Source organism: Salvelinus namaycush, chromosome 30 (genome assembly GCF_016432855.1).
Source record: "Salvelinus namaycush isolate Seneca chromosome 30, SaNama_1.0, whole genome shotgun sequence".
Lineage (NCBI taxonomy): Eukaryota > Metazoa > Chordata > Actinopteri > Salmoniformes > Salmonidae > Salvelinus > Salvelinus namaycush.
In genome coordinates, this window is record NC_052336.1 from 4,384,815 (window position 1) to 4,445,914 (window position 61,100).

At 44.6% G+C, this 61,100-nt stretch overlaps 1 protein-coding gene across 1 annotated transcript; it reads left to right on the plus strand.

Annotated features, from left to right (window-relative positions):
- Positions 1-25,601: 25,601 nt before the first annotated feature.
- bnc1 (basonuclin 1) lies at positions 25,602-51,168 on the plus strand. Its single transcript, XM_038969062.1, has 6 exons — positions 25,602-25,754; positions 45,939-46,047; positions 46,414-46,649; positions 47,840-49,301; positions 49,467-49,971; positions 50,301-51,168. Exons 1-6 carry the CDS (start codon positions 25,602-25,604, stop codon positions 51,103-51,105), a joined length of 3,270 nt encoding a protein of 1,089 aa, XP_038824990.1. The 3' UTR covers positions 51,106-51,168.
- The last annotated feature ends 9,932 nt before the right edge of the window (positions 51,169-61,100 follow it).

Here is a 61,100-nt window from a genome sequence, read left to right on the forward strand (position 1 = left end):
CAGTTTTTCACAATTCCTGACATTTAATCAGAGTAAAAATTCCCTGTCTTATGTCAGTTAGGATCACCACTTTATTTTAAGAATGTGAAATGTCAGAATAATAGTAGAGAGAATGATTTATTTCAGCTTTTATTTATTTTATCACATTCCCAGTGGTCAGAAGATTACATACACTCAATTAGTATTTGGTAGCATTGCCTTAAACAATTTAAACTTGGGTCAAACGTTTCAGGTAGCCTTCCACAAGCTTCCCACAATAAATTGGGTGGATTTTGGCCCATTCCTCCTGACAGACCTGGTGTAACTGAATCAGGTTTGTAGGCCTCCTTGCTCGCACACACTTTTTCAGTTCTTCCCACACATTTTCTATAGGATTGAGGTCAGGGCTTTGTGATGGCCACGCCATTTGACTTGACTTTGTTGTCCTTAAGCCATTTTGCCACAACTTTGGGAGTATGCTTGGGGTCATTGTCCACTTGGAAGACCCATTTGCGACCAAGCTTTAACTTCCTGACTGATGTCTTGAGATGTTGCTTCAATATATCCACATAATTCTACTTCCTCATGATGCCATCTATTTTGTGAAGTGCACCGGTCCCCCCTGCAGCAAAGCACCCCCACAACATGATGCTGCCACCCCAGTGCTTCACGGTTAGGATGGTGTTCTTTGGCTTGCAAGCCTCCCCCTTTATCCTCCAGACATAACGATGGTCATTATGGCCAAACAGTTCTATTTTTGTTTCATCGTGTTTCATTTCTCCAAAAAGTACGATCTTTGTCCCCATGTGCAGTTGCAAACCGTAGTCTGGCTTTTTTATGGCGGTTTTGGAGCAGTGGCATCTGCAGTGGCATCATTCTTGCTGAGCGGCCTGTCAGGTTTTGTTGATATAGGACTCATTTAACTTTGGATATAGATACTTTTGTACCTGTTTCCTCCAGCATCTTCACAAGGTCCTTTGCTGCTGTTCTGGGATTGATAGGCACTTTTCTCATCAAAGTACGTTCTTCTCTAGGAGACAGAACGCGTCTCCTTCCTGAGCGGCATGACAGCTGCCTGGTCCCATGGTGTTTATACTTGCGTACTATTGTTTGTACAGATGAACGTGATACCTTCAGGCGTTTTGAAATTGCTCTCAAGGATGAAGCCAGACTTGTGGAGGTCTACAATTTTTTTTCTGAGGTCTTGGCTGATTTCTTTTGATTTTCCCATGATGTCAAGTAAAGAGGCACTGAGTTTGAAGGTAGGCCTTGAAATACATCCACAGGTACATATCCAATTGACTCAAATTATGTCAATTAGCCTATCAGAAGCTTCTAAAGCCATGACATCATTTTCTGGAATTTTCCAAGCTGTTTAAAGGTACAGTCAACTTAGTGTATGTAAACTTCTGACCCACTGGAATTGAGATACAGTGAAATAAACCTGTCTGTAAACATTTGTTGGAAAAATTACTTGTCATGCACAAAGTAGATGTCCTAAACGACTTGCCAAAACTATAGTTTGTTAACAAGAGATGTGATGAGTGGTTGAAACACTTAGGTTGGAGTCATTTAAAGTTGTTTATGTACACTTCTGACTTCAACTGTACATATTACATGCACCTTATCAGTTATCAGTAAAAATCTGTCATTAATGATGCCTAGGTCCCAAGGAGTGATGTCGAGAAACATTGGGGTAGATTAGAACACAGAGAGGACACAACTCTGAAGAGAGGAGCAGTGGAATGACGGTCTTCATCTCTGCTCACAAAGGGTTAACAACGTACCTGCCTGCAGTCATGGAGCCACCCTGTCAGGAGGGCTGGGGCTACAGACAGACAGCCACATCAGCAGTGTGTGAGTGCTTGCCCGTGCGTATATGTCCGTTCTGCATGTCTGTGTGTCTCTCTGTCTGTCTCTGTGTCTATGCGTGTGTGTGCATGTGGTTTTATGCCTCTGTGTGTGTGCCTGTGTTTAAATGCTGATTGATGTAGCTCTGGCTTTGTCAGCTCTTTGGCATAGGTGGAACAGGTGTGACTCTGCCACAGAGAGCTCGGCTCAGACAAGCCATATCACGGTACAATGAGGTCATTGTGGAACACACACATTCTTCACTCAGCAAGGGCCTCAGACTGTTACAGGGCTGGAGGTGGCCATCTGCATATGTGTGTGTCCATGTGTGTTATGTGTGTCTGTGTGTGTTTGTCCGTGTGTGTGTCCAGGTTAGGAGGATTTGGATGAGATGTACAGTATGACAGGGGATGTGTGCCCGCCAGTTGTGTGTCCCTGTACACTCTCTCGCTTTCGCTCGCTCTCACTCTCACTCACACACACACACACTCTTATAATCTTCATCTTGTGACTTAAGTGAATGGGTGCTCAGCTAGTGGGAGTGCTCAGTAGTCTTAAGTGAATGGGTGCTCAGCTAGTGGGAGTGCTCAGCTAGTGGGAGTGCTCAGCTAGTGGGAGTGCTCAGCTAGTGGGAGTGCTCAGCTAGTGGGAGTGCTCAGTAGTCTTAAGTGAATGGGTGCTCAGCTAGTGGGAGTGCTCAGCTAGTGGGAGTGCTCAGCTAGTGGGAGTGCTCAGCTAGTGGGAGTGCTCAGTAGTCTTAAGTGAATGGGTGCTCAGCTAGTGGGAGTGCTCAGCTAGTGGGAGTGCTCAGCTAGTGGGAGTGCTCAGCTAGTGGGAGTGCTCAGCTAGTGGGAGTGCTCAGCTAGTGGGAGTGCTCAGCTAGTGGGAGTGCTCAGCTAGTGGGAGTGCTCAGCTAGTGGGAGTGCTCAGCTAGTGGGAGTGCTCAGCTAGTGGGAGTGCTCAGCTAGTGGGAGTGCTCAGTAGTCTTAAGTGAATGGGTGCTCAGCTAGTGGGAGTGCTCAGCTAGTGGGAGTGCTCAGCTAGTGGGAGTGCTCAGCTAGTGGGAGTGCTCAGCTAGTGGGAGTGCTCAGCTAGTGGGAGTGCTCAGCTAGTGGGAGTGCTCAGTAGTCTTAAGTGAATGGGTGCTCAGCTAGTGGGAGTGCTCAGCTAGTGGGAGTGCTCAGCTAGTGGGAGTGCTCAGCTAGTGGGAGTGCTCAGCTAGTGGGAGTGCTCAGCTAGTGGGAGTGCTCAGCTAGTGGGAGTGCTCAGCTAGTGGGAGTGCTCAGCTAGTGGGAGTGCTCAGTAGTCTTAAGTGAATGGGTGCTCAGCTAGTGGGAGTGCTCAGCTAGTGGGAGTGCTCAGCTAGTGGGAGTGCTCAGCTAGTGGGAGTGCTCAGTAGTCTTAAGTGAATGGGTGCTCAGCTAGTGGGAGTGCTCAGCTAGTGGGAGTGCTCAGCTAGTGGGAGTGCTCAGCTAGTGGGAGTGCTCAGCTAGTGGGAGTGCTCAGCTAGTGGGAGTGCTCAGCTAGTGGGAGTGCTCAGCTAGTGGGAGTGCTCAGCTAGTGGGAGTGCTCAGTAGTCTTAAGTGAATGGGTGCTCAGCTAGTGGGAGTGCTCAGCTAGTGGGAGTGCTCAGCTAGTGGGAGTGCTCAGCTAGTGGGAGTGCTCAGTAGTCTTAAGTGAATGGGTGCTCAGCTAGTGGGAGTGCTCAGCTAGTGGGAGTGCTCAGCTAGTGGGAGTGCTCAGCTAGTGGGAGTGCTCAGTAGTCTTAAGTGAATGGGTGCTCAGCTAGTGGGAGTGCTCAGCTAGTGGGAGTGCTCAGCTAGTGGGAGTGCTCAGCTAGTGGGAGTGCTCAGCTAGTGGGAGTGCTCAGTAGTCTTAAGTGAATGGGTGCTCAGCTAGTGGGAGTGCTCAGCTAGTGGGAGTGCTCAGCTAGTGGGAGTGCTCAGCTAGTGGGAGTGCTCAGCTAGTGGGAGTGCTCAGCTAGTGGGAGTGCTCAGCTAGTGGGAGTGCTCAGCTAGTGGGAGTGCTCAGCTAGTGGGAGTGCTCAGCTAGTGGGAGTGCTCAGCTAGTGGGAGTGCTCAGCTAGTGGGAGTGCTCAGCTAGTGGGAGTGCTCAGCTAGTGGGAGTGCTCAGCTAGTGGGAGTGCTCAGTAGTCTAATGATTTTGGAACATGTCATGGATTTGTCTACAACGTTATTCCTTTTCCAAGTGGGAATGGAGCAAGTCTTCTCGGTTACTGTAAATGGGGCCAGTCTTCTAGGTAATGTGAATGGAGCAAGTCTTCTCGGTTACTGTAAATGGGGCCAGTCTTCTAGGTAATGTGAATGGAGCAAGTCTTCTCGGTTACTGTAAATGGGGCCAGTCTTCTAGGTAATGTGAATGGAGCAAGTCTTCTCGGTTACTGTAAATGGGGCCAGTCTTCTCGGTTACTGTAAATGGGGCCAGTCTTCTAGGTAATGTGAATGGAGCAAGTCTTCTCGGTTACTGTAAATGGGGCCAGTCTTCTAGGTAATGTGAATGGAACACGTTTCCTGGGTAATGTGAATGGGGCCAGTCGTCTAGGTAATGTGAATGGAACACGTCTCCTGGGTAATGCGAATGGCGACAGTCTCCTGGGTAATGCAAATTGGGCCAGTCTCCTAGGTAATGTGAATTGGGCCAGTCTTCTAGGTAATGTGAATGGAACACGTTTCCTGGGTAATGTGAATGGGGCCAGTCTCCTGGGTAATGTTTTGCATTTGTATTTATTATGGATCCCCATTTAGCTGCTGCCAGGGCAGAATTAAGGCAGTTTATACCATTTTAAAAACATGACAATACATTCACAGATTTCACAACACTGTGTGCCCTCAGGCCCCAACTCCACCACTACCACATATCTACAGTACTAAATCTGTGTGTGTATAGTGCAAATGTTACCAGTCTCCTGGTAGAACATGTACTGTAGTGTTAGAAGAGACTATGTGTGTTTTTCTCATATGAAGTCATCTCTCAGAGTCAGCATCTGAACTGTGGGCATCTGGGTTTGTTTGGATCAGCACCTTGACTTGTTTTACCTCAAACTGCACTCCTCTGAGCTGTGGATCTATCACTCCTTCCCTCGCTCTGTCGCTTTCTCTCTCTTTTATTTCTTTATCTGTCTTTGTCTTTCTACTTTTCACTTTTACTCTCCCTCAACGTGTGTGTGTGTGTGTGTGTGTGTGTGTGTGTGTGTGTGTGTGTGTGTGTGTGTGTGTGTGTGTGTGTGTGTGTGTGTGTGTGTGTGTGTGTGTGTGTGTGTGTGTGTGTGTGTGTGTGTGTGTGTGTGTGTGTGTGTGTGTGTAGTGCTATAGCCAGGGTTGGGTGTCTGGACCAAGTCCCTTAGCTATTTTATAGTTTAACCAGCCTTGACTTGCTGTGTGGTGACATGCCTGCACTGACTGGATGACTGGGAGGATCGCTGTGTGTGTGTGTATGGATCAGTGTGCTAGAGCTCGGGGCTGACTGCTGGGCCATGCTTGAAAGACTTCTGGCATGTGCTGGTGCCTGCATTTTTCACCCTTGACTGGAAGCATATGCTGCCGCACAATCGGGCCAGTGTTAGCGTGTGGGTCCCAGGCAGCTTCCTCCACATCTGGCAGTGCTTGGCCCTCCTTCCAGGTGAATCACGACCCTGGGGAAGGTGGCTCTCAGTCAGCCCCCCTCAACCCCCCTTCAACCCTGGCTTCAGCCTGCCTCCCAGCCCGGGCATCTGGAAGTGTCTGGATCCGTCTCACACACAAAGCTCCATCTCCCACATGCTTTTCCAATTTCATCCGCCCTCACTCCCCCACCATGCCCCCTTGCCCCTCTCTACCCAACCCTGTTACCCCTCTCTACTCACTACTCACTCCTGGTGACGTGGTTAATCCAGCCATGGATGAAGTGTGTGTGCGTGGGAGGTGGGGGGGTATTCTCTGTGACCCTTAAACAGGAATGTCATGGGCAGGCTGGGTAATTATGTCCCCATGCCTTATGAGAAGGCCCCGGTGTGTGTGTCCGGGCCGACCGGTGGGAGTGGTGTGTGTGTGTGTGTGTCAGCGCTGATTGATTGTGACACAAACAGATGTACGTGGGGAGGAAACATGTCTGTGTCTGTGTGGAATCGGCCCATTCTGATCATTAAAACTGAAAATCAACATCTTGCTCTGATTAACTACTAAGTCCCCAAGGAGATGTCAAGTAGCTCAGAGACAGCACCGATCCTGTACACGTGTATCTTCGTTTGACACAAATCTGTGTCCCTGTGTTTAAATACTTGTCATTGACAGTACATTGTCAGCTAGCCTAATACTGTCTTTGTGACTCTGTTTGACATAATCCTGTGTCCCTGTCGTTACATTGTGCCGGTGGATGATGGTACATTGTCATTTAGCCTAGTACTACAACACATAGCCATGTTGCTCTTTGTTCTAGTGTTCTAGAATAATATCTAAATGGAGATCATGAATGAAGAATAGAATAGTTTTTTTCTCCCACCAGTTTGGAAACATACTTTATTTGTGTGGTTGGAGTCGACAGAGACGGGGAGCATTTCTCTCCCCTGCTCTTCACAAAGGAATGTCGCTGCTGGGGTCTCACATTTCACTAAAGAGGCAGAAATGGAGAGAAAGAGTGCGAAAGAGAGAGGGGGAGAGAGAGGGGAAAAACAAGTCACCCCAGTGGTTGAGGCCCATGTTGTCTGTGATCGTGTGAGACACCGTGTCACGCTTGTTTTGTTTAAATATTGAACAGCTTTAGTGCTCTCTCTGTGTGTGTGTGTGTGTGTGTGTGTGTGTGTGTGTGTGTGTGTGTGTGTGTGTGTGTGTGTGTGTGTGTGTGTGTGTGTGTGTGTGTGTGTGTGTGTGTGTGTGTGTGTGTGTGTGTGTGTGTGTGTGTGTGTGTGTTTTGTGTGTGTATTTGTGTGTGACGACCTGCAAGAGTTTAGTGGATCATCTGGAAGCCTAATAAATTACATATTTTATTAGCTGTGAGTGTCTCACACACACACACACACACACACACACACACACACACACACACACACACACACACACACACACACACACACACACACACACATACAACACACACACAACACACACCACTGTGGTGATTATTACTGTCTCTGATAGGGCCTGTCTACAGAAGACCATTTTAAGAGAGAAAACACTCATTACATTACAGTGACTGTTTCTGGCTGCTGGAGCTGTTTCTGGGCCGTGGCTGACTGGGCAGAAAACTGGGCTGGGTTTGGTCTCTCATTTGACTGGCTTGGAATGGGCTTGTATCAGTGTGTCCGTCCCAAATTGTACCCTATTCTCTACATAGTGCACTACATATGGAATAAGGTGCCACTGGGTGATGGGTGTAGTTTTGTGTTGTAAGCCAATGTGTTTTAAGATGAAGCATGTCTGAATCACCTTTCTCTCATGTTAATAAAAGGATAGCCCCAGAGAAGGCTTTTTGTGCTGTGTGAGCATTGATCAGACTTGAATTACATCTTTCAGAGAGGTTTTCCTTTAGATGTTATTTAATAAAAAACTCCTTCCAATTCACCTGGCTGGGTTGTAGGCTATGTTTACTAGGAAACACGAAGTGCAGCTCAAAATCTTCTGAAACGGAAAATAAAAATGAGATTTCTTGTTCAGTTAATAGCTTCTCTGTTTTAAAATGCTATCGTGTGTGTGTGTGTGTGTTAAACCATGACCCAGGTGTTTGACCCAGAAAGCTTTGACTCGCTCTTCCTTTAAACATGTGATGACTGGAGCTTTCACTCAGTGATGTTTGTCCACAAACAGGCTACTGTAGTGCCACAGCCAAGCCTCACTCGGCCCCTACAAGTCCTAACACAGCCCTACAGCCCTGGGCCACACTGTGGATGTCTCAGTGTGTCTCAATGTGTGTCTCAATGTGTGTCTCTGAGTGTGTCAGAGTGTCTCAATGTGTGTGTCTGAGTGTGTCAGAGTGTCTCAAAGTAGGGTGTTTGTGTGACTGCACTAATGTAATTCGCTTTGAATAACAGCATCAACTAAATGACTGCGTGCGTGCGTGCGTGCGTGCGTGCGTGCGTGCGTGCGTGCGTGCGTGCGTGCGTGCGTGCGTGCGTGCGTGCGTGCGTGCGTGCGTGTGTGTGTTCCAGTGCAGGGTCAGACGGTGGACACAGGAGGACAAACCCACCACTGAGAGTCCTATAGAGTAAGAGCCACCAGAGTGAGTGTTTGTGTTGGTCTTAATGACACCTAAACACAGCCAAGACACGCACAGACCCACAACAATCTCCAGGCCCTCGTCTCTTTAATCTGTCCCCTCACTTATTCACTCTGTTCCTGCTCTCTTCCTCCTGTGCCCAGAGCCCACCCCTAACCCAGCCCAGAGGAGGTCACGTTGTGTCACCACAGCAAAGCCCTCTGGGTAAATAACCCCTCAAGTCTCAGTGCCTCACCGCTGCCACCACCTGAGGGGCGAGAGAGAGACGGCCCCACAGGACAACGAGCTGGAACTCAAATCAACTGGCAGTGGTTTGGAACAAAATAAGACTATTTGGCCAAAATCTTGATTTCTTTTTCAGTTACCTTTGAAGTGAACAAAATGGTTTGCTTTTTAGATAATGTAATGGAACAATTTGTGTTGTGCTCATTCAAGGCCGTGGTTCTGTGATACGGGCTGTTGCAGTGTGTAGCACTACAATTCAGTAAAGGTGTCCATTTTTAGCCTTCACCAATGTTTACTTCGTTCCTTCACCGGTTCATAAATATATATATATATATATATATATATATATATATATATATATATATATATATATATATATATATATACACTGCTCAAAAAAATAAAGGGAACACTTAAACAACACAATGTAACTCCAAGTCAATCACACTTCTGTGAAATCAAACTGTCCACTTAGGAAGCAACACTGATTGACAATACATTTCACATGCTGTTGTGCAAATGGAATAGACAAAAGGTGGAAATTATAGGCAATTAGCAAGACACCCCCAAAAACGGAATGGTTCTGCAGGTGGTGACCACAGACCACTTCTCAGTTCCTATGCTTCCTGGCTGATGTTTTGGTCACTTTTGAATGCTGGCAGTGCTTTCACTCTAGTGGTAGCATGAGACGGAGTCTACAACCCACACAAGTGGCTCAGGTAGTGCAGTTCATCCAAGATGGCACATCAATGCGAGCTGTGGCAAAAAGGTTTGCTGTGTCTGTCAGCGTAGTGTCCAGAGCATGGAGGCGCTACCAGGAGACAGGCCAGTACATCAGGAGACGTGGAGGAGGCCGTAGGAGGGCAACAACCCAGCAGCAGGACCGCTACCTCTGCCTTTGAGCAGGAGGAGCACTGCCAGAGCCCTGCAAAATGACCTCCAGCAGGCCACAAATGTGCATGTGTCTGCTCAAACGGTCAGAAACAGACTCCATGAGGGTGGTATGAGGGCCCGACGTCCACAGGTGGGGGTTGTGCTTACAGCCCAACACCGTGCAGGACGTTTGGCATTTGCCAGAGAACACCAAGATTGGCAAATTCGCCACTGGCGCCCTGTAATCTTCACAGATGAAAGCAGGTTCACACTGAGCACATGTGACAGACGTGACAGAGTCTGGAGACGCCGTGGAGAACGTTCTGCTGCCTGCAACATCCTCCAGTATGACCGGTTTGGCGGTGGGTCAGTCATGGTGTGGGGTGGCATTTCTTTGTGGGGCCGCACAGCCCTCCATGTGCTCGCCAGAGGTAGCCTGACTGCCATTAGGTACCGAGATGAGATCCTCAGACCCCTTGTGAGACCATATGCTGACACATGCACATTTGTGGCCTGCTGGAGGTCATTTTGCAGGGCGCTGGCAGTGCACCTCCTTGCACAAAGGCGGAGGTAGCGGTCCTGCTGCTGGGTTGTTGCCCTCCTACGGCCTCCTCCACGTCTCCTGATGTACTGGCCTGTCTCCTGGTAGCGCCTCCATGCTCTGGACACTACGCTGACAGACACAGCAAACCTTTTTGCCACAGCTCGCATTGATGTGCCATCTTGGATGAACTGCACTACCTGAGCCACTTGTGTGGGTTGTAGACTCCGTCTCATGCTACCACTAGAGTGAAAGCACTGCCAGCATTCAAAAGTGACCAAAACATCAGCCAGGAAGCATAGGAACTGAGAAGTGGTCTGTGGTCACCACCTGCAGAACCATTCCGTTTTTGGGGGTGTCTTGCTAATTGCCTATAATTTCCACCTTTTGTCTATTCCATTTGCACAACAGCATGTGAAATGTATTGTCAATCAGTGTTGCTTCCTAAGTGGACAGTTTGATTTCACAGAAGTGTGATTGACTTGGAGTTACATTGTGTTGTTTAAGTGTTCCCTTTATTTTTTTGAGCAGTGTATATATATAATACTTCACCGCTCCATGTAGGCTCAGGCAAAATCCAGCGGTCTGCTGTCCCATGAAGTAACACCCTGCTGTGGTTTGATGTGATGACATGGAACAGGAGGGAGCATATGGAAGGTGCTCTCCAGGGATTGAATTATTCCCTTTGTGTGTTTCCCTCAGCTCTCAGCCCAGTGCTGCCAGGTGCAGGTGTAGTGACATTTAGATTTCACTGAGCAGATCACATGGCTGTCAGATGGCGGGACAGAGATGAATGTAACGCAGCATCAGATGGGGGTGGAGACAGGGGGGTAGATGAATGTAACCCAGCATCAGATGGGTGTGGAGACAGGGGGGTAGATGAATGTAACCCAGCATCAGATGGGTGTGGAGACAGGGGGGTAGATGAATGTAACTCAGCATCAGATGGGGGTGGAGATAGGGGGGTAGATGAAAGTAACCCGGCATCAGATGGGTGTGGAGACGGGGGTAGATGAATGTAACCCAGCATCAGATGGGTGTGGAGACAGGGGGGTAGATGAATGTAACCCAGCATCAGATGGGTGTGGAGACAGGGGGGTAGATGAATGTAACCCAGCATCAGATGGGTGTGGAGACAGGGGGGTAGATGAATGTAACTCAGCATCAGATGGGGGTGGAGATAGGGGGGTAGATGAAAGTAACCCGGCATCAGATGGGTGTGGAGACAGGGGGGGTAGATGAATGTAACTCAGCATCAGATGGGGGTGGAGTCAGGGTGGTAGATGAATGTAACTCAGCATCAGATGGGGGTGGACTCAGGGTGGTAGATGAATGTAACTCAGCATCAGATGGGGGTGGAGTCAGGGTGGTAGATGAATGTAACTCAGCATCAGATGGGGGTGGAGTCAGGGTGGTAGATGAATGTAACCCAGCATCAGATGGGGGTGGAGTCAGGGTGGTAGATGAATGTAACTCAGCATCATAAAAGCCTAGCTGCTCTGAAAGACAGTGGATATTACTATCCACTGTTGTCATTCTATTGTTGTTATTTTTTATCATGTTTTTAGTATTTATGCAATGTTTCTCATTCCAGTAAAGCAATTTGAGAGAGAGAGATACTGTAATAGAATGGTTTAAAGGGGGAGAGGGATTACAGAAATAAATGGATGAAGAGAGAGGTAGAACGAGATCTTATGAGGGAAAGGGGGGTAGAGAGAAAGCTCTTATGAGGGAAAGGGAGGTAGAGAGAGGGTGTGTGAGAAGCTGCAGAAGCCCCTGTGTGAGTAACTATATCAATGAGTGGGGAGAGTTTGTTGGAAAATGTGTTTACATGGAAACTGTGTGTTTGTGTGGTGAGGCAGGGTGTGGTTCAGCGTGAGGGTAAAGTTGAGAGGTCACAGTACACCCTCTACTCCTGCTGTAAGTCAGTGGGCATACCTCACCACAGAGCACTCTAAACAACTGACTCATCACTCAGCTGGACTGTTCACCTCATCTTCACTGATAATACCTTATCTTTACTGTCTACAGAACATCTGGGCTAAATTATTCAGATAATACTACTGCTCGTCCCTGCCATGTTCCTGTCACTGCGATGGAGGAGGAGGGGGGGGGGGGGTTGCCTACAATATCATAAATCCTCAGCAATTTAACTCAGAGAAAGTTCTATCTGGTATTAAATATACTTAAGTGTCTAAGGTAACAGTGAATTCAAAAATATATGTAAGTATCAAAAGTAGAAGTAAATGGTATAAATAATTTAATAGTCCTTATATTAAGTAAACCAGACGGCACAATTTTATATTTTTCTTATTTTTACGGATAGCCAGGGACACACTCCAACACTGAGACATAATTTACAAACAAAGCATTGGTGTTTAGTGAGTCTGCCAGATCAGAGGCAATAGGGATGGCCACGTGTTCTCTTGATAAGTGCGTACCATTTTCCTGTCCTGCTAAGCATTTGAAATGCAACAAGTACTTTTGGGTGTTATGAAAAATGTATCTGAGTAAAAAATACAATTTTTCTTTAGGAATGTAGTCGAGTAAAAGTTTAAAAAATATATAAATAGTAAAGTACAGATCAGGGTTAGCACGATACCAGTATCACAATACTACGATGCCTGATTTTCCTACAATATTGTGTGCTACAGCTTGGAAAATAAATGTGATTCTGGGTGACAACATAAGGCTGCTTGTTTCCAACATTAGGACTGTTTTCCTCAGGAAAGTTAGTCCGCTTCATGTTTTGTTTCCTTGCCACGATACTGGTATTGTGACAACCCTAGTACAGATACCACAAAAAAACAACTTAAGTTTCTTTACACCACTGACCTTAGCTTTATGCTAATGGCCATTACGGAATCTTAGCTTTATGCTAATAGTCTTGACAGTATCTTAGCTTTAAGTTAACAGTTACTATAGTAGTTACACTTTATGCTAACACTTATTACAGTATCTTCGCTTCATGCTAACAGTAATTAGGCTACAGTAATTTTTAGCTTTAGGCTAAAAGTAATTGCAGTATCTTAGTTTTATGCGAAGTGTCAGTACCTTAGCCTTATGCTATTAGTTATTATTACAGTATCATGTGCTTTATGCGAGCCTCATACCGTTAGCCATTCCAGTACTGTATCTTAGCTTTACACTAACAGATGTGATTAGCTAGCTAGCATGTGGATGGTTGGCACCTGTGTGGAGGAAAGCCTGCCTGTTTCCATGGATGGTTGGCACCTGTGTGGAGGAAAGCCTGTCTGCTTCCAGTTGGTTCTTATCACCACCCTGCCTTCCTGCACATATTCACCATTCCTTTCTCATTAAATATTGTCGTTACACGCTGCCAAGCTGTAGCTGACTTCATATTAGATCAGCACTCGGGCTGAAATGTGTCTCGTTGGTTCAAATTGACACCCTCTTCCTCTCTTTCCTCCACATCTCTGTGATTTACTCTCACAATACTTTCTTCCCTTGGCAACCTTGACAGTTTTAAAGAGTCTCCATTAAACTCATAAGTGCAACCCCTGATTAATAGTATAGCTTGCGTGTAGTGGTAACTTACATATAGAAGAGTTAACAAAGGAGCCCTAATGTGAAGTTGCAGGAGACCAGCATAGTTAAACTACTTGCCATTGCAGTCCCCAGGCCGTATGTGATGTCACAAGGGGAGAGCCATCCCTGCCTGGAGGTCCACATCACTGTGTGGGATGTAGAGAGAGAGGAGGGAGGAAGGTTGGGACATAAGGAAAAAAATACAGAGGTAGAAAGAGAGATGGAGATGCGTGAGAGAGAGAGAGAGATTGCTTTGGCAATGTTAACACATGTTTCCTATGCCAATAAAGCCCCTTGAATTGAATTGAATTGAATTGAGAGAGAGAGACTTTCTGAGGGCCACAGGCCCCTACAGTAGAGAGTGTAAGCAAGAGAGATATATATATATAAAGGTGGCTAAGTCAGTCTGAGGTGTGAAGGTCACAGGCTAAGCCCCTGAGTGCTGGCCCCTATAGACTATGTCGCCCTGTCCTGGTTCCTAACCCTGGCTTCTAACCCATAAATCCCTGGCCCTATGAATGCTACTTGTTGTCCCCCGTCCCCTCCCTGGCCGTCCCCCTACTGAGAGATTCCAGAGGCTCCCCTCTCCTGCCTCTCCCCTCTGTCGGCCTCTCAGGGCTCCTGGGTCACTCGTTTGTCATCATGACCTTTAACCCCGGCAGGCCAGTGTGCCAGGAGGAATGTCGGAGATGTTTACCTTGGCTGAGACTGATGGTGTCCAGGTGTCTCTCTCTTCTGTCTTTTTTCTCTCGTTCTTTTCCCCCAGTAGTCTGTTTTCCCTCCAGCCAAGCAGTCAGGCAGGGTAGGGCAGGGAGGGTTTCCCCAGGCTTCACCCCCTAAGACCTGCCTGGTGAAATATGTGAGGGTGAAAGGGAGAAAAAAATCCCCAGGGCCCGTATTCTCAAAGTCGCAGAGTAGGAATGCTGATGTAGCATCGGTTTCCCCGTTTAGGTCATCATGAATAAGATTATATGGGCAGGGGGGACCTGATCCTAGATCAGCTCTCCTACTCTGAGATGCTTTATGAAATCGGGCCCAGATCTTTTAGTGCCAGTTCCTAACTTGTATTTTTTGGGTAACTTCCTTTTTCTTCTCCAAAATTCTCTGATTGAAACCTGGATGTTTGCATAAACCATACTCCTATTGATATTATGTTAATCCACTAAACAAGCCAGCAAGAATGACTATTCTTCATCTATTAACAGTCCACCACAGACACCATTTAGCTTTACCTTCAGATTCTAAACGCTTCAAACAAAGCCCCATTGCAAAGAGTCAGGAATGTCTTGAGTGGACAGCATTGAGAGAGAGAGGGGGAGCGCAAGAGAGACAGAGAGAAAGAGATGGGGCAGAGTGAGAAAGCAATGAACGGAGGGAGGGAAATATTGATCAGCCGTTTGTCTGGGTCTGCACTGATCCAGACATATCCTCCCCTCTCCACTCATCCACTTCCCAGTTTCCCCATCAACCAATGGCATCGCAGGCAAAACATTCCCTCCCATAATGCACTTCACTCATTCTCTCTCTGGACACTCCCAATGGCTCCTTGCTCTCTGCTCTTCTCCTGTACTGGAAACTCCTGTAAAGTTTCCTATGTCTCTCAACAAGCCCAACCACCCCCCACCCCCCCCGGCCACTAAAGAGCCCATTAACACAGTGTTGTAATGCAAACAGCCGGTCCTAGGAGAACAGGCCAGGTGTCGGGTGGAAAGGGGATGGGGGTCTAATGCAGCCATTACTGTCCGGTGCTCGCTGCGCCTGACAGAGATTATCATAAAAGCATCTTCCCCCTGCCTCTAATGCCCCACAAGCCTGATCAATACTAGACTCACGGGATGGAGAAATAGAAGGATGGAGAGATGAGGGATGAGAAGGACGGGGAGTAGCTTTATTAATCTCTCTCTATTCTCCTTCATGACCTGATTGGGGGGGTCTGTGAGATTCATTCTAACATGGGACAACAAACTAACTATAGAGGAGAGGAGTAGGAAGCACTTCAAACAACATGAGGTGCAGCCATGCAGCCAACAATCACAACAACAGCATAGGGTACATCGGTGGTATAGGGCTACATTTAGGATCGGGCATCACTCACATGTGAGTATTACCCCCAAACAAAGAAACAACGATGCTTAGAGTAAAATGTTAGAGAAAAGTGAGCGCTGACTCCAGTTTCCATATACCTCTCGCAACAGTAGGTTTGGAGCGCAATGGTTCCACTTCAGCCAAGTAATGCTTTTTAATCTGACACAATAATAGACAATGAAGCCAGCTCTATTCTCTCACTCTCTCTCTCTCTCTCTCTCTCTCTCTCTCTCTCTCTCTCTCTCTCTCTCTCTCTCTCTCTCTCTCTCTCTCTCTCTCTCCCTTCACTCTCTCTTTCTCTCCCTTCACTCTCTCTTTCTCTCCCTTCACTCTCGCTGTCTTTCTCTCTCTCTGCTTGCGAGTTGTTTTTGTTTCTGCTAATGTGTTTTCCTGCAGGTGAGCCCCATGTTAGGATCCCTTCACACTCTCTCAATGGCCGATAGAACAGACAGACACATGGTTTGCATCAGTCACCCTCACATATGAGCCAGACCGCTGTCCACAGCTCTCTGAGGGTTCCAGTCCAAAACCTTGATTGGCAGCAAGGGGAACATTATTGTAAGAGTGTTTTTGTTCTCCAAACAAGGTGGTTGGCACTATAGAATAGATGCTAAATAGCAAGTGTTTAATAGTAATTGACGTTTCTGTTACAATTACATTGTTGACAGTAATCAATAGTATTATTTATCTTTAGAGAGTTTAATTGTGCTGCATTTAGTCTAAAATATTGAAAGAAGTATCAGATCTATCAGAATGTTCTTCCCTTTCACTGAAGCAACTCACGTAGTTGATATATTTCTCTAGTTGAATGTTAAAACAGGTGCTCTAAACCTACATTTGAAGTGCACTTAGACACCATCCATGCTTTTACTCTCACTGCTTTAGATTAAACTGGTCTTCGTTAAACCACCATGAACACACACACACACACACACACACACACACACACACACACACACACACACACACACACACACACACACACACACACACACACACACACACACAAATACACTTTAAAACCGTCCACACACACCTACACCAGTGTGTTGCGCTAGCATAATTTACCTTGAGTCAAAATGGCCGTCTAAAAAACGATTCTGCATTGTTTCTTTTGCATACATGGAGTGATTGTTCATGACTAAACCCATCTTATCACTCACCGAACATTCAACAAACTAAGCTGTATTGGACACGCTCATACACATGCCCTGTTTCCCCACTAAATATCTCCCAGCCCAACCACTGACACGTCTGTTTAAAGCCTAATTTGAAGTGAACTCAGGCTCTTTTAGGCTGCGGCCCAAATGGCACCCTATTCCCTATATAGTGCACTTCTTTCGACCAGGGCCCCTAGGAATAGGGTGCCATTTGGGAGACACCCAGGCTCTCTTAGCCTCTCTCTGTCCTCTGTAATGTGATTTTAAAGTGACCGTGGATGCGAGAGTGTTTATTGAGTAATGACCGGGGATGACAGGTAAACGCCTGCCATTTGGGGAGGTGACGGTCGGGGCCTGGTACCACAGAAGCTGCTGGATGTAGCCAGAGGCCAGTCCTGCTGAGTGGCTGTGGGTAATGGCTTCTCCTCTACCCTTTTTACTGTCAGCTAAAGTAAAGGCAGACGCGCACACACACAGGATAGATACACAGGGTAGATACGTTAACTGCAGACACACACAAGGACACACACACAACCCACACACACAGCTCTTCACAACAAACCACTCCAGTTCGTTCCACCTGGCTGTGTCTGGACAGGTCCAGCCTGGGTCAGGACGACACGGTCGTCACTACCTGGTCATTCCAGAGAGGAGGGAAGTACTTTGGCACTGAGAACCCGTCCTCTAATATTTACCTTCATCCCACTAATAATCAGAAGTCTAACCCTAGTTTAGGTATAAATAGCTCATCTATTGCCACTTTTGTCTTTTATAGAAGGACTACTGACGTTTCAGTTCCTTCAGACATGGTCATCTAGTGACCACCGGAGGACACAACCTGCCTTTTATAACATACAGAGCCTTAATCAGACAGGAAACACATTCTATACACAGCTCCCATAATCAGACAGGAAACACATTCTATACACAGCTCCCTTAATCAGACAGGAAACACATTCTATACACAGCTCCCATAATCAGACAGGAAAGACATTTTATACACAGCTCCCATAATCAGACAGGAAACACATTCTATACACAGCTCCCATAATCAGACAGGAAACACATTCTATACACAGCTCCCTTAATCAGACAGGAAACACATTCTATACACAGCTCCCATAATCAGACAGGAAACACATTCTATACACAGCTCCCATAATCAGACAGGAAACATATTATATACACAGCTCCCATAATCAGACAGGAAACACATTTAATACACAGCTCCCATAATCAGACAGGAATCACATTCTATACACAGCTCCCATAATCAGACAGGAAACACATTCTATACATAACTCCCATAATCAGACAGGAAAGGTAGCCTAGTGGTTAGAGTGATGGGCCAGTAACTGAAAGGTTGCTAGATCGAATCCCCGAGCTAAAAAGGTAAAAATCTGTTGTTCTGCCCCTGAACAAGGCAGTTAACCCACTGTTCCTAGGTCGTCATTGTAAATACGAATTTGTTGTTAACTGACTTACCTAGTTAAATAAAGATTTTTAAAAATCAGACAGGAAACACATTCTATAGACAGCTCCCATAATCAGACAGGAAACACATTCTATAGACAGCTCCCATAATCAGACAGGAAACACATTCTATACACAGCTCCCATAATCAGACAGGAAACACATTCTATAGACAGCTCCCATAATCAGACAGGAAACACATTCTATAGACAGCTCCCATAATCAGACAGGAAACACATTCTATACACAGCTCCCATAATCAGACAGGAAACACATTCTATAGACAGCTCCCATAATCAGACAGGAAACACATTCTATACACAGCTCCCATAATCAGACAGGAAACACATTCTATACACAGCTCCCATAATCAGACAGGAAACACATTCTATAGACAGCTCCCATAATCAGACAGGAAACACATTCTATAGACAGCTCCCATAATCAGACAGGAAACACATTCTATACACAGCTCCCATAATCAGACAGGAAACACATTCTATACACAGCTCCCATAATCAGACAGGAAACACATTCTATAGACAGCTCCCACAAGCTGACGTTGTTGTATTGACCGCCCCATAAGCAGGCGCTTCACAGAGCGAAAGAGAGAGATTTTCAACATCTGAGACAGACAACGTAGACTTTCTGAGCCTGGTGAGCACTCTATAACACAGCTGTCCAAAACCTGAGACAGAGGTCTTCTGACAGGCACTTTCTTTCTGTTTTGGCTCATTATGATACAGCAGAGAGAGAATAGTCAGTAATCATTGTTTCATTGAATCATACACGTGAATTATTTCACCTCACATTTCATGTCAAATTAGTTATATTTTTGCCATGTGAAAAAATGACATTTTGTTAGCTTTTCACAGTAAGATGCCACTTAGGTAATCCACTTTCAATGTTTCACTATGAGGAGAAACAAAAAAAATATTGTTTATAAAACCAGCGCTGAAAAAATGTACAAAGATTCTGTCACCTTAACAAACTAAATCTAATACTGATTTAAATGTTTATGGGTTTATTTTATTTTATTTGTACAAAAACAAGGCTATGGTCAAGTTGTCTCAAATAAACCATTGGTATTTCCAAGTCCAAGTCCAAGCCAAACATTCATACCAACACAACTCATCCTCAAGCATTATTATGATTATTTTCGGAAACCAAAACGCCAACATATAAATAACAGCGTGACCTCTTTCTCTGCACATGGTGTTTATTTACTGTGGTTTTAGCGGGAGCCTCCTCCGTTCCGCCGCCCTTGGGGCGTGCATACGGCAACAGCGGTTCTAGCCTACCGTAGAACAGCAATCTAACCAACCAGCAGGACCTCATAATCCAACCCAGGTCTCTGTGTCCGTCCGTCTGTCTGTCTGTTTGGTATGCATCCCCTAGGTAAGGAATAAATGAAGAGTTCCAGGCGTATGTATCTCCCTGATGGGGAAGAAGGACTGAAGCGCCTCCACCCCACGTTGCATGCCTGATTGACTATCTCTCCTGATCCATGTGTAATAACCTCATAACATTTGGGCTTATTCACAAATCAGAAAAGCTTTGATGTCATGTGTGAAAGTAATGGAGGGTTAATATCCAACTTCAAGGGTTATTAGATAGGTTTTTATCAGTTACCGTCCCAGACGCTCTCTGCAAATTCTGTAAATACTTAGATTTATACTTAATGCTTATAAAAAAAATGCGGCCTGAGATGTTTAGCATTTGAGTGATTTATTTTCCTGGTGGAAACCCTCTCCTCCGCTGGTAGCTAACAAAGCACAGGTAGGACAGACAGACAGACAGAGGCAGCAACAGCATACCTGTTTAAACTTGCTGTGTAATTTGTGGATTAGCAGACACCCCTAATGGCTAAGATCCACAACAGGAGAGAGCTTTCTCTGAGAGCGAGAGAGAGAGAGAGACACAGACAGAGAGACAAAGTAAAATAAAATACATTGACAAAGGAGAACAAAGAGATGAAAGGAGATAGACAGAAAGGAGAGAGAGAACATTTGAAACGGTGAAGGAGTTAATGAGGAAGAGTGAATTAGAGACGTGTAAAAACAGGAGAGAGCGATAGAGAGAGAGTATTAGGCTACTCTGCTTATAGCAGACTTTGCAGGGTGCTCTGACCTCTAACCCCTGTGAGTGGCTCATAATTGAAGCAACAAAAAAAGAAACAGTCAGATGCTTCATTAGCATTTTTCTCTGACATGGTTTAAGTGTGTCACCATGAGACAATAGCCCTAGACACTGATGTGAAACAGTCACTGTGGGCCATTTCTGAATGAGTGAACACACATTATGTCCCTGTTTTTATCATTATGATAACTGAAAAAGAAAGGCATGTGATTATTCACACAAAGATAAATTTACTCCTGCACATTTATTTGGATGATCATGTTCTTGAATAAGGTGGACTTAAGGTCCAATACGCTGTCAAAACAAAGGTGTGTGCTGGTGCGTGTGTGCGTGTGTGCGTGTGTGTGTGCGTGTGTGCGTGTGTGCGTGCGTGCGTGCGTGCGTGCGTGTGTGCGTGTGTGCGTGCGTGCGTGCGTGCGTGCGTGCGTGCGTGCGCGGGAGTCAATTGTATCATTGTTAATTGACTAAGACTTGATAACAATACTTGTAGTTATTTTACCTTGTGTTCTGTAGGTCAGAAAGGTGTGTGAAGAAATGTGTCAGAGTGAGCAGGGACAATAATGTTTCAGAAGTATTGTGAATGTACTTTGTCCTAAAGAAATACTTAACACAGAGACTGACACATTCCTGACGGCACAAGGCACAACTTGTTATGGAGGCTGTTCACAGAGCTCCATTAAGGTGAGCACACACAACCATGCTGGACTGAGCTCTCTGCTCTGAGAGGGGCAGCATTGATTTAAAACATTACTCAGGCTGAGAGAGGGAGAGGAAAGGAAAGAGAGAGGGAGAGGTAGAGTCTCTCCTGACTGCATTAGGAGTGCCTCCAGCCTTTGTGATTCCTTTTGATCAAATCTCTGTGAAAGATGAGTGTCATGCCCTCTTCTAGCCAGCTGTGAGGGGGGCTGCCCTGTGACTATGGGGGTGTGCGTGTGGTTGTGCGATTGCTCTGCTGGCTGGGGAGGGAGCAGGCAGCTGAGGTGAGAATGCCGAGTGGGAGAGTGGGAGGATCTCATTCCAATCCCCTGTGCCCGGTTTCAACACACACACTCACACACACACTCCACAGAGCACATCTTGAGTAGTTTAGAGCCAGTCCTCAGCAACATAGGAAGAGAGAGTGGAAAAAAGGTGTGTGTGTGAGTAAGAGTAGTACGTTTATTGTTTTTTATGTGGTGTGAGCGTTGAGGACAGTGTGTGTGTGTGTGTCTTTGTGTATGTGTGTGTGTGTGTGTGTGTGACAGTGTGTGTATGAGTGTGTGTGACAGAGTGCTGGCGTGTGATGGCTCTTTTGCGTTAGTACTTGTTCAGACGGGAGAGTTGGAGGCAGTTCTTTTGTAGGACTCGCAGGGAATGGCAAACTACACGGTAACCCTGGAAACCTATCTCTAATGACAATGGCTGAGGTGAGAAACATCTTGTCTTATTTCTTTTCCACATTCTTCTCCTCTTTTCTCTCCTTTCGCCAAATCTTGCTACATGCTCCTGAGGTAGAAATTAGAAAAACGTGTATCGTTGTAGCGCTGTCGTTTCCCAGCATTTGCTGATGCCGTCATTATTCATGTTTATTCACAGAATACGCCTGGTTTGCATTCAGTAACTTCTAGATCGTTTCTCGTCTCTTTTTTCCACGTGAATCATTTGGTGATTGATATATGCGTCCTGGCCGGGCTGTGTCCATGCTTGCTGAGGGAGGTAGAGGTTGTCCTTACCTGCCATAAGACGCTGCTTACTTACTGCGGCAACTCCCTTAAAACAAAAGGAGGAACTTTAAAGCAGCCAACCAGGCAGGAAGTTGTTTTAACCTGGCAATATGACTACAGGCCCTCCTATGTTATATATTCTATTCTATTCCAACTCAGGGCTCGTTATCCACATGGTTCTATTATATTCCAACTCAGGGCTCGTTATACACAAGGTTCTATTATATTCCAACTCAGGGCTAGTTATCCACATGGTTCTATTATATTCCAACTCAGGGCTAGTTATCCACATGGTTCTATTATATTCCAACTCAGGGCTCGTTATCCACATGGTTCTATTATATTCCAACTCAGGGCTAGTTATCCACATGGTTCTATTATATTCCAACTCAGGGCTCGTTATACACAAGGTTCTATTATATTCCAACTCAGGGCTAGTTATACACATGGTTCTATTATATTCCAACTCAGGGCTAGTTATCCACGTGGTTCTATTATATTCCAACTCAGGGCTCGTTATCCACATGGTTCTATTATATTCCAACTCAGGGCTCGTTATACACAAGGTTCTATTATATTCCAACTCAGGGCTCGTTATCCACAAGGTTCTATTATATTCCAACTCAGGGCTCGTTATACACAAGGTTCTATTATATTCCAACTCAGGGCTCGTTATACACAAGGTTCTATTATATTCCAACTCAGGGCTCGTTATACACAAGGTTCTATTACATTCCAACTCAGGGCTCGTTATACACAAGGTTCTATTATATTCCAACTCAGGCCTCGTTATCCACATGGTTCTATTCTATTCAAACTCAATATTCAAATTTTTGTCATTTAGCAGATGCTCTTACCCAGACCAACTTACAGTAAGTAGTGAGTGCATACATTTTCATACTGGTCCCTCGTTGGAATCGAACCCACAATCCGCAACTAAGCCACACGGGACCTGTGTGTATTTGTCTAAGCTATTCTGTTCCATTTGAACGAATTGCTGATTTATACAGATGCTTCTATTCCTTTTCAAGTTAGTGCTGGTATATACAGACGTTTCCATTCTGTTCTATTCTAACTGGGTGCTGCTTGAAATTTGGTCTATCCCAGTGAAGGGTTTATTTAGTGGTCCTGTCATTTGTTTCATTACTACTGTGTTTCCCAGCACTCTCTCTCCCTCAGCCTGTTGCTGTGTAGCCTGTACAGAAGACTGACTGCTAAGGCATGCTCAGTCTGTTGCTGTGTAGCCCTGTATAGAAGACTGACTGCTAAGGCATGCTCAGTCTTGCTGTGTAGCCCTGTATAGAAGACTGCTAAGACATGCTCAGTCTGTTGCTGTGTAGCCCTGTATAGAAGACTGCTAAGGCATGCTCAGTCTGTTGCTGTGTAGCCCTGTATAGAGGACTGCTAAAGCATGCTCAGTCTGTTGCTGTGTAGAGCTGTATAGAAGACTGCTAAGGCATGCTTGCTTTAGCCCCGTCTGCCTCTGTCTATGTGTGCTAGCTTCTGGCCACTCACTAGTGGAATGTAATTTAAGAGCAGCCTAATGTTTTGTTGCAGCCATAATGTAACAATTAGCACAAGTGTCTGTGTGGTGCTGTTAGGAGCAAACACTCACTCTCTTCCTCTCTGTCTCTCTGTGTTTGGAGGTGTGAACAACACACCACAACACATCTTGTTCTGCAGAGTGTGTATGTGTGTTGTGTTCTGACCTTTAAATCTAGGTGACAGGTATTTAATGGAATCTTGATTATATGAATTTATTTCAGGTGAATATAGAACTAAAAACAGAGGTCCTTCAAGCTTCTCGGCAGATTTAATACCGTCTTTGTTATCGACTCACATGCTTGGTGTTTTTCTATCTCCTCCTTGTTTTTGTGATAGAGAATGAACTCTCCAATAGACTTCTTTAACACAATATGTCCCACCTGATCCAAGACTGGTTTGTACAGTAACAGCATTGTATCATTACCACAGTTCTTTGTGATGAACATAATTTTTTTGGCCTGTATATTGTTTATTGTATTTAAGTTAATATTGCTAATTTTAATATTAAAATGTATGTTGTACCCAGAACTCCGCATGTTGCTGTCACTGGTACAGTGTTCTGTTGAGCATGAGCCGTTTTTGTTATAAAACATGTCTAAAACATGTTATTAACACATAGTTGTTACTAGCATAATTATACGACAAATGTATTAGATCAACTTGTAAAGTGACACAGTTAAGTGCTACCACATTTAAATAGCAATTACAGTGGCACATCCTTTCATTTACTTGTTTTGGTAACAGTTTTTTACCTGTCATATCTGATGTAAATCGAGGAAAATAACTTGATAATACGACTCACTCAGGACACAAAAGCTATGAGAATCCTTTGGCTGCTAGAAATGTTTGACACTACTTTAAATAGAGAAAAATGGGTTATTCATTAAAAACATCACTGCTCTAAATGATATTGAAGCCATGACATAGAAGCATATACTATTTTTGATTACAGGTGACAGTTTTAATACTCGCCACTGCATCCTGTATCAAAAGGTTGGCTGGTCCTCATTAAAGTCCCGTAGAGCACGTCATTACTCTCTTTTTGTTTAGAAAGCTTTCCTGCACAAGCTTCCAACTTACCTAACATTATTGTTAAAGTATAAAAACACGAGATACAGGGTTGGTTAACGCTTGAGGTTCTTCGGGTCTCCACCGAACTAGGTAAATCCGCTTTAGGTTTAAAGCACCTCATTGCTGGAACCAAGTACAAAATATATTACAATTGGATGTTCTGGTGCCGCTCAGGCAATTGAAAATATTGATTGGGGACCTTCATGCTGTGGAATGTAACTATTTTTCTTGAATATTTGTGTTGTGGTGTATTTTAATTACTTGTTTTACATTGTATCTGATTTTGATTTGATTGTGTCTTATGAAGTTATATATGCAGGGCTCCCTTGTGAAAGAGACCCTGGTCTCAATGGTGACTCCCTGTTTAAATAAAGGTCAAACAAATAATAAAAAACATCAAATGAATGTGCTTGAATAAAATAGCTGAATACTGTACAACTACCAGGTAGACACAGGTAGATGCTTCCAGTCTACAGAATAACATGTTTGGATGTGCATTAATAAGGCATGTATACAAACAGACATAGTTTCTAAACAGAGTTCATATCTAATCATTACAAAACAAGGCCAACCAAGTTACTCTCCATGGTATTTGAAAATGCCTTTTATTTCCTTGACATGTTCAGTGGAACCATTGAAAACAGATTTCTGGCTCTGTGTTAGTGAGCTGGCTGTTGACTTATCTCTCTCTGAACTGGCTCCACCTCACCCTCTGAACTGAGTGGGATGATAATGTGACTCTCTCTCTGTGTATTTCTCCCTCTCTCTGTGTCTCTCTCTGTGTCTCTTTCTCTTTGTATCTCTGTTTCTCTCTTCCTCTCCCTGTGTCTCTTTCTCTGTCTCTATTTCTCACTCTTTCTCTCTCTGTGTCTCTCTTTCTCTCGCTTGCTCTCTCTCTCTCTCTCTCTGTATCTCCCTGTGTCTCTGTCTCTATTCCTTCTTTGTCTCTCATACTCTATTTCTTACTCCCTCTCTTCCCTTGGTTCCCATTCTCCTTAACTCTCTTTCTTTCTCGCTCGCTCTCTCTCTCTCGCTTTCTCTCTCTCTCTCTGGGTGTGAGTGTGTGTCTCAGTGCTGGAGGGCCCCGGGGCAGAACAGAGCAGGGCTGGGCTCCTCTGAGCGGGGCTGCTGTATGTGTGTGTGTGTGTGTGTGTGCAGCGGCTGCAGCCTGCCAGCCCAGTCAGCTTCATTAGCTTCATGATGGTCCGTCAGCGAGGGGCTTCTGCTGCAGCCTGCACCCCCTCCAGCCAGTCCCAGGGCGTGATCCGCCCCTCTGCGCCCCAGCCTTCCCCCCCTCCTACAGCCCCCTTGAGCCCCACTCCACCCCAGCCCTGCGCTGCCACCGAGAGGCTTGTGAGGATTTGTCAGCCAGATGTGACAAGATTGTCAAGAGGCAGGCGAGAGAGAGAGGGGAGATATGATATTAATCAGAGCGTAGCTGGGAGCTAAACTCTCTCCGACGCAGTGTACTAACATGTTCCTCTCATTTACTATACACTCCCTCGCTCCCTCTCTTTCTCTCTCTCTCTCGCCGCCGCTACTCTCCCACAGCTATCTCTCTCTCTCTCTCTCTCTCGATGTCTCTCTCTCCTCTCCTCTAACGGGTGGCTAGAACTGCTGGGGAGCCAGTAATAATAGTTGTGCCTTTTCTTTTTCTTCATCTGTGATTTGTGTTTTTTACGTAGACGAGACTAACCCACTTTTCATGGAGATTCAGGTAACTTTTTGTTTTCAGGTGTTGTGTTGAAACTGGCGTGTGTGTGTGTGTGTGTGTGTGTGTGTGTGTGTGTGTGTGTGTGTGTGTGTGTGTGTGTGTGTGTGTGTGTGTGTGTGTGTGTGTGTGTGTGTGTGTGTGTGTGTGTGTGTGTGTGTGTTTGCTCTGATTGACTGCTGAATTAGGAGGAATAATGAGTTTTTCACGCTTTCTTTGGTCTCCATTGACTCCTAATAGGCTAAAGCACAGCCTGTCACTACTTGCACAAGCAGAGCCTTAGCTTCTCATGCTTTGCTCTCGCATTTCACTCTCAGGACAGGAGTTTAAACTCTCACTTTTCATCTTTGAACCTATTTTTAAAGCAGAATCCTGTAAAAAAAAAAAGTTTAAAAAAAAGTTTTATTTCAGTCCAAATTGGATTTCAAACCAAGTGAGTTGTGTGTCAGATAGAAAGGCTGGTGAACATGTCTAGGAGATGTCCTTTAACTGGGTGGGTGACTTTCACAGTTTTCCCAGCCACTTTGTGATATAGGGTCATTCCTTTAAAAACACTCCACGGAAATACTACTGCTATTTTTATTTTACAGGGGATGACATACGTGTTCAAGTTCACACTGGGTCGTGTTACATACATAACAGCTTTATATCAGTCTGTTTTAAGTAGCTCAACACTTGTCATCAATTAGCTTAGCGTTATAACTGCCACACAGCCGTACATGTGTTTCAGTGGCGTATGATTTATGAATGTGGCCATGTTCTGTGCATGTGTAACACACACTCACACACACTGAGATCTTCAGAAGCAGGAAGTCCTCTGTCTGTGAACCATTAGCTACTGGTTTATATCTCCTCGTTTTATCTCCTCGTTTTAGCTTCTGGTTTTATCTCCTGGTTTTATCTCCTGGTTTTGTCTCCTGGTTTTAGCTTCTGGTTTTATCTCCTGGTTTTATCTCCTGGTTTTATCTCCTGGTTTTAGCTTCTGGTTTTGTCTCCTGGTTTTGTCTCCTGGTTTTGTCTCCTGGTTTTGTCTCCTGGTTTTATCTCCTGGTTTTGTCTCCTGGTTTTAGCTTCTGGTTTTATCTCCTGGTTTTAGCTTCTGGTTTTGTCTCCTGGTTTTGTCTCCTGGTTTTGTCTCCTGGTTTTGCCTCCTGGTTTTATCTCCTGGTTTTAGCTTCTGGTTTTGTCTCCTGGTTTTGTCTCCTGGTTTTAGCTCCTGGTTTTAGCTGCTGGTTTTAGCTCCTGGTTTTTGACCACTTGTTTTAATGCTGCAGGTAGTTTTTTTACACGCAGCGACCTCCTAGACTGCTGTATTCCTAAATCCTATTTCCTGTAGCTGCTCCGTGCTAGTCTGTGTGGTTTTATTAGAGGAATTCTGCAGGACTTTCTTAGTTCCTGGTACTACCAGGCTGCTCTGTATTTTGGCTGCAGTTTTGGCCTGGAATGAAGATATGAGGAAAATATGTGTGTCAGTGTTTGTTACAGATGGTTTCACTGTGCTATATCTTGGGTTTTTATAGATTATTTTGCACTGTATAAATAAATGTGATAGATTACAATGTTTCTATCTTATCTGAATAAATGTCTTTCAAATTAAAAGTGCGTCTTATTTGATGCAGATAGGTGATGTGGTTTATCAATTTTTTATGGTGTCATGCGTTAAATGATATGAACAGAAACATTACACTCAAGTTTTGCTTAATTGTTTTGCCTAACACTCTGCATTTCTATTACCGAACACATATAGATTGTTTAATGTTAACTTGTAACTTTAAAAACAATTCTGCACATTTGAGATAAAAAATATATAATCCTACATACTGTAGGTCTACAATGGGCATTAGGTCTGTGTGCATTATCACTTTTGAAATGAGAGAGGGAGAGAAAGATCCTCCATAAATATACTACATACACATACTGAGTGTACAAAACATTAGGAACACTGCTCTTTCCATGACATAGACTGACCAGGTGAAAGCTACAGTATGATCCCTTATTGATGTTGCTTCAATCAGTGTAGATGAAGAGAAGGAGACAGGTTAAAGAAGTGCCTTTGAACAGGGTATGGTAGTAGGTGCCAGGCGCACCGGTTTGAGTGTGTCTAGAACTACAACGCTGCTGGGTTTTTCACGCTCAACAGTTTCCCGTGTGTATCACGAATGGTCCACCACACAAAGGAATTGAGGCTGTTCTGAGGGCAAAAGGTGGTGCAACTCAATATTAGGAAAGTTCCTAATGTTCCTAATGTTTAGTACACTCAGTTCCTTGCCAGCCAGTTGAATTTCTTATCCCATTCCATTCCAGTCTTTACCATCTTGGCACAGGCACCGCTAGTTTCACATTGTGTGGCAATCTGCACCAATCCTCTCCTAATTGATTTGCTTTCCACTAAATGATTCCAACATGGCCCAGTCAATACACACTGTCACACCACACAGCTGTTCCCTTCTCTCCCGTCTTGCTCTGAACCACTGACTGCTGTTGACTCTATAAACCAAACCAGTGTGGATATTATGGACATATGGCAGGATTTATTTTACGAGCCAGAGAGGAACAATTTAAATGTTTCTGTCAAGGATGTTATGGCTGTGACGCAGAAGTGACTGGAGACCATTTCTGAGTCCCTAGATTGTGCACTACTTTTGAACAGGGCCCTAGATCGTGCACTATTTTTTAACAGGGCCCTAGATCGTGCACTATTTTTTAACAGGGCCCTAGATCGTGCACTATTTTTGAACAGGGCCCTGTGGACTACATTAGAAATAAGGTTCCACTAGGGACATAGACCCTGAACTCCCAGACACTGAATATAGTGAATAACTGACATACCGGATGATTTAACACTCTGGCCGGCATGGGTCTGAATATAGTGAATAACTGACATACTGGATGATTTAACACTGGCCTGCATGGGTCTGAATATAGTGAATAACTGACATCCTGGATGATTTAACACTCTGGCCTGCATGGGTCTGAATATAGTGAATAACTGACATCCTGGATGATTTAACACTCTGGCCTGCATGGGTCTGAATATAGTGAATAACTGACATATTGGATGATTTAACACTCTGGCCTGCATGGGTCTGAATATAGTGAATAACTGACATCCTGGATGATTTAACACTGGCCTGCATGGGTCTGAATATAGTGAATAACTGACATACTGGATGATTTAACACTCTGTCCTGCATGGGTCTGAATATAGTGAATAACTGACATCCTGGATGATTTAACACTCTGGCCTGCATGGGTCTGAATATAGTGAATAACTGACATACTGGATGATTTAACACTCTGTCCTGCATGGGTCTGAATATAGTGAATAACTGACATACTGGATGATTTAACACTCTGTCCTGCATGGGTCTTTATAGTGAATAACTGACATACTGGATGATTTAACACTCTGTCCTGCATGGGTCTGAATATAGTGAATAACTGACATACTGGATGATTTAACACTCTGTCCTGCATGGGTCTTTATAGTGAATAACTGACATACTGGATGATTTAACACTCTGTCCTGCATGGGTCTGAATATAGTGAATAACTGACATACTGGATGATTTAACACTCTGTCCTGCATGGGTCTGAATATAGTGAATAACTGACATACTGGATGATTTAACACTCTGTCCTGCATGGGTCTGAATATAGTGAATAACTGACATCCTGGATGATTTAACACTCTGGCCTGCATGGGTCTGAATATAGTGAATAACTGACATACTGGATGATTTAACACTTTGTCCTGCATGGGTCTGAATATAGTGAATAACTGACATCCTGGATGATTTAACACTCTGGCCTGCATGGGTCTGAATGTAGTGAATAACTGACATACTGGATGATTTAACACTGTCCTGCATGGGTCTGAATATAGTGAATAACTGACATACTGGATGATTTAACACTCTGGCCTGCATGGGTCTGAATATAGTGAATAACTGACATACTGGATGATTTAACACTCTGGCCTGCATGGGTCTGAATATAGTGAATAACTGACATACTGGATGATTTAACACTCTGGCCTGCATGGGTCTGAATATAGTGAATAACTGACATACTGGATGATTTAACACTCTGGCCTGCATGGGTCTGAATATAGTGAATAACTGACATACTGGATGATTTAACACACTGGCCTGCATGGGTCTTTATAGTGAATAACTGACATACTGGATGATTTAACACTCTGGCCTGCATGGGTCTTTATAGTGAATAACTGACATACTGGATGATTTAACACTCTGGCCTGCATGGGTCTGAATATAGTGAATAACTGACATCCTGGATGATTTAACACACTGGCCTGCATGGGTCTGAATATAGTGAATAACTGACATACTGGATGATTTAACACTGGCCTGCATGGGTCTGAATATAGTGAATAACTGACATACTGGATGATTTAACACACTGGCCTGCATGGGTCTGAATATAGTGAATAACTGACATACTGGATGATTTAACACTGGCCTGCATGGGTCTGAATATAGTGAATAACTGACATCCTGGATGATTTAACACTCTGGTCTGCATGGGTCTTTATAGTGAATAACTGACATACTGGATGATTTAACACACTGGCCTGCATGGGTCTGAATATAGTGAATAACTGACATACTGTATGATTTAACACTCTGTCCTGCATGGGTCTGAATATAGTGAATAACTGACATCCTGGATGATTTAACACACTGGCCTGCATGGGTCTGAATATAGTGAATAACTGACATCCTGGATGATTTAACACTCTGGCCTGCATGGGTCTGAATATAGTGAATAACTGACATCCTGGATGATTTAACACACTGGCCTGCATGGGTCTTTATAGTGAATAACTGACATACTGGATGATTTAACACTCTGGCCTGCATGGGTCTTTATAGTGAATAACTGACATACTGGATGATTTAACACTCTGGCCTGCATGGGTCTTTATAGTGAATAACTGACATACTGGATGATTTAACACTCTGGCCTGCATGGGTCTGAATATAGTGAATAACTGACATCCTGGATGATTTAACACACTGGCCTGCATGGGTCTGAATATAGTGAATAACTGACATACTGGATGATTTAACACTGGCCTGCATGGGTCTGAATATAGTGAATAACTGACATCCTGGATGATTTAACACACTGGCCTGCATGGGTCTGAATATAGTGAATAACTGACATACTGGATGATTTAACACACTGGCCTGCATGGGTCTTTATAGGAAGTTTTGTTTTATTTGCCTTGAATCACTGTCAATGAAACATGATGAAATGAAACCTCCATTAAACCTCTATGAAGTGTACAACATGTTGGGAGACTTTTCCCTCACACTAAGAAACCGTTTGCATAACTGTAATTTTTTAAATAGAATAACAACTCCAGCTCCAATAATGTACTATTCCATCTGATTAAATAGTTCTTGTAAGTTTGCTCACGCAAAGTATTTCTTAGCTTGATGATTTATGATATGTTCTCTGTGATTCTGCTCAACCATATCCTCCCCTCTGTGGGTTTGAGTCAGTGTGTGGAGAGGTATTTTCCACACACACACACACACACACACACACACACACACACACACACACACACACCGACAGACCTATGTTATCACCCAGGTTTGGGGTGTCATGGTATGCTGCTGCTGCTTTCTCAGCCTTTCTCAGCCTCACCCTATTCTCACCCTACTCTCACCCTACCTGACTCTCAGATAAGCAGATTTTAATTGAGAGAGAGACATAATATGACATTTGAAATATCTCTATTATTTTGGAACTTGTTAGTAATATTTACTGTTCACTTTTAGTTTATTTCACTTTTGTTTATCCATTTTCTTGCTTTGGCAATGTCAACATATGTTTCCAATGCCAATAAAGCCCCTTGAATTAGACAGAGAGAGAAAACAAGTTACCCCCACACATAATACCCCATAATGACAAAGCAAAAACAGGTTTATAGAAATTTTTGCAAATTTACAAAAAGAAAAACTGAAATTTTACATTTACATAAGTATTCAGACCCTTTACTCAGTACTTTGTTGAAGCACCTTTGCAGCGATTACAGCATTGAGTCTTCTTTGGTATGACGAGTGACCCACACCATTCTTCTCTGCAGATCCTCTATAGCTCTGTCAGGTTGGATGGGGAGCATTGCTGCACAGCTATGTTCAGGTCTCTCCAGAGATGTTTGATCAGGTTCAAGCCCGGGCTCTGGCTGGGCCACTCAAGGACATTCAGAGACTTGTTCCCGACGCCACTCCTGTTTTGTCTGTGTGCTTAAGGTCGTTGTCCTGTTGGAAGGCAAACCTTCGCCCCAGTCTGAATTTCCTGAGGGCTCTGGAGCAGGTTAACATCAAGGATCTCTCTGTACTTTGCGCCGATCATCTCTGCCTCGATCCTGACTAGTCTCCCAGTCCCTGCCACTGAAAAAATCCCCACAGCATGATGCTGCCACCAACATGCTTCACCGTAGGGATGGTGCCAGGTTTCCTCCAGACGTGACGCTTTGCATTCAGGCTAAAGAGTTCAATCTTGGTTTCATCCAGAGAATCATGTTTCTCATGGTCTGAGAGTCTTTAGGTGCCTTTTGGCAAACTCCAAGCGGCCTGTCATGTGCCTTTTACTGAGGAGTGGCTTCTGTCTGGCAACTCTACCATAAAGGCCTGATTGGTGGAGTGCTGCAGAGATGGTTGTCCTTCTGGAAGGTTCTCCCATCTCCACAGAGGAACTCTAGAGCTCTGTCAGAGTGACCATCGGGTTCTTGGTCACCTCCCTGACCAAGGCCCTTTTCCCCCGAATGTTCAGTTTGGCTGGGCGGCCAGCTCTAGAAAGAGTCTTGGTGGTTCCAAACATCTTCCATTTAAGAATAATAGAGGCACCTGTGTTCAATGCTGCAGAAATGTTTTGGTGAACTTCCCCAGAACTGTGCCTCGACACAATCCTGTCTCTGAGCTCTATGGACAATTCCTTCCACCTCATGGCTTAGTTTTTGCTCTGACATGCACTGTCAACTGTGGGACCTTATATAGACAGGTGTGTGACTTTCTAAATCATGTCCAATCAATTAAATTTACCACAGGTGGACTCCAATCAAGTTGTAGAAACATCTCAAGGATGATCAATGGAAACAGGATGCACCTGAGCTGATAGCAAAGGGTCTGAATACTTATGTAAATAAGGTATTTCTGTTTTGTATTTTTATTACATTTTGCTACATTTTCTAAAAGCTTTTTTTGCTTTGTCATTATGGGGTATTGTGTGTAGATTGCTGAGGAAAAAAAATATTTAATCAATTTTAGAATAAGGCTGTAATGTAACAAAATGTGGAAAAAGTCAAGGGGTCTGAATAATTTCCAAAGGCACTGTAGTTGCTGGTTTGGCCAATAAAGACAGAGAAATTTGCATAGTTTTATTTTGTTTACCAATGTGGAGAGAAATACCAAATCTCCACCTGGGGGAGAGAAAAGAAGCCAACCCCACATAGAAAGAGATTGAAAATGAGAAAGAAAAAAAGAGGGAGAAAGACCAAAGCACCTAGAGAAAGGGGAGAGGGAGAGGGGGAGGGATAGAGACTCTGAGACATTTGCGTTCCATTTCCCAGCCTGTGGGCCAGTAGATCCAGGTGCTGAGTGACAGCATTAACACCAGCGTGAAGACAGAGACAGGAGATGAGGAGAGTTTCCATTCCACTTTCTGGTGGTCTTCCTTCCTTTCTGCATTCTCAATGATTTTGTGAAGACTAATAGTGTGGTCTATAAGGTTGCAAAATTACGGTTACCAGTCTCTACAATTTTGGATGGAAATCTTCCCTTACGGTATTTCTGAAAATCAAGTAGACACTGTAGGGTTGCAAAATTCAGTGAAAATTCCTAGGTTCTCCAGAATTCCAAGTAGGAATATTCCTCGAATTGCTAGGGAATAAGCACGAAATCAGGGAATCCTCCGATCAAGATATCTGGGAGTCTTGGGAATTTGGGGAAAGTTGCCAGAATTCAGCAATCCTGCACAGTGTTTTGATTGTCAGAAATATTGTCTAAGGAAAATATTCCATCCCAAGTTGTAGAGACTGGTGTTAATGGTAGTTTATGAAAATGTCTCATTAAAGTGTTAATTGGTGTTATCCTGATATTGTGGACTGTGGGAGATCCATTTGTCCAGCGCTGGTCTGTCTGTCCGTTCAGTCATGGTAACGGCAGCAGACTTAGCCAGCCCAGCGCTGGTCTGTCTGTCCGTTCAGTCATGGCCACGGCAGCAGACATAGCCAGCCCATCGGTGGTCTGTCTGTCCGCTCGGTCATGGTCACAGCAGCAGACTTAGCCAGCCCAGCGGTGGTCTGTGAAAGTGACAGTTTTTTTTCTTAATCTCAGGGACTAATGCTAAAATGAATATCTAATTAAGACAAACGAACGACAGGGAGGACTGAGCGGAGCAATGCCTGCTGCGTGTGCTTCTGTGTGTGTGTGCCCTTTGATTGTCCAGAGGAACAGATTGAGTTGTACACTAGAGGAAACATCAAAGGGCTGTGTGTGTGTGTGCGCATTTGTGTCTGTGCAGTTGTCTGTCTTTGTGTGTGTGCAGGTGTGCCTTCGTTCGTTTGCGTGTGTGCGAGCACATAAGAGTGTGTGTGTGTGTGTGTGTGTGCCTCTGTGTGATGGGATTAGTGTAATTGGGCCGTGTTGGTTGGGCCCTGTAATGATGGGATTATGGTGGTCGGAGGTGACCAAGAGGTTCTTCCACGTCACCTCAGTCCCACAGGAGAAGATCAGCTGAAGATGAGGAGACGGATGAGAGGGAGACGGATAAGAGGGAGATGGATTAGAGGGAGGAGAGGGAGACGGAGGAGAGGGAGAAGAGGGAGACGGATAAGAGGGAGAAGAGGGAGACGGATAAGAGGGAGGAGAGGGAGACGGAGGAGAGGGAGACGGAGGAGAGGGAGACGGAGGAGAGGGAGACGGAGGAGAGGGAGACGGAGGAGAGGGAGACGGAGGAGAGGGAGACGGAGGAGAGGGAGACGGAGGAGAGGGAGACGGAGGAGAGGGAGGAGAGGGAGACGGAGGAGAGGGAGGAGAGGGAGACGGAGGAGAGGGAGACGGAGGAGAGGGAGACGGAGGAGAGGGAGGAGAGGGAGGAGAGGGAGACGGAGGTGAGGGAGAGGGAGACGGAGGAGAGGGAGAGAGAGGGAGACGGGGGAGAGAGAGGGAGACGGAGGAGAGAGGGAGACGGAGGAGACGAGAGGAGAGGAGGAGAGGATAAAAGACAGAGACAGAGAAGGAAAGAAATGGAAAGAGAGGACAGAGAACAGGAAGCATGCATCGGAGCGTTAATCGGCTGCATAATCGGCTGCATTGCATTCCAGAAAGTTGTGGTCTCCCATCTGTCCATGTTCACTCCCCGTTGTACATCTAAAATAACTGAGACGACTGAGTAGTTCAAGCACGTTTTACCCGGTTTCCTCCATTTTACTCTAGCATATCCTGTCCTGTCAGACTGAAGGGAAGAGAACAAGGGGACATATTTTTGGAATGGAACCCAGCCCTGCTAACGAACGAGTGGGAGGAGTTGACTGTGTGATTAATTAAGAGAGAGAGAGCGAGAGAGACAGCCCACATTCCAGTCCTGCTAACAACCAGTGGGAGGAGTTGACTGTGTGATTAATTAAGAGGGAGAGAGACAGTTTCCTCCTCCCCCCCTGTTGAGGGGGTTAGTGCTACAGCAGCAGTAATTGCTAACCATTAAGCATGCTACTCATGTATGCTAACACATGCTGTTGATACATTATAGATGGCAGGAGAGAGAGAGGTGCTAGCGCAGCACGGGGGGGGGGGTAGCATGTAGCGCTAACACAAGTCGCTTTGATCACATCTGATGACTCTTCTCAAGGGATGCTAGTTAGTAATCGGCTAGTGGTAAATGGCATGCATACTGTTCTTGTTGATGTTACGGAAACCCTGTTTGTTGCTGTGATTTATACACTTATTTTATGACACATAAAATGTTGATTCTTACTGTCAGGTGAAACAGAATCTTATTATTCACTTTCTCACCAACTTCTCAACGCAATCTAATGAGCATCAACACAAGCACGTACACACACACACACACACACACTCTTTTGAATATAAAACCTGGAACCCTGGAATACAATATGCTTCGTTGAATGAAAGTGTGTGAAGTATTGTTTTGGGCCTCTGATTGACTCTGGTCTGGAGAGCTGTGATTGACTCGGTGTTGTGTAGTTGTCGTGTCTTTGACTATGCCAGATTAATTGCTATGACATGCTATTCTATAAAATAATTTCTCCGTAATTAATATTACCTGATTGAACTAATCATGTAAATATTAATTAACTAGAGAGGGACACCACGAAAGAATATTTATAGAGCTGTTATCTTCCGAATAAACTCTTAAAGATTTAGTAATATTTTACATCCATAGCAGTCACCTTAATCGTCATTTTATTCAGTCTCATCTGAAAGTGGTAAATCCTTGTTATCTGCAAGAATCCTGGCTAACAAGTTGAATCAGCAATACAAAATTGGGTTTAATTATTTATTTACTAAATACCTAACTAATCACACAGAATCACACATACACAATGAAATCATAACTTGATCACAAATTACGTCATACAGAAAAACGTCCCTGGCGGGCGGAATAGATATGACAGCTTGTTACACAAAGAAAAGGGGCGGGATTTTAGTGAAAGAGCGGGAGACTGGAACATAGGCGAAGCTGTGCTATCGTAAATACAGTATCTTATGCATTCTAAATTACCGCCCATTTGAAAAGGAAAATGCAATAAATATTTACTCTGAGCTGCGCTTCAGTAGGTTGGTGGTAGATGGAAGACCGTATCGCCAACCCGAGTCCTCTGTCCTTTGAAGAATGTCTCTGGTGATCACTGGATACGTTGGAGTAACGTCGTGTGTAGTAGACGGCATACTCTGACTGTCCTTCCTAAACTACGTTTGTAGCAGCTGTTGCTAACTCAACGGCTAGGAGGTATCCCTTCTGTAGTGAATACGAGTTCAAAGTTCATACCATTTACAATCAAAGTCCATGCTGATGTTGGCTTAGTTCTGTAGTTATTATCTGAACCATTCTGACATCGGATCGTCATCCTAAATGTACCCGGAACAGGAAGTTATATTTTTGTCAATGGCTTTTATAGTGGAGGGAGAGGGGTGTGTCTGAAAAGTTTATCACCCATGTCTCTTCACAGGGGCGGGCCCCTAGTTGAGCAGAAGCCCAAATTTATGAAAATACAAATCTCTCATTTGGAAGCTAAAATTACATTTAATCTCTTCACAAATAATTTCATATTCAAACATTTGAATTAAACAACAATTCCATGTGAATCCGATACCTCTGACGTTTAGACTTTCCACAGTAGAGTTTATGTCATTCTATCATTGATGAGAATGTGTCAGAGGGCAACCGAACTGACATAATATACCTTAAGTACCACCGCATATGTTCAGTTGGTCGGATTACCAGAATATAGTTCATTCCCCCCCACTTTCTGATGTCCCCAGAATCTCTATGTTAACCAAGGGGTTTTCTTATGTCACATCAGTAGGGAAGAGAAAAAGGGGGAAAGAGGTATTTATGACTGTCATAAACCTACCCCCACTGCCAACGTCATGACATAGTGGTGGTCTGGAGAGCTGTGATTGACTCAGTGTTGTGTAGTGGTGGTCTGGAGAGCTGTGATTGACTCAGTGTTGTGTAGTGGTGGTCTGGAGAGCTCTGTTTCAGCCCAGTCACTCTACTGCTCTCTCTCACCTCAACCACTTAACACAGCACTGTACAGCGAGCAGGAAACAAAGCATCAGATAGCATCACACACTGTACACACACACACACACTGTACACACACACAGGGCAACAGGACTAGTAGCATCAGTGACTAGAATCTCTCACACACACACTCGCTGCTGAGTGCTTGTCCTGAGAGATAAGAACCATTAGTGGGAAACAGAGGTTGCATCCCAAATTACACCTTATTTCCAATGGGCCCTGGTCAAAAGTAGTGCACTATAAAGGGAATACGGTGCCATTTGGGCCACAACCAGAGACAGAGGCATCATCTTTGTGTTGTGTAAAGGGTATTATGTCCAGGATATGATTGGCTGACATGGAGTTGGTGGGCCAGGTGTGGAGGACACCTCTTTTGTGCTGTAGATGATCCTAGCATGGGGAGGACAGGGCAGGCCTGCTGTAGATAATCCTAGCAGGGGGAGAACAGGGCAGGCCTGCTGTAGAGGATCCTAGCATGGGGAGAACAGGGCAGGCCTGCTGTAGATGATCCTAGCATAGGGAGAACAGGGCAGACCTGATGTAGATGATCCTAGTATGGGGAGAACAGGGCAGGCCTGATGTAGATTAAAAAATATATATATTTCACCTTTATTTAACCAGGTAGGCTAGTTGAGAACAAGTTCTCATTTACAACTGCGACCTGGCCAAGATAAAGCAAAGCAGTTCAACATACAACATCACAGAGTTACACATGGAATAAACAAACATACAGTCAATAATACAGTAGAAAAAGTCTATATACAATGTGTGCAAATGAGGTAAGATAAGGGAGGTAAGGCAATAAATAGGCCATGGTGGCGACGTAATTACAATAACCAATTAAACACTGGAGTGAATAGATGTGCAGAAGATGAATGTGCAAGTAGAGATACTGGGGTGCAAAGGAGTAAAATAAATAAATAAATACAGTATTGGGATGAGGTAGTTGGATGGGCTATGTACAGATGGGCTATGCACAGGTGCAGTGATCTGTTAGCTGCTCTGACAGCTGGTGCTTAAAGCTAGTGAGGGAGATATGAGTCTCCAGCTTCAGTGATTTTTGCAGTTCGTTCCAGTCATTGGCAGCAGAGAACTGGAAGGAAAGGCAGCCAAACGAGGAATTGGCTTTGGTGGTGACCAGTGAGATATACCTGCTGGGGCGAGTGCTACGGGTGGGTGCTGCAATGGTGACTAGTGAGCTGAGATAAGGTGGGGCTTTACCTAGTAAAGACTTGTAGATGACCTGGAGCCAGTGGGTTTGGCGACGAGTATGAAGCGAGGGCCAGCCAACGAGAGTGTACAGGTGGCAGTGGTGGGTAGTATATGGGGCTTTGGTGACAAAACGGATGGCGCTGTGATAGACTGCATCCAATTTGTTGAGTAGAGTGTTGGAGGCTATTTTGGAGATGACATCGCCGAAGTCGAGGATCGGTAGGATGGTCAGTTTTACAAGGGTATGTTTGGCAGCATGATTGAAGGAGGCTTTGTTGCGAAATAGGAAGCCAATTCTAGATTTAATTTTGGACTGGAGATGCTTAATGTGAGTCTGGAAGGAGAGTTTACAGTCTAGCCAGACACCTAGGTATTTGTAGTTGTCCACACATTCTAAGTCAGAACCATCCAGAGTAGTGATGCTGAACGGACGGGCAGGTGCGAGCAGCGATCAGTTGAAGAGCATGCATTTAGTTTTACTTGCATTTAAGAGCAGTTGGAGGCCACGGAAGGAGAGTTGTATGCCATTGAAGCTCATCTGGAGGTTAGTTAACCTGTTGAGGACAGAGGCCGCTGTTTTCACTTTGGGGGAAAATCGTGCCCAATTTAAACGGCCTCGTACTCAATTCTTGCTCGTACAATATGCATATTATTATTACTATTGGATAGAAAACACTCTCTAGTTTCTAAAACCGTTTGAATTATATCTGTGAGTAAAACAGAACTCCTTTTGCAGCAAACTTCCTGACAGGAAGTGGAAAATCTGAAATCGATGCTCTGTTCTAGGGCCTGCCTATTAATGTCCTTGATATTTATTAGTATAGATGCACTTCATACGTCTTCCACTAGATGTCGACAGGCAGTGAGAGAAGAAATGGAGTGAATAACTTGATCTGGGGTCGAATAAAAGCTCTCGGCATGACGTGTCACCAGTTTCCTGTTTTCTGGAGAGCGCGTGAAGGGACCTGGTTTTGCCTTCTGATAAGCTGTCGTTATGGACGACTAATATCTCCGGCTTTGATTTTATTTGATACATGTGACAATATCATCGTAAAGTATGTTTTTTCAATATAGTTTTATTAGATTATTGAAATTTATTCGGGACGTTAGGCGTGTTGCGTTGTGTGCCTTTGTTCAGGAAGGAGAGCTTTGCGCTACTTTGCTAGCTTTCCGTGCTAATTGACTGGAGAAGAGGACATTCTAAATCCAAACAACGATTGTTCCCGACAAAGGACCCCTTGTACAACATTCTGATGAAAGATCATCAAAAGTAGGACCCATTTTATGATGCTATTTCATATATCTGTCGAACATGTTGTACTAGTCATTTGCGCCAAGATTTTGGGTACTCTCTCGCTATACCTAAGCTGGATGTCGTAATGAAGTTATTTTTAGAATTCTAACACGGCGATTGCATTAAGAACTAGTGTATCTATCATTTCCTATACAACATGTATTTTCTAGTAACGTTTATGAATAGTTATTTGGTCAGAATAGTTGGAGTGTCATAAAAATATCCGCACATTCTGGGAAAAAGATGCTACGTTAGCACAATGTATAACCACTGATTTCAGCTCTAAATATGCACATTTTCGAACAAAACATAAGTGTATGTATAACCTGACGTTATAGGACTGTCATCTGATGAAAGTTTATGAAGGTTAGTGAAAATTAATATCTTTTGCTGGTTTATTCGCTATCGCTAGCGTGCCTATTGCTATCGCTAACGTGCCTTGATGAATGAATGCGGTAGTGTGGTAGGCTATTGTAGTAAGCTAATATAATGCTATATTGTGTTTTCGCTGTAAAACACTTAAAAAATCGGAAATATTGGCTGGATTCACAAGATGTTTGCCTTTAATTTGCTGTACACCATCGATTTTTCAGAAATGTTTTATGATGAGTATTTAGGTATTTGACGTTGGTGTCTGTAATTACTCTGGCTGCTTCGGTTCTATTTCTGACGGTAGCTGTGATGGTAGCTGCAATGTAAAACTGATTTATACCTCAAATATACACATTTTTCGAACAAAACATAGATTTATTGTATAACATGTTATAAGACTGTCATCTGATGAAGTTGTTTCTTGGTTAGTTTGGTTGGTTCTTGGTTAGTTAGGTTGGCTTTGTGCATGCTACCTGTGCTGTGAAAAATGTCTGTCCTTTTTTGTATTTGGTGGTGAGCTAACATAAATATATGTGGTGTTTTCGCTGTAAAACATTTTAAAAATCGGACATGTTGACTGGATTCACAAGATGTGTCTCTTTCATTTGCTGTATTGGACTTGTTAATGTGTGAAAGTTAAATATTTCTAAAAAATATATTTTGAATTTCGCGCTCTGCCTTTTCAGTGGAATGTGGGAGGAGTTCCGCTAGCGGAACGCCAGAGCCAGACAGGTTAACACATGGTCCATAGAAGGGCTAGAAGTATACAGAATGGTGTCGTCTGTGTAGAGGTGGATCAGAGAATCACCAGCAGCAAGAGCGACATTGCTGTATACAGAGAAGAGAGTCGGCCTGAGAATTGAACCCTGTGGCACCCCCATAGAGACTGCCAGAGGTCTGGACAACAGGCCCTCCGATTTGACACACTGAACTCTATCAGAGAAGTAGTTGGTGAACCAGGTGAGGCAGTCATTTGAGAAACCAAGGCTGTTGAGTCTGCCGATAAGAATGTGGTGATTGACATGTGGTGATTGAATGTGGTGAGTCGAAAGCCTTGGCCAGGTCAAAGAATACAGCTGCACAGTAAAGCCTCTTATCGATGGCGGTTATGATATCGTTTAGGACCTTGAGCGTGGCTGAGGTGCACCCATGACCAGCTCTGAAACCAGATTGCATAGCGGAGATGGTACGGTGGTATTCGAAATGGTTGGTAATCTGTTTGTTAACTTGGCTTTCGAAGACCTTAGAAAGGCAGGGTAGGATAGATATAGGTCTGTAGCAGTTTGGGTCTAGAGTGTCTCAACCTTTGAAGAGGGGGATGATCGCGGCATCTTTCCAATCTTTGGGAATCTCAGACGATATGAATGAGAGGTAGAACAGGCTAGTAATAGGGGTTGCAACAATTTCTGCAGATAATTTTAGAAAGAGAGGGTCCAGATTTTGCAGCTCTTTCAGAACATCCGCTATCTGGATATGGGTGAAGGAGAAATGGGGAAGGCTTGGGCAAGTTGTTGTGGGAGGTGCAGGGCAGTTGACCGAGGTAGGGGTAGCCAGGTGGAAAGCATGGCCAGCCATAGAAAAATGCTTATTGAAATTCTCAATTATAGTGGATTTATCAGTGTTGACAATGTTTCCGAGCCTCAATGCAGTGGGCAGCTGGGAGGAGGTGCTCTTATTCTCCATGGACTTTACAGTGTCCCAGAACGTTTTTGAGTTTGTGCTACAGGATGCAAATTTCTGTTTGAAAATGCTAACCTTTTGCTTTCCTAACTGCCTGTGTATATTGGTTCCTAACTTCCCTGAAAAGTTGCATATCACGGGGGCTATTCGATGCTAATGCAGTACGCCACAGGATGTTTTTGTGCTGGTCAAGGGCAGTCAGGTCTGGAGTGAAGCAAGGGCTATATCTATTCCTGGTTCTAAATTTTTTGAATGGGGCATGCTTATTTAAAATGGTGAGGAATGCACTTTTAAAGAATAACCAGGCATCCTCTACTGACGGGATGAGGTCAATATCCTTCCAGGATACCTGGGCCAGGTCGATTAGAAAGGCCTGCTCGCTGAAGTGTTTTAGGGAGCGTTTGACTGTGATGAGGGGTGGTCGTTTGACCGCAGACCCATTACGGATGCAGGCAATGAGGCAGTGATCGCTGAGATCTTGGTTGAAAACAGCAGAGGTGTATTTGGAGGGAAAGTTGGTTAGGATGATATTTATGAGGGTGCCTGTGTTTACGCAATCAATTCACATATGGTGTCCAGGGCACAGCTGGGGGCAGAGGGTGGTCAATAGCAAGCGGCAACGGTGAGAGACTTGTTTCTGGAAAGGTGGATTTTTAAAAGTAGAAGCTCAAATTGTTTGGGTACAGACCTGAATAGTAAGACATAACTCTGCAGGCTATCTCTGCAGTAGATTGTAACCCTGCCCCCTTTGGCAGTTCTATCTTGTTGGGAAATGTTATAGTTAGGGATGGACATTTCAGGGGTTTTGGTGGTCTTCCTAAGCCAGGATTCAGACACGGCTAGGACATCCGGGTTGGCAGAGTGTGCTAAAGCAGTGAATAAAACAAACTTAAGGAGGAGGCTTTTCATGTTAACATGCATGAAACGACGGCTTTTACGGTTACAGAAGTCAACAATTGAGAGCACATGGGGAGTAGGAGTGGAGTTAGTCACTGCAGGGCCTGGATTAACCTACATCTCCGGAGGAACAGAGGAAAAGTAGGATAAGGGTGCGGCTAAAGACTATAAGAACTGGTCGTCTAGTACGTTCAGAACAGAGAGTAAAAGGAGCAGGTTTCTGGGCGCGAGAGAATAGATTCAAGGCAAAATGTACAGACAAAAGTATGGTAGGATGTGAATACATTGGAGGTAAACCTAGGAATTGTGTGATGATGAGAGCGATATTGTCTCTAGAAACATTTAAACCAGCTGATGTCACCGCATGTGTGGGAGGTGGAACTAAAGGGTTGGCTAAGCCATATTGAGCAGGGCTAGAGGCTCTACAGTGAAATAAGACAATAATCACTAACCAGAACAGCAATGGACAAGGCATATTGACATTAGGGAGAGGCATGTGTAGCCGAGTGATCATTGGAGTCCAGTGAGTAGTTAGGCTGGCTGGAGACACGGCGATTCAGACAGCTACAGGCCGGGGCTAGAAAGCTAGCAGAATGGACTTAGATGGACGTTGCGATGGAGGCAGTCTGTTATAGCCTCCTCGTGCAGTTACGTCGAATAGACCTGTCGTGATGGAGTATTCGGATTCTGTGTAGCAAAGGGGTTCAGTCCAATTGGCAAAATAGGTATAGTGGCCCAAGAAATTGGCCGCTGGACCTATTCAGCTAACAGTCCAATATGCTCTAGACAGCTAGCGGGCCGCGGCTAGCAGATGGGCATTCAGGGGACGTCGCGACATAGGTGCCAGTTGAATAACCCCCTTGGGCAGATTACGTCGGTAGTCCTGTCGTGAAGGAGCTCCGTACCGGCAGTAAAAGGGGTCCGGGCCAATTGGCAAAATAGGTATTGTAGAGTGACTGATGGACCTCTTCAGCTAGTCGGGAGATGGGCCTAGCATGGGCTAGCTCCAGGCTAATTGGTGCTTGCTTCGGGACAGAGACGTTAGCTGGGAGTAGCCACTCGGATTGCAGCTAGCTAACTGCGATGATCCAGGTGAAAAGGTTCAGAGTTTGCGATAGGAATCCGGGGATATGGAGAGAAAATAGCTCCGGTATGCTGTGGTTTGAATCGCGTTGTGCAAATTGGCAAGAGTTTTCCGAGCTAAAAGTTAGCTGATGACCGCTAGCAGTGGTTAGCTGACTACTAGCTAGTAGCAAGTTAGCTGGCTAGCTTCTGTTGGGTGATTCCGGTTCCGAAGTAATAAAAATACTTTAGAAAAAGCAGATTCACACCACATTGGGTGAGGCGGGTTGCAGAAGAGTATTTTGAAGTTGAGGCTTAGAAAAATATTTAAAAATATATGCGAAGAAAAAGATATAAAAAGATATATACATGGGACACGACAGGACAAAGATGTCTGACTTCTACGCCATCTTGGATCTATAATGATCCTAGCATGGGGAGAACAGGGCAGGCCTGCTGTAGATGATCCTAGCATGGGGAGAACAGGCCCGCAGCACTGCTGTGTGTGTTAGTGTGAGAAGCTTGCCTGGTCTCTCTCACATGCAATGCTCATCCCAGGGCAGGGATGATTTATTCACAATGGGAGAACAGATGACTGCAGGCAATCTCTGTCTCTGTCTCTGCAGCTATATATCCAGAAGAGAGAGAGGTGTAAAGGCTGTGCATTTATTCATGTACAAAAGATAACTCCCTGTGCATTTATTCATGTACAAAAGATAACTCCCTCCCTGTGAAACATAGTGGATCTGTTTCCCTCAGCTCTAGGTGGGAAGAGAAGCTGTTTCCGTTGGTTGTGGCTGAATGTGTATTTCGCTGTAGAAGTGAATGATAGGTAGTGTTCTCCATGTGATCAAACTGCATATTGGTTTCTTCTCCTGATTAATCCATTGTTATACTTTCCCTTTCTTCTGAGTTCAGCTTTGTTTTATGTCAGTGTTTCTCAACTGGCAACTTATGGTTGAGAAAGAACTCCAAACAGTTCTAGTCCAGCACACTTGATTCAACTAACTAAAGGACTTGATGATTAGTTGAGTTGTTGAATCAGGTATGCTAGTGAGGGGCTTGAACAGAAATGTGTGTTAGTGGTACTTGAAAACCGAAGTTGAGTTAAGCTCCAAGGCCAGTGCAATTTATGGATGCTCTGGGGTAATTCCCACATTTGGGGATCTTATCTGCTGCCAATGACGAGTTAGTCTGAAATTCCACTGAAGTAGTTGACATTTATTAAACTTGTACACTATGTGAGGTAGTCTGAATGACTAAATAAAATAGCAGGCTAATGGAGCAAAACGAGCGTGGCTCACAGTTCCCATACATCTCCTCCACACAACAATTGCATCAAAAACAAAAGTTAACTTACTACGTTATCCACAATGCACGTCAGTGTTTTAAAGCTATACCCCTACTTGACCAACACCAGGCATTCTGATCATTCCATTTGTGAATCCTGCCTCATATAGCTTATAAATGTTTCTGAACCTTCTGAACTTCTGTGTCTCTCTGCCAGGCGATCTGCTGCACCTTGGTGAACTGTACCTGTGATAGTTTCAAACCTGGGAAACTGAAGAAAAGGCTGTGTGAGCACTGCAAGCATGGATGGGTAGCGCACGGTAAGCACAGATTCAATCGTTACTTTACTTAGTGTACATTTCTATCAGGGTGTGGGAATGGGGGTGGGGGGGTAGGTGTGTCATTATTCATGTGGTGTGTGTGTGTGGGGGGGGGGGCTGTTTTCTATATTCATGTGTGTGTGGGGGGGGGGGGGGGGCTGTTTTCTATATTCATGTCTGTGTGTGTGGGGGGGGGTTGTTTTCTATATTCATGTCTGTGTGTGTGTGTGTGGGGGGGCTGTTTTCTATATTCATGTCTGTGTGTGTGTGGGGGGGGCTGTTTTCTATATTCATGTCTGTGTGGGGGTTCGCCTGTGTTTTCTCTACTCACTCCTGTGCGTCCTCCACCCCTCCGTCTTCCTGCAGCTCTGAGCAAGCTGAAGCTGCACCACATGTACCAGGGCAGCCAGGTGGAGATCGTCCACTCCAACGTGGTCTTTGACATCTGCAGCCTGATGCTCTACGGGACCCAGGCAATCCCAGTCAGACTAAAGATCCTGCTGGACAGGCTGTTCAGTGTCCTGAAACAGGAGGAGGTCATCCAGATTCTCAACGCATTGGACTGGACCCTACAGGACTACATCCGAGGATACGTCCTACAGGTGGGGGGGAGCTCTTCTTTCTTACTTTAGGACGAGGAGAGGGGAGAGAAAGGAGGACAGGAGAGGAGGAGAGAGAGGAACACAGGAGAGACGGGGAGAAACAAAGCTTCTCTATAGGAACGCTCCTCTTCTCCTCATCCTCATCTCTGGAGGTCTCCAGACTGATGGAGGGGAGATTTGTAAATATTATTTAGTTCCACGATTTCCCTCTCAAACTTGAGCTAGGCTGAACCACCCGGCACACAGTCAGTGTCAGCCAGCCGCTGCTCACTTCGATTAGTCCGTCATCAACTATTCAGCTTTCTCTCTGCATTTAATGTTAGCTCCTCTAATGGTGAACACAGAGACAGAATCCTCGACAGGCAGAGCCAAGCGAATGCTGTGTGATGAAATATTGATCATGGTTACTGTATGAAGAGGCCGCGGTCTGACTTTCACAGACACCACAACTCCTATGTAATTACTACTGGGCTGGGTGGAGGAACCTCATTCTCCTCTCTCCTTCCTCTCTGATCTCACTCCACCCTAACGTGCGTGCGTGTGTGTGTGCGTGCGTGTGCATTCGTGTGTGTGTGTGTGTATTCATTCATTTGTATGTGTGTGTGTGCACATGTCCTCTCTGATGCTGATGGAGAGAGGGAAAATCCACGTGATTTAAATGAAGAGAAATGACAGGCAAGATGAAAGGCAGCGCTGTAATGAGGGCTCCCTCCTCTCTGCATTAACTTTACAACTGAACCCTTTATTTAGACGCTCTGGGGTGAAGTTCCCCTAAGTACAGATCTAGGATCAACTTCCCCTCCCCCAATCCTCACCTTAGCCATTAGTGGGGAAAATGCTCATTTGACCCAAGATCAGTGTCTAAGGACAAGTTCACCCTACACCTATTTAGACACAGTCAGTCTGTGTTTTAAATGACTTCATATCTTCTTTGGTGTGTGAATATACAGGAATAGAGCTTAATACAGATGTATAATGCTAATGATGAAATGCTCTCTCTCTCTTTCTCTCTGCATATCAATCGCTTTCTCGCTCTCTCTCTCTCCCCCCCTCCCCGCTCTCCACCCACCCCCTCTCCTTTCCTCCCTCATCTCCCTCCCCCACACCATCAACTTTCCTCTTCCTCCACCACACCCTCCTTTCCTCCCCCTCCCCGCTCTCCCCCTCTCCCTCCCTGACACCCTCTCCAGGACATAGCAGGGAAGGTGTTGGACCGCTGGGCCATCATGACGTTCGAGGAGGAGATTGCTACGCTGCAGCAGTTCCTCCGCTTCGGTGAGACCAAGTCCATTGTAGAGCTGATGGCGCTACAGGACAAGGAGGGCCAGGCCGTGCTGGTCCCCAGCACCCGCACCAACTCAGATATCCGCACCTTCATCGAGCGCAGCACCCCGCGCACTGCCACCAGCAACACCGTCCTGACCCCCAAGGTGGAGAAACTGTCCAAAGCGCACCACTTTGAGAACTTTATTAATAGCATGGCGTTTATGTTACCATTTCAACTGTTGGGCTCCGTGCCAGCGCCTCTCCTGGGGTCGCCACTGGGGGCGCTGCAGCAGCAGCAAGGGGGGCAGATGGCACAGGGGCAGAGACGGGGGGACGAGAACCCCAACGTCCTCCCCCTCCCCGGGCCGCCTCCCACCGAGAGCAGCCTGGTGGGCTCTAGCTCCGCCTCATTCACCTCTGACCTGGACAGGGGTGGAGACAACCCTATGGACGGCCTCTCGGCCACACCCAAGATGGAGGCTGAGGACTTCCCCACCAGCGACAACTACTCGGACGGCCGCTCCACACCCTGCACCCCCTCCATGATGAACTCTGACTTTACCCAGATGTCCCCGGATAGCAAGCTCCAACGCTCCATGGACCGGAACGGGGGAGGTGGGGGAGGAAGTCTCAAGAAGGGGCGTGTGTACTGCAGTGCGTGCGACAAGACCTTCTACGACAAGGGCACGCTGAAAATCCACTACAACGCTGTGCACCTGAAGATCAAGCACAAGTGCACCATCGACGGCTGCAACATGGTGTTCAGCTCGCTGCGCAGCCGCAACCGCCACAGCGCCAACCCCAACCCACGCCTGCACATGCCCATGAACCGCAACAACCGCGACAAGGACCTGCGAGGCGGCGGGAGCCTTTCGGCCGACGAAGACTCCGAAGCAAGCGACAAACCGCGGTCTGAGTACCCCCACTCATCCATCCCGGTGTCCCTGACCTCATCCCCCGACAGCCAGAAGTCGGTTGCCAGCTACATGGTGAGTCATGTGGACTCCACCACCAGCAGCACCAAGCTGCACCACAGCAGCTCCTTCCCCAGCATGGGGCACCTGGGCCACGGCATCCTCTTCCCCAACCTGAAGACAGTGCAGCCTGTGCTGCCTTTCTACCGGAGCCTGGTGACCCCTGCCGAGCTGGCCAACAGTCCCGGCCAACACCTCCCCTCCCTCTCCTCCTCTCTTCCCCTCAAACCTACCTCCATCACCGCCCCAGACGCCTGCGGTGCCATCATGGACCCTGTGCCCAAGAAGAAGTCGCGGAAGTCGAGCATGCCCATCAAGATCGAGAAGGAAGCGGTAGAGAGGGAGGGAAGAATGGGGGAGGACAGCGGTTCAGAGGACATGAGCCCTATACAGGGCAGGGACAAGGAGGAGTGTGAGAGAGGGGTAGGAGGAGGGGGGGATTTGTGTACGAGACAGATGGGTGTAGAGTGGGAGAGGGAAAGAGAGGAGAGAGGAGTCATTCTAGCTGGGGAGAGAGGAGAGAGGGAGGGGGTGAAGCGGTCAAGGTCCCACAGCCCGGAGAGAGATGTGTGTGGAGGCAGGGAACAAGAGGAGGACAAAGACGAAAAAGAAGAGGGATCCCGGCAGGCAGAGACCGGTATGATCACCTGCGCCTCATCACCCTATGATGGAAAACTCAACCACAGAGAGAACCACAGCCTCTCTCTGAGCAGAGACCACACAGAGACAGAGGGAGAGGAGGGCGACCAACCAACCTCCCGGCACCAAGACAAGCCGTGCGACGACATGGACCACCGACTGACCAACGGTGGTTTGTTCAGACTAGGCGACAGAGGGAAGGATGGACCAGAGGGCTGTATGGAAGACTACACCGACTCTAGCCTCCTGCAGTCTCGTATGGACTCTGAGGAGGGGCCACTGGACAGGGATGACCTTCCACACCACTGTGAGATCTGCAGCAAGACGTTCAACAACCAGTACAGTGTGAAGATGCACTACCGCAACGTGCACCTGAAGGAAATGCACATGTGCACGGTGGCTGGCTGCAATGCTGCCTTCCCCTCCCGCAGGAGCAGAGACAGGTGAGAGAGAACAAACACACTTCAGTCAGTTAATACTTCAGTCAGTTAATATAGTCTGTCAGCGATTTATGAAAGAGATTTGTCATTCTCTAGCACAATATAGGATATTTAAGCATATGATGTCAGAGGTTCTGTTGAAGTGATATGGTTAGTATGTCTTTTCAAATGATCTAATAAAACCACACCAAACTGGCAGCAACCACAAATAGGTCAGTTACAGACTTATTTAACAGAGATGAATGGTCAATTAAAGATAGAACAATTGCTAAAGGTACCTTTGAAAAAACACCAACCAAGAAACAACTTTTCCTACATTTTGTGTCTTCCAGGCACAGCTCCAACCTCAACCTCCACCACAAGCTGTTGACCAAAGACCTGTACAGCCCATCACCCCGCTCCCTCTACTCCCCAGCCTCCCTCTGCAGGGACAAAGACCCTGTCAGCCTGGACTACCGCCAGGACCTGAGAGACCTCCAGAGGGATAGAGAGCTCCAGAGAGACCCAGGCAGCCAGACGTCCGTCATCTTCAGAGGACACAACCGCATGGGCCTGGTCTTCCCCATGAGCAAGATGGCCAACCAAAGGACAGGGGAGAATGCAGGAGAGGAGCTGGGAGGAGGAGGAGGGGTGGAGGAGGGGGCGATACTGGACCTAAGTACGTCATCGTCTGTACCTCCTCGTGGGGGCGGCAGCGCCCGTTCCTCCTGGGACTCGGATGGGGCAGGCAGCGAGGAAGGGGAGGGGGAGGGGCTAGAGGAGGAGCCTCTGCCAATGGAGGAGGACAGCGATGGGGAAAGCTGTGACGAGATTGGTCTAGGAGGCCCCGGTGGGGAAGGATTAGGTTCGGGCGGGGAGAGGACCCTGGGCTGTGTGGGGGGAGGACAGGTGGGGCCGCAGGGGGGCGGAGGTGGCTCACCCATTACCTGCCACGTGTGCCAGAAGGTATACAGCAACAAGGGGACGTTCAGAGCCCACTACAAGACTGTCCACCTGCGCCTGCTGCACAAGTGTAAAGTCCCAGGCTGCGACACCACATTCTCGTCAGTACGGAGCCGTAATAGACACAGCCAGAACCCCAACCTGCACCGCAACCTGACTGGCAGTGGCGGCGGCACCACTCTAGACCAGGAGTAGGGCCTTGCTTCAGCTCACACAGACCCTGATTCACTCTCACTGTATTCTTTAGTCTTTGTTTATTTGACACCAGAACAGGCTTGCAGGTTAGCACTTTTTGAATAAAATCCATTGTTTTTGGGGGAATATCTGTAGTGAGCTTGGGATTGTGGAATCCAGCTGCAATTTTCTTTGTTATGGCAGATTGTATCTGCTTTTTTTGTGCAAATGTTACAGGACAGTATATCTCCCTGAATTTGAGTGGATTTCTCCAGGTATATCAAGTTCAGCAACCTCAAATTGTTCTGAGGTACACATGAAGACCTTCTGCATTCCATTCCTTGAACACTCATTTTAGACTAATTATGTTTCCTTTCCCCTGCCAACATTTTTGAAATATGTTCTTTTAAATTGATATTTATTGATGACAGAAATGTAGAAAAACAGCAATTTATTTTGGACACGAAATTGACAAGTCATTTTCCTATCATGTATTTTTGTCTTGATTTAAAACACTTAAAAATCATGCATCATCTTTTAAAACGTTGTGCATCTCAACCCCTCTCTCTAGCTCTTTTATTTCTATGCACTAATTCTAAATAGTTAATAGTTTGCCTTACAGTCTAGTATAATTCACTCACATCCAGTTTAGGATCACCTGCCAGTTTCTAAATCACATACTGTTCAAGTGACACTTATCTCCAGTCATCAACAGTGGTGGAAAAAGTAAAGATACCTTCATAGAAAATGACCCACGTAAAAGTGAGTCACCCAGGAAAATACTACTTGAGTAAAAGTATTTGGTTTTAAATATACTTAAATATCAAAAGTAAATGTAAAAGTATAAATCATTTAAAATTCCTTCTATTAAGCAAACCAGGGGGCACCATTTGTTTTTTTAAATTTACAGATAGCCAGAGGCACACGCCAAAGCTCAGACATAATTTGCAAACTAAGCATTTGTGTTTAGTGAGTCCGCCAGATCAGAGGCAGTAGGGATGACCAGGGAGGTTCTCTTGATAAGTGCGTGAATTGGACCATTTTCCTTTCCTGCTAAGCATTCAAAATTGAACAAGTACTTTTGGGTGTCAGGGAAAATGTATGGAGTAAAAAGTAAATTATTTTCTTTAGGAATGTAGTGAATTAAAAGTAAAAGTTGTCAAAAATATAAATAGTAAGGTACAGATCCCCCCCCAAAAAGCTACTTAAGTAGTACTTTAAAGTATTTTTTATGTAAGTACTTTACACCACTGGTTATCAACTATAACAAGTTAAATATCTTCGGTGTTCTTCTTGGTAGTTATCGTCGACTTTCCCTGTGAGTTTACACGTATCGTTTCAATCAAAAGCGTCTGTGACATTCTAAGTGTGGCGTACGTTAGTTTCTTTGGACTGTGGTCTGTAAAGATCTTTGTTTAAAAAAAAAAAAATTTATAAGTATTGTGAACTTGATCGATATAAGTTATTGTTTGATGTTGTACGTGTGGTTCTGTTCCTCTCCTATCGTTGCTGTTTCTGGATGTTGCATTATGCTAGCGTGATAACGTTGACCAAAGATTTCTCAGTCCCGAGGTGCATACGAATCCAACCGCCTCATGCAGTACGGTGTCCCTATTAGGATAGCCTCAGTCTTGGGCCGAGATTGTGGCTGTCCTAATATGGACACCATATATTTGAGGCTTGCAGTATTAAAACAGCCTTCTCTTGACGCTCTTATCTGAAAACGCATCACAGACAGAAAAGTCCGTATTCAGACTTGGGCTGTTAAAAAGCTATTACAACTCTTGGAAGAAAACATTTATTGGAAGAACTTTTATATATTTTCATGGTCTTTTGTAATAAAATCTGCTCACATCTTGTGCACTAGAGTGGGTGAGGGCCTCATTCTAGACATACAGACGGTCATTGTCTCCAAGAGTTGGATCATATGATATTGTACTGTGAACAAGTCAAACACTGAGAAAAACAAAACCTAACTGAAAGATAAGTAGCCAGGCCCCAATGTACACACACACCCTTCAAAACATATGGTACCTAAATAATTATTGAATTGTATATTTTGTGAATAGTCATTTGTAATCTAAAAAAAAAAAACACGTATACTGTATCAAATATGCTAATTCTACTGGACTCATTCTGCATCCTAAGATGTTTATTGGGAGGAAAAAGATCTCCAAAGTTACGTTCTTGTATTATTTCACAATAGTTTTTTGGTTTAGGTATTCTGCATATACACTGAGTGTACAAACATTAAAAAACCTTCCTAATATTGAGTTTCACCCCCCTCTTTTGCCCTAAGAACAGCCTCAATCTGTCGGGCATGGACTCTACAAGGTATCGAAAGCATTCCACAGGGATGCTGGCCCATGTTAACTCCAATTCTTCCCACAGTTATGTCAAGTTGGCTGGATGTCCTTCGGGGGATGGACCCTTCTTGATACACACGGGTAACTGTTGAGCGTGAAAAACCAATCAGCGTTGCAGTTCTTGACACTCAAACCGGTGCGCCTGGCACCTACCACCATACACCGCTCAAAGGCACTTAAATCTTTTGTCTCGCCCATTCACCCTCTGAATGGCACACATAGAGACAACCCATGTCTCCATTGTCTCAAGGCTTAAAAATCCTTCTTTATCCTGTCTCCTCCCCTTCATCTACACTGATTGAAGTGGATTTAACAAGTGACATCAATAAGGGATCATAGCTTTCACCTGGATTCACCTGGTCAGTCTGTCATAATGTTTTGTACACAGTGTATATTTGACCTTATGTATTTAATTACATTGAGCTAGATAAAATATCAATTTCTTTGTGAAGTTGTATGGATTTGTAAAAATAAAATATGTGTTTTTTGATTTAATGTTACAATATTCGTTCCTACTCAATAAAAAGCCATATCTGTTAGCACGCTTTGGTCTCATTTCATATATAATATTTATCTATTTCGTTTTCTTCAAGTAAATACTATCATACGAGTAGCCACCTGTAACAAAATATGAATCTGCTTTATCCACAATATTTTCAGTGCCAATTTCTAGTAATATTAACACACAGTTATTACATTGTCTTCTCTTTGTGGTGCTGGGAATTAAAAAACACTACTTCATCCTCAATTATATAAAAGCTACACTTACAGGAGTATTTGTTATATACATAACTACATAATAGAAATGACTGCATAGTAAAATCATGTTCAGTAGGTAAGAAACAGAAAACACTTTGAAACGGTACAAATGAATTTAATGTTCTTGTTGGACCTCTTCTGTTTCAAAGCGTTTTCTCCCGTTTTGTGCCCCCGTCTATCTCCTAAGGCCTACTAGTGTTCCATACCAGGTAGAACACTGAATGTGTCCCAAATAGCATTATTTTCCCTACATAGTGCACTACTTTGAGTAGAGCCCTATGGGCCCTGGTCAAAAGCAGTGCACTATATAGGGAATAGGGTGCCATTTGGGACATAATGGCACCTTTTTTGTTCTTAACTGACTTGCCTAGTTAAATAAAAGGTCAAATAAAAAAAGAATCACTGTTGTGAGGTCACCATGCAGTGTGTTGTTGTTATTGATTATGAGGGGTCGTCACTAGTTACCACAGCCACAAAGCCATAAACCACGCCTATTTCTATTGATCTTCTTAAAATGGGATTTTAACCTAACCCTAACCTTAACTTGGGGTGGCAGGTAGCCATTGTCAGAGGGTATAGACAGAAATGGATCAGCGATGGTAGGAGTAGTTCTGGTGGTAGGAGTAGTTCTGGTGGTAGGAGTAATAGTTCTGGTGGTAAGAGTATTTCTGATAGTAGGAGTAGTTCTGATGGTAGGAGTAGTGCTGATGGTAGGAGTAGTTCTGGTGGTAGCGGTTTGTTCTGATGGTAGGAGTAGTTCTGGTGGTAGGAGTAGTTCTGATGGTAGTAGTAGTTCTGGTGGTAGGAGTAGTTCTGGTGAGTAGTTCTGATGGTAGGAGTAGTTCTGGTGAGTAGTTCTGATGGTAGGACTAGTTCTGGTGGTAGGAGTAGTTCTGGTGAGTAGTTCTGATGGTAGGAGTATTTCTGATGGTAGGAGTAGTTCTGGTGAGTAGTTCTGGTGGTAGGAGTAGTTCTGATGGTAGGAGTAGTTCTGGTGGTAGGAGTAGTTCTGATTGTAGGAGTAGTTCTGGTGGTAGGAGTAGTTCTGATGGTAGGAGTAGTTCTGATGGTAGGAGTAGTTCTGATGGTAGGAGTAGTTCTGGTGGTAGGAGTAGTTCTGGTGAGTAGTTCTGGTGGTACGAGTAGTTCTGATGGTAGGAGTAGTTCTGATGGTAGGAGTAGTTCTGATGGTAGGAGTAGTTCTGGTGGTAGGAGTAGTTCTGATGGTAGTAGTAGTTCTGGTGGTAGGAGTAGTTCTGGTGAGTAGTTCTGGTGGTAGGAGTAGTTCTGATGGTAGGAGTAGTTCTGGTGGTAGGAGTAGTTCTGGTGAGTAGTTCTGGTGGTACGAGTAGTTCTGATGGTAGGAGTAGTTCTGATGGTAGGAGTAGTTCTGATGGTAGGAGTAGTTCCAGTACGTCCACACTCCCAGGTGAGGAGGATGAATCTGTTGCGCAACGAAACAAAGTGTACGTTAAAACTAATGCTGCAAAACAGAGGATGAAAGCGCTGATTGCGTAACTTTTCATTTTCAGTCAACCCACAGCTTGCATTTACATGTTTTACACAGAGCTGGCCATTACCACTTGGCTGCTGCTGAAAAGCCCAGTTCCGACAAGTGCCTCGATCCTTTATTGCTGGTGTGGGAATGTAGTACCACTCAAAGGGGGTGCGACGGTTATTTCTGTCCCCTCAGTGCACTGTATGTAGGCGACAGTAACCATAGAAAACCTTGTAGGAGGTGGATCACTTGTTCATTTCACTCCACACACTGTTCACAGCAGAATTTAAACATTTGTATCCAACTTTTTAAGTGGTGATGGAGTGATATTCGTTGGCTACATAGCCTGAGGAGGAATCTTTGTTTCTGGTATCCTGTGTTCCCAACTGGTGGGATGTAACCCACTGGTGGACCGCAGCCAATTCCTACTGAGTCGCAACCGAAGGTTAGGCGGTATAGCTAGAAACGTTGTTCTGTTTATCTTGAGGTTGGAATGAAAATTATGCATCAGCTTCTCAGGTGATGAATCATGGCACAAAATAAGTTTAGGAACAACTGCAGCAGAAACCATATGCACAAAGAGACGTATGTTCCCAAATAATGATTTATTAGAAGAAAAAAAGTTAATAGTTTGCATGACTGACAACTACAGATAACTGTTGTTTACCAAATCAACATATTCTTTCTACATTAGATTCATAGGAGGTTGGTGGCATCTTAATTGGGGAGGACAGGCTCGTGGTAATGGCTGGAGCGGAATAAGTGGAAAGGTATCAAATACATCAAACACGTGGTTTCTATGTTCCGGACAGTATTATGAGCCGTTCAGCAGCCTCCTGTGATTAGATTATAGTCTTCTCCCTTCTCTCTTCAGCTCTATAGCCTACTACACCACTATGAGTCCAACCACTGTAACAACAGACCCTCATGAGCACTGCTGCTGCTTTTGAGCCTCACATGTTCCAGAGAGAGGGGGGGGGGGGTTTCTGGGGGCACTGACATTAGATCCCACCTCACAGTCTTGGGCTATGGAGGAGTGCAGGGAGAAGGGGAGACGGGAGGTGGAGGAGGGAAGGGAGAGGGGGGGGGGGAGGAGGAGGGTAGGGAGAAGGAGAGGGGGAGAAAGGAGGAGGGCATAGAGAGGGAGAGGGGGAGAAAGGAGGAGGGTGAGGCAGAGGGTAAAATTGATTGTCCACAGGGGCTTGGGAAGCTGTTGAATATGATGGGGTATTACCACACCGGCACTGCAGCCAGATGGACAGCAGATGACTTTTGTTCCTACTAATACTCTAGTCTGGGGAGGCATGGGAGGAGGGGGGGGGGGCAGGAAGAAGGAACATTTTGGAGTGCTGGACAACTGACATCACCCACTCTGTCTCAGGGATAGCACCATATTCTCTGTCCTCTAGTCAAGACCTACAGCAGAACAGTGACAGTAAAAAGACAGCAATTCAATGTCAGACATTGATAGTGTTTTTAGGTAAAGGATTCTAAAACTTGGTGTATTAGGAGTAAGTAGGCCAATTTTGTATGTAGGAAATAAAAATATGTAATGCCAACAAAATAAAAAAATGAATGTAACCTTTTTAGTATATTTGAAAGGGGTCGAGGGTAAAAAAATATGGCACATTTTGACGACTAAAAACACAGTTTGAGATATTTCCACACTATGAGATTGGAATAATACTGTGAAATTGTGAAAATTATGATAATGCCATGGTAGTGTAAGAGCTGTTTAAAAAGACCGCCTGAAATGTCAGCCTGTTTTGGTGGGATGGTGTTTTGACCTGCCTGGTGACATCACCAGGCGGTAAATTAGTTAATAGACCAGCAATGAAGAGAGTTCCAAACATCTCTGCCAATAACAGATCGTTTTCAGTTTTCCCCTCCTACTCAGACCCCTCCCAGACAGTCCAAGCAAAATTCTTGCTTGAGAAATTGCTCTTTCCTAAGAAGCTATTTTTGTAATTTTTTAAATCATTTAAATTGAAGACAATCACAGTAAGGTACTTAATTGTTACCCAGAAATGATTTGATTGTCACGCCCTGGCTATAGAGAGGTTTTTTATTCTCTATTTTGGTTAGGCCAGGGTGTGACTAGGGTGGGCAGTCTATGTTCTTTTTTCTATGTTGTTGTATTTCTGTGTTTGGCCTGGTATGGTTCTCAATCAGAGGCAGCTGTCGATCGTTGTCTCTGATTGAGAATCATACTTAGGTAGCCTGTTTTCCATTTTGTGTTGTGGGTGATTAATTTCTGTGTTGCACCTGACAGAGCTGTTTTCGGTTGTCACTTTGTTGTTTTTGCTTTGTAGTGTTCAGTTTACCATTAAAATGACGAACACTTACCACGCTGCGTTTTGGTCTTCACCTCCTTCCGACGACAGCCGTGACATTGATATTGACCTTTAACAACTCCATATGGTTTAGCACCAACCTAGTTTGAATTGCAAACAGCCCTTGTGGATGAACAACAAACCCACTTCCCACCCCTCCCAGTTTGCCAGTTATGCACTAATAGGTATAAAAGGGGGTATAGCTGTGAAAAACAAACGAATAACGATCTGTTTGAATAGAGGTCATATAGTAATAACATTCTTTTTAAAGGTAAAATACTGTCTTCTTTGTGAAAATGGCTTTACATTGATAATCACCAAATTACATCATGTTCTATTTTTTATAATGACAACCCTTATCCGACTGTCACTATAGAGGTCCTATAATTCAATGTATTATTATGTAACAACACCTGATCCACATGTTAACACGTATTTTGAGGAAAATAATTTTGAACCCAAATAGATTAAAACACCTTTGAAGTTATTATTATTTTTTTTATATTTTATTATTTCCACTTTCCAGTATGATAACCTTAACCAGTTTATAGCCTATCAAGAGCCTTACCAAAATATTTTACTAACTTAAGTCTTCATATATGTACCATACACAACATGGAACAAAATATTTGATTAAATGATCAAGTATAAACCATAAAAAAAAATATTGAATGTGGTATACAGTACATGTGTGAGGCTTAATGTGATAACTCTCCTGAACAAAAATATAAACACATGTAAAGAGTTGGTCCCATGTATCATGAGCTAAAATATAATATTCCAGAAATGTTCCGTATGCACAAAAATCTTATTTCTCTATATTTTTGTGTACAAATTTGTTTACATCCCTGTTAGTGAGCATTTCTCCTTCAACGAGATAATCCATCCACCTGAAGGGTGTGGCATATCAAGAAAGCTGATGAAACAGCATGATCGTCTGAGACCAGCCCCCCGGACAGCTGATGAATCTGAGGAGTATTTCTGTCTGTAATAAAGCCCTTTTGTGGGGAAGAACTCATTCTGACTGGCTGGGCCCCTACCCAGGATGTGAAATTCATAGATTAGGGCCTAATGAATTGATTTCAATTGACTGATGTCCTTATATGAACGGTAACTCAGTAAAATTGTGGAAATTGTTGCATGTTGCGTAAATATTTTTGTTCAGTATAAAGCTAAACATTTGGAGCCATTTTCACAGTCACAGTTTACACCTAGTTTATGGACTAAACAACACTTCCAGGGTTGGTCCAGGACTATGCCAGAGAGGAAGAGGAGACATGAGAGGTTTTACTCTGCCCAAAATCTGTCCACGAAAAATTAATCCACGAAGTGAGACATTTTTGTATGGGGGTCAATGAGAGAGTGCCGAATTTGGTTAAAATATATATATTTAGCTATGTATGGCTTATTTGATTGAATATACGTTTTGTTATTGTTAGGTTGTTACGAGGAATGCACTGATATAAGTGGACGCACGTGGCATTCTGGCAACTTCAAGAAAGACAACTTTATATCAGAATTGTGCCTGTTGTCATAGAGATAGAGGACTCGTCATTGATATAACTTGTTTTAATATTGCCATTGCCATTGAGGGCTTCGACCATTTTGAATTAGTCAAATGGGTGGGGATTCCTATGAGTTGGGCGCAATCAGCCAATGAAGAAGAAGAAAACTGAGTACTATAAAATGAAGACAGCCTCAATGATGCTGCCCATGCTGTCACAGACGCTATAATGACACAGATAAAAACATGAGTCCTCTATCTCTCAATTCAATTCAAGGGGCTTTATTGGCAGGGAAACATATGTTAACGTTGCCAAAGCAAGTGAAGTAGATAATATACACAAGTGAAATAAACAAGAAAAATTAACAGTAAACATTACACTCACAGAGGTTCCAAAAGAATATAGACATTACAAATGTCATATTATATATATATACAGTGTTGTAACGATGTACAAATGGTTAAAGTACAAACGGGAAAATAAATAAGCATAAATATGGGTTGAATTTACAATGGAGTTTGTTCTTCACTGGTTGACCTTTTCTTGAGGCAACAGGTCACAAATCTTGCTCCTGTGATGGCACACTGTGGTATTTCACCCAGTAGATATGGGAGTTTATCAAAATCGGGTTTGTTGTCGAATTCTTTGTGGATCTGTGTAGTCTAAGAGAAATATGTGTCTCTAATATGGTCATTCATTGGGCAGGAGGTTAGGAAGTGCAGCTCAGTTTCCTCTATCTCTATTGACTGTGTGCACACGTATCTGCCCTCTCATTGGCTAGAATGGTCCCACCAGATCTCGCCTCCTGCCTACCTGCCTTCCATATTTGAGGACATGTATTTCCATTGTTAGGGTGTTCAATCAACTATCTTGTCAATATAATAGACAATCTTTGACTGTGCTTAATCTGTCCGGGAACCGCGCCGTTATCATTTGGGCTGTGTTCAGTACAAAAAACGGAGTGCAACGTTCAATTAAACGGAAACGTTACTGTTCTGTATGACCAGTTAAAAAACTGGAGTGGTTGGGTTGTGGGTTCAAAATGCACCGCTGCCTTTTAAATAGGCATACGTCACTCATTGTTTCAAGCCACACTCCGATACACCCACCAAACTGAGCAAATATACCTCAAAGTCTGTTCAAGAAAGTTGACGAACGTTTTGGGGAAACGTGTCGTTCAGTACAAACCGTCACGCAACGTAGTAAATGTTGAATCGAACTGAAACACTCCTGGGAAACTGCGCTGGCTGTCCATGAGGGTTTGGTTCTCTGGCATTGCTTAGGTTTTACTACCATCTGCTGGTTGAAACATATATGCACATGATTCACATTTTCCTCTTGAGTTTGAACATGAATTTATGTAACCTTGGATTGTAGTGAACATCTTTCGATGAGTGTGACTTCCTCTCTTAATCTTTATATGGCCTGATGTACATGTGCCTTCCCCATTAAACACAACATATGTGGACATATGTTATAGTTCATTGTAAACTCTACATATAAACACTTTTCTTTATAGCACTTAAACCATTCAGAATAGGCCTAAATCCGAAAC

Excerpts from the sequence above, each read along its gene's own strand:
- bnc1 (XM_038969062.1), top strand. The coding sequence starts at position 25,602 with ATGGTCCGTCAGCGAGGGGCTTCTGCTGCAGCCTGCACCCCCTCCAGC. Across the intron at positions 25,755-45,938 it reads GCGCTGCCACCGAGAGGCTT|TGCCAGGCGATCTGCTGCAC; the intron begins GTGAGGATTTGT and ends TCTGTGTCTCTC. Across the intron at positions 46,048-46,413 it reads GCATGGATGGGTAGCGCACG|CTCTGAGCAAGCTGAAGCTG; the intron begins GTAAGCACAGAT and ends GTCTTCCTGCAG.